Source organism: Vombatus ursinus, unplaced genomic scaffold, assembly GCF_900497805.2.
Source record: "Vombatus ursinus unplaced genomic scaffold, bare-nosed wombat genome assembly UNPS02000582.1, whole genome shotgun sequence".
In the NCBI taxonomy this organism is placed as follows: Eukaryota; Metazoa; Chordata; class Mammalia; order Diprotodontia; family Vombatidae; genus Vombatus; species Vombatus ursinus.
Genome location: NW_020940360.1, coordinates 14,249,399 through 14,321,487, shown reverse-complemented (window position 1 = coordinate 14,321,487; position 72,089 = coordinate 14,249,399).

Here is a 72,089-nt window from a genome sequence, read left to right as displayed (position 1 = left end):
CATTTTAGAGGTCTGGAAATTGAGGCAAAGAGAGGTTAAATGATCTGCCCAAAGTCACATTATAGGAATAGCCTGAAGTATATAGAAGTTGTGTCTTACTGTCTTGTCCAGGTATTCCAGAGCAAATTCAACTACGACTTCAATGATTCATTTCATAGAGTTTGGTATTTCCTTTCTATGAACCCTCTTATGATATGTAGATATAGATACAGATATATAGATATACACACACACAATTATCCGAATATATATGTAGATATATATGCAGATAATTTTGCTTCTTAGAATTTTGTAACTTCAAGTACCATGTTTGTATGTATGTGTGTATGCATACATGTGTGTATATGAATGACAGGATGGTATAATGGATAGAGAGTCAGTCTTGAAGTTAAAAAGACCTGGTTTCACTTCCTACCTCCGGCACATATTATCTCCATTACTATGGGACAAGATGTTTCATCTCTCCATGCCATGAGACAATTCTAATCCTCTATGTTCCTGTAGAGCTGCAGGCTTTCGCTGTTAGGAGTCCTGCAAGTACACCTGTTTTTGGTAAGATATGAATTTGTGAATTCACTGATGTAGGAAATTCCCAAGAAGGAACAATCCTTCTAACAATATAAATGAACAACTCTTATGCAATCTATCATCTTCAAAACTTACCTGGTGTATTGACTGGTTAAATGACTGACCCAAGATTATGCAGCTAGTATGTCAAAGGCACATATTAATGCTAGATTTTCCTGACTCCAAGACCATTGGATATGCTTCTACAGACACACACACACACACACACACACACACATATACACACACACACATATACACGTTTATATGTTATACATACACATATAAGCTACATATGAATAAATATATAATATGTATATATGTGTATACACACATATAGATATATATATATAAAAAAACCTGGATCAAGTCCCCTGCAATATGAACTCAGTGATGTGACTAGTCACTTTCATCTCCAATTTCCTGACAAAATGATTTGCATTGTTCAATTTAATCTAATTAACCAAACATGTATTAAGTGCCAACTCTTCATATTACATTGATAAAACCCAAATTATCAATATTTATATTGAGGTAGCACGGACAATTATTTTTTCATTTTTAGCATTCTCAAAAAATGACAATTCTTTCAGTTTGTGCTCAGCCAATACTTACTTCAAGCACCTCTGAAATCCTGGTCATTATTTCCTTTCTTAGTCCTACAACACTCATACTCCCTATTCTACCTCTCAGGGAAAAATACATTTCACTCTTCAGTGTATCTTTTGTCTTTCTCTATGTGCCCCAAAACTACAGTGATAAGATACTCAAATGCTTAGAGAGGGTTTTCCTTATTATGTGGCTAGATTGAGTCTGAAAATGCCGCAATCACAAATAGACTTCTGAAGATGCTTAGACACTTAAATAGACACATGCCCTTTCCTAGCAATGGAAGACAATTTATGGCTTTTTAAATTACTCCAGAAGCCCTTTAGAAAATGGTACTTACCAGAGTAATGTTATACCATGCAATCAAAGAAACCATATCTTTAAAGATTAACTGGCTGTCCAGCAACTTACAGCTATGAAGGATTATACTCATCAATAAAGTCAGAGAGGATGGTCTCATAGAGACCACACAACTATTACGCTATTTGCACAATTGAGTTGTATCTGGAGAGTGGTTATATCAGTGAACTGGTATTAGCCTGTAGGAGTAAAAACAAGTGGTATTCCACAAGGTCAGCCCTGAGCCCTGTTTTGCTTTACCTTTTCATGAGTTACCCTTGGGGAATATATGGTTTGGGGCAGTGTAATTTTGATACATCACCAGAAATATCTGTAGTCAGTTGCATACTATGCAAAGATTGGGGATTTATGAAAATGGTAAAACACAAGATTTTAAGTCTGTAGGGAATCTTTCCTACCCAAAGCCCACAGAGAGCACCTGAACATTTGGCCTATGATTGGCAATAGAATTTATTAAAGCTTGTGACTGAGACCTGGAAAACAAGCTAGTTTTATAACAATGAAAATAAGATCAATAAACTTCCTCTTGAGACAAAGCTCCTTTTCCATGGCCAGCCTCAAAATGATAAAACATTGAAACCAACTCCTTCTGATTATTCAGTGTCATGCAATATTTATTTGGTGATTACTGTATGGACTGTGCTTATTATATACATAGCAAGTGGTCCTTCCACTTCAGCAATATTATGCACAGTACATACTACTATAACATAATATGCTTGGGAAAGTAAATCAAGAGAACCAGTGTGAAATATATTCAGTTAGGGAAAAAAGACTTCTTAGAGAAATTTGAAACTCAAGAAGGATAAAGATGGATTGAACATGGGTTGGCAGAGAAGATTATAAGAGGACATTTCAGGAAAGAAGAACAGCATTAGACAGGAACAATCAGGATATGTAGGATATGTATGGAACATAGTAAGAATTTGGACTTGTTTGGCACGAAAAGATTGTAAAAGTTCCCTTTATCAAGAAATAAGATTGGGTAGTTACAGGACATTCAGTAGAAAGATTTCAATACAGTTTTTAGGAGTTTAGAAATGATCCAATAAACAAGAGAACTACTGTAAATTCTTTTTTTTGTTTTGTTTTTTGTTTTTGTTTTTGTTTTTTTGCTAGGCAATGGGGTTAAGTGATTTGCCCAGGGTCACACAGCTAGTAAGTGTTATGTGTCTGAGGTCGGATTTGAACTCAGGTCCTCCTGAATCCAGGGCCAGTGCTCTATCTAATGCACCACCTAGCTGCCCCTACTATAAATTCTTGAGCAGAAGAATAAAATAATGAAAATGAACTATGAGAAAGATTGACTTAATAGCATAAACTAAGAATGAGAAGGATGGAGGCAGAAAAAACCAGTAAAGGAGCTTATTACAATAATGCAGATATGCAGTGATATAGCCCTCATGAAGGTTGTGGCTCTAGAAAGGTAGTTTATGGCATGCCACACTTTTTTGAGAGTTGATCAAATTTTTTAGTTTTGTGTCAACCTTGTCTCCACTTGAGAGTATAAATTCCTTAAGGGCAGTGACCATATCTTCCATATCTTTTTTGAATCCCTAATAACAGTTAACAGCGTAGTGGGCCTGTGATAGGTACTCAGCAATTGTTTCAGAATTGAATTAAAGACATAGCCAGAATAAATGGAATAAAATACTGTTGAGGGAACGGGTATGTGTCGTGGTGTCATCTTGAAAGAATTTAGACTCAGACTGTCTCCAAACCAAGCAAAGGCATTTATATGGGATAACGCACCTAGTGGGCTCTTCTCCTTAAAGGAGGCAGCAGCCCAGTGGGGCAGAAGTGGTTCCTTTATAGAGTAAGAGTGCCTAGGATTGGCTGATGAAAAAAGGAGAGACAAAAAGACTCAGTACACATGCGATTTTCCAGGGTGCATCACATTCCCTTTAAGGGGAGCGAGGACCACAATGCTAGAAAAGAGTGTTTGAGGCAGATGGAGCAAGTAGGATGTGACCAGCCAGAAAAGTGATCAAAGAAGACTATGCATTAAAGCCCCCACTGTGGGCTTATCTGTGTGTTTTCACAAAGCATCCTCAATTCCAGAATAACTCTTCCCTTCCCCTTTCCAGTTTCTCTGCTTATCACCTCCAGACTACCTGATACCCCAGGCATTCTGGAGCCATGCTTGCTCCTCCCATTCTCTTGTCCCCTTCCCCCATTCCATAAAATTGTATTTAGATTGCCTTTGCCTCCTATGGGAAGCAGAGGCCACTCTGCTCCATTAGGGGAGCAGGGCCTGCACCTATGCTCTGCCTCTCACATGGAGTAGAGCCCATTAGGGCTCTGCCTCACAGGGAGCAGGCCTTCCTAGGTGCATCACCCCAATAAATGCTTCTCTTTAACTTGGAGACTGTCTGAGTAAGTTCTTTCAGAACACTAGGACCCGCACATTTATCCCTGATCATTTCAGGTAGCACCCCAATATTCTTGGGGTCCATCCTGAACTCATCACCAATGGCTACAGAGAAGGTCTAAGTGAATTCTTTCCCACACAAACCACTTCCCAAACCTGATCTCAACACTAGGGTCACTAAAAGGTGAGTCTATGCACAGGCACCATTTTGGGGAAAGTCCCCTCTGTGGTTTTATGTGCAACATCCTGTTTGAGCTGTATATCCATTGGCCAGCTCATTTCCCTGTGTTCCTGTGAGGCTCATGTGAGGACTGCATGTTTATTGCTCACAGTAGAAAAGATTTCCGCTGATCTCATCAGCACTTAATCCTCTGCTCAAAAATATTCAAAGGCTTTCTATATTGCTTCCAAGATAAAATGCAAATTTTTACATGCCTCATACTGCCATTTGAAGCCTTCTAAAATCTGACTCCAACCTACCTTTCCAAACATTTCATGTTACTACTCTCCTTCAAGAATGCTACATTCCAGTCAAACTGGACCACTAGTTGTTATCCAAATTCGACATTCCATCTCCCACCTTGCATTTACACAAGTTGTTCTTTTGCCTGGATTGTACTCCTTCCTCATCTCTTTATTCTCACAGCATTCAAGGCTCAGGTCAGGTGCCACCTCTGCAGGAACCCCTTTCCTGATCTCTTTCAATTTCAAGCACTTTTCTCTTCTTCCTCCATTTGTTGTCTGTTGCTGTTGTTCAGCCATTTTTTCAGTCATGTCTGTCTCTTTGTGACCCCATTTGGGGTTTTCTTGGCCAAGATACTGGAGTCATTTGACATTTCCTTTTCCAGCTCATTTTACAGATGAGGAAACTGAGGCAAATAGGGTTAAATGACTTGATCAGGGTCACACTGCTAGTAAGTGTAGGAGGTCAGATTTGAACTCAGGAAGATGAGTGTTCTTGAATCCTAGCACTCTAGCCACTGTGCCACCTAGCTACACTCTGCACTTCCTTCCTACATTTTATTTGTATTTACATTTCTGTGTGCAAATTTCATCCTCTTAGTCAGTGGTGTGCTGATAAATATTTAACTAGCTCTCTGGGAAAAAAATCTATGCACAGACACATGTTTAAGTTTAATCTGCAATATTAACATTTCATCTATCACTTTCTCAAGTCTAGATAATCAACAATAAACCAAGCCCTGATCTGTAGTGCTTTTTAATTTCCAAGGTATAAATGTTCACACTGAAAATTTAACTATAGTCTCTCTCAACACTACAGAAGATGGCCAACACAATCCTTCCCTAGTAAAATGTAAACTCCTTGAGGGCAGGGACCATTTCATTGTTATCATTGTATTCATGCATTGCACATAGTAGGTGATTAACAAATGTTTGTTACTTATATCTTTTAATCTGTGGCTTAAGATAGAATTGTATAGTAGAAAAGATCCCTAGAAGTCTTTTAGTTAGCTTTTCTCTCAATCCAAGAATACCTTCCACAACATTCTTGAGGGAAAATCAAGCAGATTGCTACTTTTCAAAGAAGGCTATTTCATTTTTAAACAGCTCAATGAACCAGACTGGACTGTGATTTAATTGATGCAGAGAAATCTCAGTGAAGCCACTCTCTATCAAAGCAACTTGGCATCTTCTCAGCAACTTAGAATCATGGGGAGTCTAGTACACTGAGAGGTTAAGGAATTTGCCCAAGGTTATAGCATATGTATGAGTCAGGGCTTGAAACCACTGTTTCTAGGTTTGCCTCCTTCTCTCCTTAGTCTTATATCTTGGTCAGCCCAATTTATTTAAAAAAAAAAAGTTTCCCTTACATTCTGCTAAAGTTTTTCTACTTTCAATTTCTACTCACCAAACAGTTCTGCCCCCAAGACACTAAATATTGAAGGTTCTGCCAGTATTGTCAGTCCTCTGATAGTATAGAAATAACAGAACTTAGCAACTAGTTAGGCAAGAAAAATCAGTTCTAAGTGGAAGCTGTTATGTACAGAGTGGGGTAAACTGCTCTTCCATCCTTCTCTGCTTTCCTAGCAGAGTAACCTTGCACAACTGCTTCATGGTCTCTGGGCATGCTTTGTGCAACTTGCCCCAATCCCATTTGTGGTACTTGTCTGAGGTACAAAAATTCCTAGTTGTAGCTCTTGTAAGGGTCCCCTAATCCTTCTGTCATTGTTCATCAAGGTTTTTCTCAGGAACCCTAATTTAAAGGTTCCCAGATTGATTCTTTTATGAAGGCAAACTAGGCCATCTTTTGCCTCAATTCTTTCCTAGCCTTTAATTACTGAAAGGGTGTTGCTTCAGACAAACTGAGACCTGGGAAAGACCTTAGCTTAAAAAGGCCACCATCTCTCACTGCATCTGGGGCCATTACCAGTTGTCTTGACATGTGTCTTGCCACTGGACTCTGATGATACTGGAGGAGAAAGTGACTTTGCACAGCTCTGCCTCACTTAAATCCAATTCACTTGCAAGTCAAGACATCACCCTCTTGATGTCATTGATCCTGTCTGAGAACAAAGGAGGAACAACAACGTACTGGTGCCTAGATTAACAAGGACCAACACAGTGCACGGTCAGCTAAAGCATTTTTCAAGTCAGTAGAGAAAAAATAGGAAAAAAAATCCAGCCTTCTAATTCATTTTTTAAATAGGCCATTATTCTCTTCAGCCCACAAATTTTACTATTGTATCCTCCTTCTAACCAGTCCCCACTCCTATTTCTTCCCCAGTCCCTTCAGAAGCACTGGATTTCTGGTAATCTAGAAGTGAAAGAACATATTCAATAAACCCCAGCACTGAAAAATTCAATACTTTTCTTCTCTTTAGAATTCCTTTAACCACAAAAATATGACTATAAATGACTGGGTTATCTGTATAAGCTCTGCATATCACTGGTTTGAATGTCTAAAGCTATAGTTCTTAATTCTGCCTTGGATCCTTCTCCAGAAGAACTGTTAGATCAATTAAATACACCGTACAAAGGCAAGGTGACCCTTGGGGAAAACATGTAATTATGACATTTTAAAGCCATAATTATCTAAAATGAATGGTTATTTTTGTAAGAGTTTTGATCATACCCAAACAATATTTACAATTGGAATTCACAGGACCATATGATTTAGAGCTGGAAGGGACCTTGGAGATCATGCATTCATTTCCAGGGCTTTTCATATTATAAGGCTAAGCTATCCATTCAGCAGGGTTTATTTAGGAAAACAAACATGACTTATGGTGCAGTTACACAGGTCTTTCAGGAACTCCAAAGGGAGTTATTTGGATGCAGAAGATATGTAATGGCGTGAAAGAAATCAACATTGGGGGGGTCCCATGAGCATATAAAAAAAGAAAATACACTGGCCCTACTTCCGTCCCCAGTCAACATTTCAAGCTAACTTCCATTATAAATCGAGTTGCTGCCTTTATTATAACCTCGCCAGAACAAACTAAGTGTTCATTTTTTACCCCCATCTTTAATCTGCTTCCCTTCCTACAAACAAAAAATAAGTAATTTAATACTCCTTCCCATTTTCAAAAGAAGCTAGAGTCAGACATCTTTCATGCCTCGGATAATCATTTCCCTGTGTTCACTCGTTTGCCCCATTAAAGCAGAAACTTTGAGACCTGCAATTGAGAATGGGTTCATTGTCAAAGACCCCTTGCTAATGACTGGCAACTAGTTCTCAACTGGCCTATCAGGGTTTTTATAAAAATACAAAAACTCCTGTTGGATGGTTTTGTGATGGTGTTTTTAAACATGTGCCTTTTTGTTTCTTCATTTTCCCAGTGACAGCTTTCATGTAAATTGTGTGATCATCAGTGTCATCAATTTTATTTGACTAAAAATTTATGGGGAACCCTATGTTAGACAATCAAAGCTATCCAGGGGTTAACCAAATAAGGGAGTCTGTCTGACGTTTCCAAAAGTTCCAATTTTAAGAGTTCCCCATTGTCTCTGACTTAAATAGAAAAAAAAAAAATGAATAAAGTTTCCTTAGTCTCACACACACAGAGATTTTTGTTTAGTTTTCATTACTCCAACTGAAAAAAAGTGTTATAAAGTTGTTTTGAAGAGATTGGATTAAATTTGATCAACATCTTTTGCCCTTTGGTAGAAGTATTCTGCATAAGAGAGGCACAAAGTTCAGATACTGCCCCTAGACTTTTAAACAAACAAAATATTTGCTACCTTTGTGATGTAAAACAGGCATCTTATTACCTGGATTGTTGTGGAACCCAGTGGAGATAGACTTAAAGTGCTATATAAATGTCAGCTATTAAGAAGTAGTCAGGACTAAAGCACCAGACTTGGACTCAGAAAGACCTGAGTTCAAATCCTGCTTGAAACACATACTAGCTATGCGACCCCCAAGCAAATCACAGCCACTGTCTGTCTCAGCTTCCACTTCTTTAGAATAGGGATAATAATAGCAACTATTACATAGGGTTCTTGTAAGAATCAAGTAGATAGCTCAGTGGTAAGGGCAGCTAGGCAGCACAGCGGACAGAGTGCTGGGCCTGGAGTCAGGAAGATTCATCTTCCTGAGTTCAAACCTGGCTTCAGACACTTACTGACTGTGTGACCCGGGAAAGTCACTTAACCCTTTTTTGCCTCAGTTTCTTCATCTGTAAAATGGGCTGGAGAAGAAACTGGCAAACCACTCCAATATCTTTGCCAAGAAAACCCCAAATAGGGTCACAAAGTGTTGGACAAGACTGAAAACGACTGAACAACAACTTTCTGACTTAGAGGCCAGCTTTTTATCTGCTATGCCATGCTATCTATCATGATAATTTTTGCACTGGCTGTCCTCTATGCCGAGAATGCTATCCCTCCTCACCTCCATCTCATAGAACCATCCACTTATTTTAAGAAATAAATAGCTCAACCTCAGACTTCTGCCTGGAAACTTGCTGATTTCACTTAACTACTCCCTAAACTACCTTGTATTTATTCTCTATAGAGGAATAGGAACTGGACTTGAGATTTCTCTGGTACAAGGAATTTCCTAGTGAGCAAAGGTGGCCACCTTCTCTTCAAATTATGAACTTAGAAAATCTCCCAGAGCAGTGAGAGGCTATGACTTGTCCAAAGTCACATAATTAGTGTGCTTCAGAGGTAAGACTTGAGCCCAAGTATTTCTGGCTTCAAAGCCAGCTCTCTCTGCATTACACCATGTTAACTCCCATGATTCTTTTATATGTGTACATGTATGTGTGAGTATATACATATATGTGTGGTCACATTTGTGGATATGAAGAGGTCTAGAGGTTTTGGGGTGCTAGGAAACCCCAAGATCGCGGAGCCGGGCCCTGCCTGAAAGAATTCAACTCAAATCTTCTTCCAGCCAGGTGATGCCCTAAGGACAAGTGGGCATGAGAAAGGCTCAGCCTCCAGGCATGAGAGATTCTCAGCATTTGAATGGGGGACGGGGTGGATCTTTTATACACTAAAGTAACTTTGGGTGGCCAGAGGAAGGTGGGGTGGTTGGGAAAAGGGTCTAGGTGAGAATTCTGTTTGGAAGGTCTGAGGGATTGAATAAACAATGGGAAAAGATAATGAAGGGAATTGGAAGGAGGAAGTTTGAAAGGCATCTGAATAAGATCAAAAGGTTGGGCCAGGGTTTTCAAAGAGAGATAAGGGGAGTAGATAAGGAACCTAAAAGTTTAAGGGTTTTCTGGGACCCATAGACAAACGGGAGCCATATTCTTTTTTTGGGCTAGGGCAAAGGGGAATCTAAAAGTTTAAGGATGTTCTGGGACCCAGAGACAAACGGGAGCCAGATTCTTTTTAGGGCTAGGGAGGAAGGTGCATCTGAATAAGATCAAAAGGTAAGGCTAAGGCTTTCAAAGGGAGATAAGGAGCTGGGGCCTGTAGAGCCAGATTCCCTTTGGGGCAAGGGGTGAGGATCTCGACTTGGGCTGAAACCCCATCAGATATATACGCATATGTATATATGTATATGTGTATATATATATATATATGTTTATACATATATGTATACTGAGTGGTCTCTATATGTTTATTTGTGGGTATATATCTATACATGGGTATATATATGTGGATATATATATATATTTAAACACAATATGTGCATTGTATTGTATTATGAATACATGTGCATACAAGAATGCATGTACACATACATGTTTATGAACATGTATATAATATATACATGTGTGTTGTGTGTATATGTATGTACATATACATGTACAAATACAAACAAAAGGATCATGGGAGCAGTATGGGATAGTGGATAGAAAGCTGGTCTTGAAACCAAGAAGACTTGGATTCAAGTCTTACCTCTGAGGAATATTAATTGTATGACCCGACAAGTCACGATCTCTCAGTGCTCTGGGAAACTCTCTAAGGTCTTTACTTGTATTGGTATTGGTAAAGAGAGTTTTTTTCCCACAAATATACATCTTATACATATATGCATACATACACATATGTATATGTGTGTGCACATATACATGAACACATATGTATAGAATGATATATTTAGAACTAGAAGGGCCTTCAGAGTACATTTAGTCCAACCTCTCTGTTTTTACAGATGAGGAAATTTCCTGGAGAGCTTTAGTTGACTTATCCAAGGTCACAAAGGTCATGTCAGAGATGGGATTTAAAGCTATATCCTCTGTCTCCAGAGCCAGTGCTTTTACCATTGTACTACACTCTCCTAAGAGCCAGCACAAGCTTTTTGAGATCAGAAATTGTGTTGTTTTTCATCTTTGTAACTCCAGTGCCTGCTGAAGTGCCTGGCACATAGTAAGTGCTTAATTAATTATTATGGATTGATTCCTTGACACTTATAATTGCATGTGGCTCCTTCTACAGAATGTAAGCTCCCTGAAGGCAGCAGCTGTTTCATTTTTGTCTTTGTGCTCAGCAGCACAGAGTACGTTCTTTTAAACACTTGTTGATCAGTTGAATGACCATCATCATCATCTCCCTTAGACAAAAGGTCCATATCCCACTGCTATCTTCTGTAAGCATGGTACTGTTCCTTTCCCTTCATACCATCATCACATTTGGCACCTTAGAAATTCCTAGCTCTCCTCCACAACCACCATCCCTACCTTTGTTTCATCACTCCTCCAGGATTTAAATATCAAGTTCTTGACACTCCTGGAGTTGGATGAAGTCTCGGGGTTTGCATGGTGTAGCAGAGGAACTACTGGGCACCTTCAGAACAAGGAAAAGAAAATGGAAATCTGGTTATATTTTTGTGCATCGCTACTTGTAACCATGAAATAAATATTGTTCAGTGACATGTGAATGAAATGGGTATGAGTCATGGGTAGGGAAAGGAAATGAATGTCCATGATTAAAGTTCCATGCATCAATGCTTCCGAGGGTGGGATAAAGAGCTGTCACTTAGGTGGGTGAAGGTTAAATGGGGTCACATCAGCAGCTAGGCTAAATAAATTGATAACTATGATTAGGGACTTCTCCATCACCAATTAACAAGCAGGGAGAAAGGATAGGATAATATAGGGAAATAACTATCAGTAATGTGATGTAATAAAATAGGTATTGACAGCCATCTAAAAATTACTTGTTGGTATGCCAAGGAGTTTGCACAAACTCCCTAGGCCTCAAAACCTGTGTGGAATTGCTTATTCATCAGTGTGCAGAGACCTGTCTAAGACTGTGGATCCAGAAATGAAACCTGACAAGTTATTGATGACAAGTATAATACACATCAGGATAGGTAATGATCGAGTGATTATATATCCACAGTCCTCTGAAAAACAGGCTTTCCAGCTGTTGGGCTGGGTCTTTGGAAATCTGTAACTAATTTGCAATTCAATACCATGTGATCCCAGTTAGAGAAGTCCACTCCAGCACCAAAATTTCTCGGAGAAAGGCCCAGATGGCTCATTGCTACCAGTACATCCTTAATGAGAATTCTAAGAAACAAGATATTATAAAAGTCCTTGAATGGTGAAAACCAGTGGTTTTTCTCTCAGATTCAATTTGTTCAAAAATTTGATCAGTTCATTAATTCATCCAACAAAAATTTATTAAATATTAAATTTATTAAAAATTTATTAAATATTAGCTGTGTCTTAGAGTCAGAGAGACATGGGTTCAAGTCGGGCCTCTGTCACATACTAACTATGAGCACATCACTTAAATTCTTAGTGCTCTAGTCAATTTTCAAAAAATATAAATAAGAGAAGAGCTACTGTTCTGCATTTTCAGAGAAAATTTCCACCCCAGCAATTCCCCACAATGATGAAATTGTATAGCCAAATAAGCAAACAAAAAGAAATACTAAAAATGACTACTATAGCACCCAATATCATGTAAGAAGTACACTGGAGAGTTACAAAGAAAATATTAGTTAACGTGGAATGAGCAACATTCACTACGGTCCTGGCCATGTGGACTGGGCTAGTTTATCACTAGAAGGCAGGGAAATCAGGCCCAAGACAATTAATCTAGAAGACAAAGGTTCATGCCAACAATGCAACTTCTTGGTCAATTAAAGCATAAAAATGCTAGCCAATTAGGAGAAGGGACCCTCAGACTTGACAAGTGTCTCACTGATATGAGAGTCAACACACCCTTCTAACAATATATGTTTCTATATGGAGATGAGTTTAAATCTACCTCAAGCAGGACTATATCCATGCTGCTCTATGATAAATCAAGCCCAAATGATAGTTGTTTGCCTTCTTTCTTCTTTAAAATCTATATAGAAACAGCCACCTGTTAGAAGTGATGATGAAACAATAATTGTATTACCCACAGGGGACAACACACCACTAAGAAAGGCCATCCAGCAGATGCTGAGCCACTGGGCAGAACAATTCCCAACACCAGATGGGAATGTTGATATGGTAGGGGAAATCTAGGAAATTTAGCTAATGTCTGGGTCAGACAGAGCCTGGGGATTCAGTCCTAGAATAGGATGGTTCCATTTCAGTTTGGAGATACCCTAAAAGCAGATGGTTCCATCTCATGAGGTTTATCTTGTCAACAGACATCTATGGAGAAAACCAACTGTGCAGAGCCCTGTGCCAGGCATTATGGAGGCCTAGTCCTAGATATACATTGCAAATGAGTTCATACCTAAACAGAAAAAGAATAAGGAAGTGACTAAAGTATGAATTCTATTACATCCTGTCCAATATCATGAGGCAGAGAGTTCATTCAAGCAGACTAGGTATAGAGCTTTTTTAGAATTTGAGTTTATAAATAATAATAATCATAGCTAACACTAAATAATGCTTTTGCTATAGTGCATTTGGGCAGCTATAGAGTTATAGGCCTGGAGTCGGGAAGACTCATCTTTCTGAATTCAAATCCAGCCTCAGACACTTAATAGTTGTGTGACCCTGGGCAAGTCACTGACCCCTGTTTGCTTCCATTTCCTCATCTATAAAATGAACTGGAGAAGGAAATGGCAAACTGCTCCAGTATCTTTGCCAAAAATAAATAAATAAATAAACTAAGGTCAGGAAGTCAGACACAACTGAACAACAGCAAAATGTGCAAAATGCTTTACAAATATTATCTCGTTTTATCCTCACAGTAATAGTAGGAGGAAGGAGCTATTATTCTCATTTTACCCATGAAGAAATCTTAGAGAAATGTTAAATGATTTGCCCAAGGTCAACAACTAGTTAGTGACTGAGACCCAATTTGAAGTCAGTCTTCCTGACTTCAGGTTTAGTACTCCATCCACTACTCCAGCTAGCTGCCATGATAAATAGCTTGTGACCACTGGCTCAGATGGAATTAATTGGCTTGCTTGTCCCCTACCCCACAACCTATTACAGCATTTCCCTCTTTGATCCCCCACCCCAATACCTGTACCTCTATTTCCTAGCCTTCTATGGTTCTACATTATCTCTCCCTGCAGCTTCCTATTGTCTTTGTAAATCTCTCTTTCCTCTGGGATTCTAATGCATGAATGGCCCCAGGAAACTTGCATGGCTCTTCTAGATACTCAGAAAATTTGAATTCCAAAGCTTCCAGAGTAGCCTGGATATGGTTGATAGCTATGGCTGGGAACATTGAGAAATGACTCAGTGTGGATCACTTACTGAAAGAATTAAGGTCTCACAATGATCTAGCCTTTACTCAATAAATATTTATAAAAGCACCTTCTATATACAATGAGCAGATGTAGGAAAGAGGAAATACAAATGTGATGCAGAACCCAAGACCCTTTGGTCACACCAGCACTTAAAAAAGACCAGAAATGTACATTATTTAGACTAGAAGAATTGAGAACAAACTTGCCCCCTGGGCTTTGCTTGCCCCTGTACCTTTTCTCCACCCATTCATTAACGTGAGCAAAAAGGAGAGATTTACAATTTCGAACAACTGGGAAACCACAGAGTCCAGAGTTGTCCCATAATTATTGAGTAAAAAGTTACTCCGTGATTTATATAATATGACTTGTAGACCAGGGAACCCTTCATAAAAGAGGCTCTGGCTTTGTGATCAAGCAGAGCTAAAATCACCCTGAAGAGGTCTAATTCTAAAGAAGATATTCAGGCTTTTCTTGCCCTCTTTGCCTTGTGGTCTTACCCAAAAGTAGAACTCCAGGGAAAATCTCTTAAACAAAGCTTAAGTATCACTAATGGCTAGGATCTCCCTCCCTTCTAGGTAGGGTATGCAACGTCCAAAATAGGTGTCAGATATAGGACAGCTATTTATTATAAAAGAAAAGCTTAAAACCCAAAAGACCAATAAGCATAGATTAGTAAGTACATAAAACATTTTTTAAGTCATTATCATTATAATCTCCCAAAGAGCATTTTGTGGGAGTGCTAAATAGAGTCATTCACCTCAGACCTGCACTGTCCAAGCAATTCACAAGTCTGCATCTACTGACTAGTCAAGTATGATATATTCATCCTTTTGGGTTTGGGATGATCCTGTCAAAGATTATCATCTCCTTTGAGAAGTGGTATAGTTGCAAGAATCACCTCCAACTGGGTAGCCTACACCAACTCAGGGACCTAGCAAATCTTGAGCTCATGAAGTGGCCACCGTAAGTCTATTTGTCAAAATTCCCAGTTGTGGGTCATAGACCTGTATTCAGGGAAGAAGCATAAAAGCAGAAGCACGCCATTAGGGACTCCGGGTCACCTAAACACACATATTATCTCACTGCCATATGCTAAAGCAATAAACCAACATTAAGGGGTTGGGGAGGGGGAGAGAGCAATAGAACTCCCCGCTCCCCACTCCCACCCTACACTTGAGCAGACTTCCACATATGCAGAAATACATTTATGCTTTTCCACGTTTCCTATGTGTATCCTTTCTCTTCTGATATCCTTATGCATATCTGTGAGATAGTGCAGCCCAGATTTAAAGGGAAAATGTTTTATTATTTTTTTACTATGATGTTTTATTTTTTTTCCTGTGCCATTTCACTGAATAGCTCTGCTTTTAGCTAATTTCATCTTCTGTCCTACTATTAAAGATAAACACATTTGGTGAGAGTTCAGGAGCAATAATGTTAGGAGATTCAGACTCAAGTAACAGAAGTAGGTAAATCAGTAGGAAGTAGGTCTGCAGAGTTAATTGGCAGCCAAATTGTGGAGGTCTTAATGCCAGACTGAGGAGTTTGGACTTTATTTGGTAGGCAATAAGGTCACTGAAAGTTTTTTGGTTTTTTTTTTTGTTTTGTTTTGTTTTTTGATTTTTTGTTGTTTTTTTTTTTTTTAGAAAGGGAATGGTATGAATGAGTAGTAGCCATAATGAAATGAAAATAATGCTGGGTTTGGATTCAAGGCATCTGGGTTAGAATGTCAACTCTACCAGTTACAATCTTCATGTCCATGGGCAAGTCAATGAATTAACCTCTCTCCTGGTCTCAGTTTACTCACTTGTAAGATGAAATGTTGGACTAGATGACCTCTAAGGTAGGTTCTAGCAATAAATCTATGCTTCTATGATTAGAAATGTGCATTAGAAAAATTAATATGGCAGCTATGTATAAGATGTATTGGAAGAAGGAGAGAGACTGGAAGCAGGAAGACGTGTTAGGAGACTATCACAATACTGCAGGTATAATAGGCCTCATTTCTATGTTCCAGCCTCAGCTGATGTGAAAAAGTCACAGAAAGACTGAAACAGAAATGACATAAAGTGTGTAGAGTGCACAAACTTTGAGAGAAGACAAAAGGTAAGAGAATACAAGTTAACATCAGCATGAAGAGAACCTGCTTCTTGTATTCCTTTGTATGTTAAGAATGTGATGAAACTAGAGATGCATCTCTAATCAGGAGCAGTCTCATGCAGTGAACAGTGAGGCAGGAGACCTTAGAGGCCTGGTCAGTGTAGAGAAGGAATTTTTGCCCTGGGTCCCAACTCTCATTAACTAGACCTTAACCCTTTAGGTGGTGATGAATAGAGAATTAGATGGAGATCACTTGTATCTACCAATAGGAATAGGGGAATCTGAATATGTGAACTGTATCCAGGAGGTCCTAGTTTTAGAGAGTGCTTATAGATTGGTTAGATGCAGCTAGGTGGTGCAGTGGATAGAGTCCCTAGCCTGGAGTCAGAAGGACTCATCTTCCTGACTTCAAATGTGGCCTCAGACATTTAGCTATATGACCCTGAGCAAGTCATCTAACTCTGTGTGTCTCAGTTTACTCATCTGTAAATGAGCTGGAGAAGGAAATGGAAGACATTCCAATATCTTTGCCGAGGAAACCCCAAATGGGGTCATGAAGAGTTGGACACAACTGAAAACAACTGAATACATAGATTGGTTAAGCAGTTAGATGGCTCAGTGGATAGAGTGTTGGGCCTAGAGTCAAGAAGACCTAAGTTTAAATCCAGCCACAGACACTTAGTAGTTATGTGACCTTGGGTAAGTCACTTAACTTCTGTTTGCCCACTGGAGAAGGAAATGGCAAACTACTACAGTATCATTGTCATGAAAACCTCATGGACAGTGTGGTCCATGAGGTCACAAAGAGTTGGACACTACTATATGATGAATAACAACAATAGATTGGCTAAAGGTGGCCTGAGGCTAGGAGAAGCCATGGGTATACATCCTTCAAAGCAAGTGTTTTAATAGATTTTATTCTATTAATTTTACTTCTGTGATAATATATCAAGCAAGCTACATACTCAAGCCATGCATGTATGGTCAAATCCATTAGACCATAACCAAATGATTGGACTCTATTGAAATGCAACACAATGAAGAGAAGGAAGAAGAATTTTCCTAAGGGGTAACTGGGTGGAGGTTGAGCCAAAAGACTAATTAAATAAAGCCACATTTACCCAATACACCTAAATGGTGTTCTAAAATGGATTCCTCCCCACCTCTACCCCTTAGGATCCCTGGCTTTCTTAAAAACTTAATTCAAGTATTATCTTCTGCATGAAGCCTTTCCTAGTTCCCTACTCTCCACTCCAGAAGCTCCTCAAAACTAACTTGTATTTACTTTGTATATAGTCTGCATATACTTGCAGGTGTTCACATGGCTTCCTCCTTTAGAACCTTCTTAAGAACAAAGATTGTTTCACTTAATTCTTACATCCTCAGCATTTAACACAGTGCTCAACACATGCTATTGTTGTTTTCGTTGTTCAATCATTTCAGTCGTGTCCAACTCTGTCACCCCGTTTGGGTTTTGGTTTTTGGTCTTTGGTTTGCTTGTTTTTTAAAGATACTGGAGTGTTTTGCCATTTCCTTCTCCAGTTCATTTTACAGATGAAGAAACTGAGGCAACAGTGAAGTGAGTTACCCAGGGTCACACAGCTAGTAAGTGTCTAAGACAAGATTTGAATTCAGGTCTTCCTGACTCCAGGTCGGGCACTCTATCCACTGCACCACCTAAATGCTTGTTGGCATCTAGGTGGTACATTGCAAAGAGTGCTAGATTTGAAGTCAGATTGACCCAAGTTCATATTCTTCCTCAGTCACTCATTAGCTATGTAACCTTGGGCAGGTCACTTAAATTCTGTCTCAGTTCCCACACGTGCAAAATAGGAATAATACTTACTTGTAAAAATTAAATAAGATAAGTGGCACAGTGGATAGAGTGATGGGTTTGGAATCAGGAAGATTTGAATTCAAACTTGGCCTCAGGTACTTACTAGCCATGTAACTCTGGGCAAGTCACTTAACTTCTCTTTGCCTCAGTTTCTTCAACTGTAAAATGGTAATAATAACAGCATCCACTTTGCAAAGTTGTAAGGATCAAATGAGATAATCCATGCAAAGTGCTTAACACTCCGGGCACATAATAGGTACAATATAAATGCTCATGTCCTTCCCATCATCCTGAAAACTTTAAAACACTACATAAATGCTAGTTATTGTTATTGTTGCTATTGTTGATTCACTGAGTGTCAGACTGAGCCACAGAATAACATTACTATACATGGAGCAGAGTCAAGAAAAAAAAGGTTTACTCACTTTCTGAGGATCATAGAGAGTTTGGTGGCTCTCTCAAATAGCCTCTGGTGTTGGGCACAGCAGATAAACACTAGGGACAGCCAGTGTCTGGGTCCTCATCCTGAAAAGGATCATTTAGATAACTGGGCATCAGTGCCCCCTGGTCAGTTAAACAGGCATGAGGTAATGAGGGTAGAGGAGATATAAAGGAGACAGGAATGTGAAAGATATTTAGTAGACTGAATCAGTAAGATTTGACAACTGACTAAATATAGAGAAAGAGAGAAAAGATGATTCTTGGGTAACAAACAGCAGTGCCTGGAGAAAAATAGTACTGATAACAGAAATTTGTATAACCAGAAAGAACTTACATTGGTCCCATAAAGAGTAATGTACCCACATTTTGCCTCTAAAAGGGTCTCAGGATCTGGATCTACATGTAGCTCATGCCTTCGATAGCCTTTACTCTAAAGATTGAGGTCAGGGGCAGCTAGGTGGTGCAGTAGATAGAGCACCGGCCCTAGATTCAGGAGGACCTGAGTTCAAATCCGGCCTCAGACACATAACACTTACTAGCTGTGTGACCCTGGGCAAATCACTTAACCCCATTGTGTAGCCAAAAAAAGAAAAAAAAAAGAGTGGGGTCAGACTCCTTTTCTCAAATTCTCCAGCTCTTACACTCCTAGAAGACATTACAAATGGCATAATCAATGTCCAATAGACTTTAGCAGGCTAAGGATATTGGGCCAACATTTTTTATAGAGATAAATGTAGTCTTACACTTGAGATCCAAAATTCAACATTAAAGGAAGAAGGGGAGGTATAGAGATATAATAATTTACCTGATAAAGTTGTGGGAGGTTTTTTTTTTTTATTATTTTTAGGCAATTGGGGTTAAGTGACTCGCCCAGGGTCACACAGCTAGTAAGTATCAAGTGTTTGGTCTGAGCACTGTGGGAATTTTAATGGACTATAAGCTCAATATGAGGAGGTAACTCCTGAGCTGAGTCTTGAAAGAAGCTAAGGATTCCAAGGGGCAGTGGTCAGAGGGAAATATATATATGTGTGTGTGTGTGTGTGTGTGTGTGTGTGTGTGTGTGTACATATATGTATGTATATGTATATATACATATATATTTATATATACATATATGTGTGTGTGTGTGTATTTATATATGTATGTATGTGTATATATATATATATATTTTTTCAGGCATGGGGCATGGCCTGTCAAAGAGCTTGGAGGAAGGAAATGGAGTACCAACTATGGGGAGGAACAAATATAGTAAGTATGATATAGCAGCCAAAAAAAGTTAATGTGTCTTTAGACTGCATTGAAAGACATTTTCAGTACCAAGAGAGTGTTAGAGTATTAATAGACAATTCTTCTTTGTTCAGATCATATGTGGAACATTACTTTCAGTTCTAGGCAGCACATTTGGGGAAGGGCATTGATAAGCTGAAGACCTTCACAGAGGAGGAAAATTATGATGGGGAATGACCTCAACTGAAATGATTCCATGGAAAGATTGGTTGAAGGAACAAGGGGTGTTTGGTCTGAAAGAGAGATTTGGCGTGATGGTGGAAGATGATTTGAAAGCTCTCTTTGTCTGGATGTATAATAAAGCTTCTAATAATAAGAGCTATCCAAGAGTGTAATGAGCCAACTCAATAGGTAGTGTTCCCTCTCATTGGAGGTCTTCAGGCAAAGGTAAGATGACCACTTGTCAGGTATGTTATAAAAGGGATTCTTATTCAGGTAAAAATTAGACTCTGAAATCCTTTCAGACTCTGAAATACAATGTTTCTACTCCTCCACAGATCCCAGCACAGAGCCCTGAGCATAATAGGTGCCCAGAAAATATTTGATAGATGGACAAATTCATGCATGATGGCTCCAAAACATGAGTGAACCAGTAGGGGCCTTGACAATCCATTTCCATGTGAAAGCCAAAAATCCATGTTGGTTCCAACCTTGGATGAATGGTACTCCCAGCAATGGGATGCAATGTCATCCCTACCTTAGGTACTATGTGACCACTTCTGGCCAAGAGAATTAGGTTTCTGAATTAGTCATTAGCTTACATGGAAATTAATTATAAACAAGTGTAGATTTATATTCATCAGCAACCTTTTCTAACAACTTTCCAACTTTTTCCCTTGAATTGGATTGCTCTTTGACTGCTAATCTTGCCAGCAGGGAATAATTAGCAGCTTTGCCATAGAGTTACAAAGTGTGCTGTCTTTGAGCTGATGTTGTGCTTAATGAGCCTATTTTAAAAGTTACAAATCACTATGCTTCCCATCGCTCTCCACTTAGCTTTTCTACATGTGGAGTGGTAAGAATCAAGACCTATGTCAATGAGACTAATCAGCTTTAGAGATTGCTACATGCAAAACGCCAATCTCTATATGGATAGCAGAACAGGAAAGAAATTAGCTTTTATTTTTTAGCTTTTTTTTTTAACTCTTTGGAACATATGAGAGGACATAGACATTTCAATTCAATTCAATTCAAGAACCATTAATTAAGCACTAGGCACAATGCCAGGTACTATTAATACAAACGGGGGGGGGGGGGGACTAAGAAAGAGAAAAGTTCTTCTCTTCAATGACTTTACCTTCTACTTGAGGATACAGTACACAAACACATAAACAAATACAAAATAATTTGAATATGTAGAGAGCACTCCCTATTCAAATCAAAATCATGAAAGGCTTCCATTAGGTGGTGGCTCCTTGAAAGAAGCTAAGGATTCCAAAATGCAGTACTCAGAGGTAAATGTATCTTCAGGCATGGGACATAAGAGTTTGGAGAAAGGACATGGAGTGCCAAGCTTGAGGAGGATCAAATAGACCAGTATGGAGTAACAACCAAGTAATAAAAGAGAAGCAATATGAAGTTTAGTCTGGAAAGGCAGTCTTGAAGCCAGGTTGGGAAGGGCTTTCATTGCCAAATTTTGGAGTTTGTATCTTACCCTACAGTCAATAGAGACCCACTGAAGAGTCCTAATTAGATGGAGAATAAATTGGAGAGGGGAAATGTTGGAAATGGAGACACCAGTTAGGAGGCTATTGCAATGGTCCACGAAATGATCTTATGGGTCTGAATTAGGGTCAAGGTCATGTGAGTGGAAAGAAGGGGACAGGCCCAAGAGGTTTTGTAGAATAATTGAAAACATTTGTCAACTGAGTGGATATGGGGGGACACGAGGAGGAGAGGGAAGACTCTAAAGTTGACTGGAAGTATGATTTCTTGACAGAAATAAGGAAGTATGGAGGACAGGATGGGTTGATAGTTGGGGAGGAACAATAAGTGATATTTTAGAAATGTAGAATTTTAGATGAAGCCTCCTCATTGGTCTCCTAGCTGTCAGCCTCTCCCATCTCTGATCCCAGACTACATACAGCAATTATTTTAATCTTCTGACATACCTTCAGCCTATCCAGGTTCTTTAACCATCCTTCACGTATATAATAATCATTATCAACTCCCTAACTTTTTTCATACTGTTTCTTCTGCTTGGAATAACACACACACACACACACACACACACACACTTTCTACATCAATCCAATTCCTCCTACATATCCTTCAATGCCTACCTAAAGTTCCAGATATTTCTCTTTCTCCAACTAACAAACATCTTTCCATTCTCTGAATTCCTATAGCCCTATAACACTAAGTATATATCCATGCAATCTAGAATTTAATTAGTCTTTTATTATTCACCAGGTGACTCAGGCATAGAAATTGTTTCTCTCCAACCAAATGGCAAATGATTGAGAAGTGTCCTCTATTCTTTTGCCCTACCTCCCACTGCCTCAACCTCTCATAGCGCATAGAAGAGTGTTACATACAGTAAATACTTTCTGACTTACTGACTGCTTTTATTGATGTCCATGTTGACTTCTGTTCCTGTCTTTGCTACATTAGATCAGAAATTCTTTGAAGGTACATACTGTTTTTGTATTATTTTATTTTAGCATTATTGAGGGAATTAGTCATAATAGTAGTTTGTAAAGAATAGCTTCACAGGCCACTGGATGCCAACAAAAATAAATTGAAAACATAATTTATAATAAGCATGCATGATTAAGCACCAGCATAGGAAGAAAATGTGGCAAAAGAGAAGGTGGCAAAAAAAAAAGTACTATACTAAAAAAGTAAATAAACAATATTTCTAAAAGACTCAGGATAGTTAATTTCTGGTTTCTGCTTTAAAAATAGGTAACCCATCTAGCAGAATACCCTGTACACATACCCACCTCCACCACCACACACATACACACACTCACACACATACACACACTTTTAAAAAATTATTTATTCATTTATCTATTTACTGATTCATTTAAAGAAAAGAAATTAGTTCTTGTTGAGTTTTCTAGTCCAAGTTTTTACCTGGTGTCCTAATACTTTCAATATCTGAGTCCCTTACAGTGTTTGTCAACCTTCCCAGATTGTGCAATGTAATGGGGAAAGTGCTGGATTTTGGTATAAGACATCTATGTTTGGACCCTGGCTATAGCATTTCCTACCTTTGTGACTATGGGCAACCTCCTCGAACCCACTTTTTCATCTACAAGTAGAGAGATGCTGTAATCTAGGAAAACCTCAGGGTTTTTTTTTTCCAGGCCTGATCTTTATCAATCCAATAGCCTTTGTCAGCCCTAGCTATGCCCCTTCCTCCTATCTGCAACTTTATTTCTTCCTGTTCTGCCCTTTCTCTGGAACCCTAGCTAATTGATGCTTCTGCAACCCATTTATTTACACTGGAAATTAATTAAACCTGCCTGAGAGCACCTCTCTCTAAAACACATGGAGCAGCCTGGATACATGAGCTAACCTAACCCCAGAGCTCCCTGAGCTGCCCTGAATCAAGAACTCAAACTATTCATGTGCCATGTCCTAGGAGCAGAGTGTCACAAACTCTTGCCCTCTTGCCATGGCCCAGAGACCATAGCGCCTAAGGCTCTCTACTGACATATCCCTGTTTGTATTCCTTTCCTATCCTTTCTCAGTCCTGCTTCAGAGATGTCAATACCAGCTACTCTGAGGGGGACATGGGTTTTTAGGTGTCAATCCCATCTCAAGTGTAAGCAGGCCAGTTGGTGGCCTTAGCACCCTTCTCTTAAAATCCTTAAAATCTCAGTGATCCCTTTAGTGACACCACTTAAGTCATGACTTTCCCATAATCATACCAAATAAAAGGGCCTTTTGCTTTCATCATTGACTGGTCCATTTGATTCTTCTTCAAAGAAATGTCAGTGCTAGCAGCAGACTCAGACAGAAGACCAGAAAAATTATGTCCTGACCAAAATGCAAAGCAGGAGTCAAGAGTTTTGTTCCTGGCAGATAGATATAATAAAAGAAGGAAAGTATACCCTGCTTGCTTTACCTGGTTTCATTTACATGCCAGACAAAAAATATCTTATAAGTGAGATTCATGTTGCTCCACAACCTTCCCCACTCCAGTCCTTACACTGCTCCCATAAGCCTTTGGAAGAAAGAGGCCCTGAAATAGGTTTGAGACATAGGATCACAATAAGGAATATAACAGAATTTAGAAGAAATTTTCTAACCTAAAGTTAGATACTTATCTGAGACCATGGACTGTGAATCAACACCAAACAAAAGCAGTCAAAAGAAGAGATTTAATCTCAACCTAAGGCATTCTGCTGGTTTTCGTTAGTTTCCTGGCTAAGTGCTATGGTTATTAGCCTTGGCTTTAGACTAAAAGAACAACAGCCTGTCCTTGTCAAAAGAGAGGCTTTCTATATTTTGTACATTGGCATATGGGAGCAGAGAACAGCAGATGGTCCTAAAAAGGTGAAGCCCAGCAAATGATAAAAGAGCTCTGTGAATATAAAACTAGTAGAGATCCCCAATACGGACAAATCAATGCAGATTTACAATGTTACAACCAGCAAAGATAGCATAACATTCAATGAAGTTGTGATTCTCAACAGAGAAGACTTGATTAGTTTATTAGGCAGTCAATTATTAAGCATCTATAATGTGGTAGGTACTGTGATAAGTACTGGAGATACAAAGAAGGGCAAAAAAAATAGTTTCTGGTCTCAAAGAACTCACAGCCTAATGAAGGAGGTGACATGAAAACAATTATGTATATACAGGATAAATTAAGGGACATCACCGGCTCTGCAGCATTGAATGTGATTTTCTCTGACCACTACTGAGCCCTGGATATACAGGTTCCTGATGAGTATACTATCCATGCATGTACCCAGGCCACATACATGTGCCCTGATGTGTGCCTCTTCACATGTTCCCTATTTACATATTTCCTGGTCATTCATTTTCTCTGTTTAAGTGTCCCTCTCACCAACCAAGGATACAGCAACTTGTATGAAAAAGTACCCCATGTGTGCCTAGGAGGAACTTTTTAATGTTACTTTATTTGCTCTGCTATATAATTAAATATCTTTTGTTTTGAATTAATATTTCATCTGAGTGTATGATTAAAGTAAACACATTGGCAGGGGCTCATGAGCTAAGGTTTTAAGTGGATGCTGATCCACAGAGTACTTCTAACCTGGGAGAGATTTTCTGGGAGACCAGACAGGTGGGAGTGTCCCAGGTGCTACATGTAAAATCGAGATAATAGCACAGACACTACCTACCTCACAGGATTATTGTTCAGAAAAATTTCCATAAGCCTTAAATGATCATTTAAATATAAGTTCTTTTTGTTTTCCTAGAAACCACAGGTAAAGCATAAATAGATTTTAAAGAATTAGCTGTTTCTAACCTCAAAATGGTGTTTTCCTTTAGGCAAGGAGAAATTTAAGGTCCAAAACTGATTTTATACTAACTTTTAAAAATATTTTTGTAATTAGTATATTTTATTACATTCACTAATAGTAAATTTCTAAAAGGCTATATTAAGTTGCTGGTGAACCTGACTTCCCCTAAGGAAAGTCTGATCAGACACACACACACACACACACACACACACACACACACATACTCACATACACACATATACACACATATACACATAAATGCATATACATGTGTAGATATATGTCCCATTTATATTAGAAATATCAGTGAAGGGGGAAGGCAGAGAATAGTTCCCTCTATATGTACCCATTGAGACACTGCATCTGGTTGTGGTACTGATGATTCCATTGCTCCTACAAAGTAGAGGTGGGGTCAGATTAAAGGAGGACCTGGTGGAATCCAAGAAACCTCTGGCCCAGAAAACATACTAGACAGTCGAGTGTTAGGCATAAGACTTCTCTTATGAAAGTAAAATGCATTCTCCAGAATCACCCTTCTTCCAGGCTCTTCTCAGACCCAAGGAAGCTTCTCCTGGATGGATTAGTTGGCTCAAAGCCCAGCTGAAGGTGAGACTGGAACAGAAAGAAAGAACACCCAGGAAACTCCTCTCTTGCTCAGACCTATCACACATATTTTTTCTTCAGTAATGAAAAGAATGATAAAATTTCCATACGGAATATATGTATATACACATACAATATACAAACATATATGTATAATATATGCATGTATATATTACATATGTGCATGTGTGTTGTGTGTGTGTACAAGTGTATATTTATATTGTAGTATATATATGCATATAGGTACATATACCTACATATAGTTGTGTATATGTGTGTATATATGTACATATGCTTATCTATCTATATATATACACACATTGTATGTTTTACACATCTATGTATGTGCACATTATTTATATATACATACACATATATATGTAGAAACACAATGTATGTGTGTATGTGTGTGTGTGTGTGTGTGTGTGTGTGTGTAGCCAATGATTCAAAATGTATTCCTTCTCTCTGTTTCTTATTTTGGTAACTACAGAAGAGAATGTGTGGTTATTCTGGGTCTAGAGGATTTGCATGGTGATGGTTAGAGATGCTAAAAGGGAGAATCTGAAAAACATCTTTCAGAGAAACAGAGTAAGAGACTTAAGGGATATTTTGCATTTCTTGTCTTTATATCTCCAGTACCTAACAGTGTCTCATATGCTTAATGAATATGTTTTGAATAGAAATGAAACTCACATAAGAAAGTGCATTGCAAAATTCAAAAAAACCTATAGAAATTTACTCCAGCTTATTCTGAGAACCTGGGAGATTGGGTAGCTGACTGTGCTATGAAGTCATGAAGCTGGCAAGGAGAGCGGAAAAGAAGGAGAAGGAAATATTGAGAAAATTGTGGGGAAGGGCTTCTACCAGAGGGGTCTTCTTCCTTAGATCTGTAAGTGGCTCTGAGGACTTCAAAATTCTATTAGGTCAAATAGCCTCATAATCTAGGATTTCTTTTGTTTTTCTCCTTTTAATAAAATTCTCATAGTTTGCAGGCTAGTCTTGGTGTGGTAGAGGCTACTATCAAAACACATTCCCAGGCTTCCAAGGTGGAGATTCAAAGCCAAGAGAGTGACATAATCCCCTGAGCAGACCTGGCTCCTTTGTTTGATGAGAGAGTTTCTAACATAAGAACTACATATTAGAGTACTGAACATCCCTATTCATAATAAAAGCTATTTTAACCAAGTTACTGTACAATGAGCAGCAAGCATTTCCCAATGTACATTGTAGGGTCATGATAAAATACAGTCATTTAAATTTACAAGGTATTTTCCTTACATCTTTAATGAGCTGTAAAATACTGCATTTGCACTAGATTTATAATATTTTATTTTCATCAACTTTTCCAAAATTGTGCAATATGTTACATATGACTTGTGGTCTAAAAATTTAATGGCCATAGGCTTTCAAGAATATTCAGTGCTTTACAATATATAAGGAATAAGAGTGAACATTTAAATAATTTGATAACCTTTTAGGAGAAATGCAATAGCTCCATAATCACTGCTCAGAATTGCAGGATTCTGTTTCTATGAACAAATTTAACAGGAAAAACCATAAAATGAATTGACAAGGTTTTCCCCGCTGGAATTTGTGTTTTTAAATTACTTAGTAACAAAATGTTTAATCTAATTCTTTTTCCATTCACTTGCAGGGAATATGTGGTAATCAAAGATTAAAAAGCAATTTTTTTTTCCATTTAGTAAAACTATAGAACAGAGAAGGTAAATCAATTTAGAAAGAAGCATTGTTGGGGGGGAGGGGCAACTGATAAATTACTTTCACCTGGACAAAAAATAGTCAGTAATCAATATGATCATTCAGTCAATAAGCATGTATTATGCACCTATAATGTGCCAAGCACTGTGCTAAGTGCTAAGGATACAAAACCAATGGTTAGACCAATGAATAGAACAGAATGGCAGATAGTGCCCTGGACCTGGAGTCATTAAGATCTGGGATCAATTCCCAAATCAGACACTTAGTAGCTATGTGTCCATAATATAGTTGAGCCTCAGTTTCCTCAATACTACAATGAAGATTGTAATATTTTCGTTCTAGGGTTGTTAAAAGGCTTAAATGAAATAAAATAACATGTTGCATCATTCTTAAATGTCAACTATTATTTAAGCACAATGTAGATATGCAGTGCCCTAATAGCATATGCATCTTTATTTAGGTAATTAATTAAGGAATATATGATAAATATATATCTCTTCAGGTGACCTGCCCTATGTTTTTTGAAAAATGAAGCAATCACATAAATGCTTAGACTAGTACCACTTCAGAAAGCAAAAAAATAAAATAAATAAATGAAGGGGGGAATTAAAATTCTAGTAACTATATTAATTGCTACCCTGAATGCTGGATTTACATATGTTTAAATAAATCTAAGTGGCAGAACTGACCACTAAGCGTTTTTATACAAGGTTGGAAAATTAATTACATCCTTTGTCTTAAAAAAATTTAGCATTCAGAGCATTTGCCTCGTTGAGAAAGATAACAAATTTGATTAAGCTTACATAAATTACACTGTACAAAACAGCATAATTCAACATTTCGTGAAATAAAGCTGATCCTCTTCATTTCATCACTTCTGCATCTGAGTACAATGTCAAGCACATGTACTCTTTTTTTTCCTAGGTCTATTTTTAAAACTGTTTTCCATGATCAAGTTTAATAGTAGACTTTTAAAAATAAATCAGTAAATGCTACATTCTGCCTGACTATCTGACCAGATTAAGGAGACAAGACGAAGGGCAAAAGCTGATATTTGTTGGTACCACTTCAAAGGTTTCAGCATTCAAAGAGAAGACCAGAGACTACACCAGGATTCCCCACCTAAAATAATCTATTTGACTTCCATCAATCAATCAATAAACATTTATTGCATGCCTACTATGTGACAGGCACAATGCTAAATACTGGGGATAAAAAAAGAGGCAGAATACAGTCATTGCCTCAAGAAATTTACAGTCTAATGGAGGACACAACACGCAAACAAAAATATACAAAGCAAGCTATATGGAGGATAAGTAGGAAATAATTAATAGAGGGAAGGCACTAGAATTAAGAGGGCTCAGGGAAGGCTTCCAGTAAAAGATGTGGGACTTGGGACTTAAAGGGAGTCAAGGAAGTTAGTACATAGAGAGGAGAAGGGAGAGCATTCCAGGCATGGGTGACAGCCAGAGAAAATGCCCTGGGCCAGGAGATGGAGAGTCTTACTTGTGGAACAGCCAGGAGGCCAGTGTCACTGGATCAAAGATTATGTGTTGCTCACATTTATAATCTATGGGCATTCCTTGGTCTACAGGGACTCTTGACCTTGAGTTCACTGTTTCTAGAACACTGGAAAATCAACATAAAGAGAAGGGTCACCAGCTAGGTCTTGCTAGTCCTTTTACTAGGTATCATTATCGATATTACTTCCTTTTGTGTTTTCAGGAAGATATCTGGTTAGTCAAAATTGCTTACAAATCCACAGGATTCAAATAAAAGCATCATCTATTCCTATTCTCTCTCCTCCAGGAACTATCACATTCTACACAAGCAGTATGAGTAGGAATAATCTCTTACACACATACACACATACACACACACACACACACACACACACACATACACACGCTTGCATGCTTGCAGGCACGCACGCATCAGGGAAAGCTTAATATTAATCTCCAGAGACTTAGATGCTAACTGCAGGTACCCCATCATAGAAGAAAAAGTGACTCATTCCTCAAAACTACTGATGACAGTTACTGCTTCCAACTTATGGGTAACATAATCTTCCCAGTTCTCAAAATTTATCAGGACACACACTTGCCTCTGTAGGCCTCCAGCCTATGATCAAAAGAAATGTTTCTGTGCCCTTTAGACTGCCTTCTCTATACAGGGGCAAGACTCCTCCAACCCACCCCTCCCTCCATCTTGGTTGCCATAATTATCCCAGGACTGGGACCGCAGCCACTGTACTAGAAGGTCCATCTTGTAGCCACACTTGAGATAGAGAAGTCTCAGACTAACCTTTAGTGTCAGGACTCTCCTGCCTCCCTGATGGCTCATCTTTATTAATCTAGCTCTGGGATTCCCTGGCACCACCAGGGTAAATGATCTGGAACACATTACCAGAAGTACAAGTTATTCTAAGTGATATTTTTAATCTTTAGTAGACTGCAATCTCCAGCTGACCTTTAGCTGCATGGATTTTGCCAATCCATTGCCTCCTCTTAACTCTTCAGGACTCTGAGACCATCCCACCTTCCTATATTCTAGGTACTACTCATGCCCCACTTTGTCCTGCAATATTTCATTTGTCTCTTTTCAATTTCCATTTATACCTCTTCTTTCTATTCCCAAATGGAAGAAAGTCACCAGAATTCATTAATATTTTCAAGTGCAATGTGACCCTGATTGTATATGTTGGTTACTAGATTGTATATGTTGTATAAGCATAAGAGAAAGACTTGCGCACTCTCCAAGATTATTCACTATAATTACAATCTTCTCCTCTATATATAGCAAGATCACAATAGAAAGAGCACAGGCTCTGAATACTGGATTTGAATCCCCACTCTGGTGATTACTACCTGTGTGACCTTTGGCAAATGTCTTATGCCGCCTGGGCCTTGGTTTCTTTATCTATAAAACAAGAGCGTACTAAATGGCTTCTGAGAGCCCTTTCAGCTCAAGGTGCATGACCTATAATCCAGTATTCCCATCATGGCCACAGCAGCATCACATTTAGAGTAAGGACATCTGAAGACAACTAAGAATTCCATCTTGAGTTATTGGTAATTCAAACATTGTTGAAGGAAAGCTCCCTACCCCAAATCTGGCAGCGAAAAAAAAAATCTATTCTAGCTAGAATGGCTATAAAGGTAAAGAAGTGAGTTGTAAATGACAGACCACACTTTTGTATGGTTTGTTCCCATTCCTCCAAAACTATGAACATACAGTGGTAAGCTAAATTGCTAGCAAAGCCACATAATGTCAGGCATGAGGTCTTCATGTTGCCCCATAATTAGAGCAGTCATCCCTGTATTCAAGTCAAGTCAATAAGCATTTATTAAGGCTTACTCTGTGCCAGGCACTGTGCTAAGCAATAAAAATACAAATACAAGCAGAATGAAAAACAGTACTGGTCCTCAAGGTGGTTACTTTCTAATAAAGGTAAACAATACATAAAAGAGAGCTGAAAATGGCGGCAGGAAAGGAACAAAACAAAGGGAGGGGAGATATAGACAAGAAAGACCAGTGAGTCAAGAATTTATCTGGGAGAGGAATCAAGACATGGCTACCTTGGAACTTTCCTCAAAATGTAGATTCTGGGAGGAACTAACAAATCAGAGAAAGGCCACAAGGGCAGAGTTTACTTCCAGTGTGAAAATGACAGGGGTTATGTACTACCAATTTGAGAAGGCCAGGGGTTGTGTGAAGTTCCAGAGTGAGAAGACTACTGTGGCGTCATTTTGAAAGTCCAGACTCAAGAGTGGATCCTAGAGAGGAATGAAGATATGGCTGGCCTGTGTACTTTTCTTAAAAGGGAGGTTCTAGAAAGAACCAACCCATCAAAGGAAGGAGCTACAGGGACAGAAGGTATTTCCAGGGTTGAGAGAACTTCCAGGATGAGAATGCTGCTTGGCATAATGAAGAAAATTTAGAGAACTGGAAGTGGAGTCTGGAGAGGAATGAATGTAGTTCCTGTAGCTATTTATCCAAACCTTGTATAACCTCAATTAGGACCTGCCACTAACTGACCGTGGAACCTTAAATACATCACTTAATGTGTCAAGAGCTCAGTTTACTTATCTATAAAGTGAAGAGGCTGAACTAGATGACCTCTATGGTCCCTTCCAACTCTAATATCCAGTCATTCTGTGACATTTGGAATATGGGCAGGGGTAATGTTGAAATGATCATGATGATAGAATTTTCATGAGGGTTCTTTGACCTTTGTCCCTAATACATGATATTAAAATATATGGAATGGCTTATGACCCAGGTTCATCACAGCCTTGTCCCTTGGGTGGGTTGCGCTGTTTGACCAAGAAGCTGAGCATGATCCCATATAGAAAACTTCTCATGTAAACAGTTTTTTGTGGCATCATGGGGAAAAGATGCCCAAAGACATCACAGAAAAGAAACCCAGGGTTATTAGATCCCTGCTCCACTGCAGTGAGGTCCCATTAAGCAACATTCTTCATGGGTATTATGGCTGGGTTGACGACACCAATAGACAGAAAACTAGTTCTTCCTGCTTTCATGTGTGAGCTAAAGGCAGCCCTAACTTGGAAAAAGACATAGTTGCACTCCAAGGGACTATTGGCCACAGCAGCTACCTCCCTGCCCTCACAATTCAGCTAAACTGAATTCTTTGTTGCACTGAAGGCAGTCATTCTTTTGCAAGGCCTTTCACAGTCCCCCATGCAGTTAACATCTTCACCTGTAGCATTACTTTCCATCTACTTGGTATGTATCATGCATGTACCTATTTTTATACACACGTTGTCTTCCTCTCCCCTGGCCCCAGATTTTTTGAAGAACTGGAATATCCTTGCAGCCCTTACAACAGAGTTTTGGAAGTCAGATATTTCCTTTTCATTAGTGTCCAGCAATCCATCTGAGTATGCTCAGTAGTTTGTCAGGTTTTCATTTCTAAGAAAAAACAGTTCCACACTGAATTTAACCAGTAATCCTTTCTCCTATATTCTAATTGAGAGAATTATCACAATAACTCAGAGATCTTGCTCCCAAGAAAGTAGTAATCTGAAATATATTCCTTAGGACAGTATAGACAGCTAGGTAGTATAGTGTGTAGATCACTAGTCCCTGGCATCAAGAAAACATCAGTTCAAATCTTGCCTCAGATACTATCTGTGTGACCTTGAGCAAGTCATTTAACTGCTGCTTGCTTCAGTTTCCTTATCTGTAAAATGGAGATGATCTACCTCACAAAGTTGTTGTAGTAATAAAATGAGTTAATATCTATAAAGTGTTTTGTAAACCTTTAAGCCAGTTGTTTCTACTATTATTATTCTACTTATTCATATTCATTACCATCATGTTACTCCCTTTCCTTACCTAGAATAAGAAGACTATTCTAGAAGATAGGGAGTAATTTTCATTTCAAACAGAGTCCCTCTCTCTGGGTGTAGCTGTATTCTCATAAGCACTACTAGGAGGAGATGATCCAAAAACAAAAATAAGGAATCTTTCCTTCTTTAGATAGAATTCTTAAGACCTGGCTAAAACATTTTTTTTCTTAAATGGAATGTCTAATTACTCTGGCCCTGAGACAGTGCTCAATGGAGAATATGAATAATTCAAATAACAAACTTTGATTTAAAATCAATGTTAAAAAGGGAATTATCCCTATTCTAAATGACCTTGAAGTTGAATAGAAACCAGTTATAAAAAAGAAGCACCCATTTGAAGACAGGCATATGCTGTAAATCAACACACTTTAATACTTGGTAACTTCAGCGCAAAAGTGGAACCAAAGAAGGATGGCCAAAAATATGTTGAAAAACATGGTTCAGAAATAAGGAAAAAAGAGAATAAAAAGGCTTGTAATCTGTACAGAAGCCTCACACCTATGTATCACAGACTCTTTCTTCAAGAAAAGAGTCCAGATTACAGGGGTGGGGAACTTGAGGCCTGGAGGCCACATGTGGCCCTCTAGGTCCTCAAGTGTGGCCCTTTGACTGAATATGAACTTCACAAATAATAAACAAACATTGATTTAATGGAAAAAAAAACCTTAATAAATAGGTTTGCTCTGTAAAATTTTGACTCAGTCAAAAGGCTGTACCCAAGGACCTAGAAGGTCACATGTGGCCTCAAGGCCACAGATTCTCCACCCCTGGAAGCTCTAGATGTTGTCAGCACCAAATAAAATCATAAAAAAAAAAGAAAGAAAAAAATTGTTTTATTCTAAGAGAAAGAAAAAAAAACCTCTGCTTAATGATGTAAATTATTTCTAAATTAGTTGTTTATGTACAGTCAGACCATAAACTTGTTAAAGTAAAGGTTAAAATCAATACTGAAATGGACAAAAGAATATATGAAAAATCTATGATTTTGTAAGTGCTGGCAAATCCATATATATGACCTCCTATTATCTACCTTCTCAAATTACTCCACCTCAGCCACATCTAGGACTGGACATATTTAATTTCACCATCACCCATAACCATACTATTTCCATGACCTAATACTGTGAAATTTCCCTGTTTAATCACAACCTACTTCCATCTCTCCCTCTGCCTCACTCCTCTTAAACCTACTCTTTATCCTCATCGTGATTTCTATTCCCTCCACCCCTCCTTTGTTTTTGTGTTACTCCATTTACATAGTCTATAACCTCACCAGCCAACTAACTGTTTCCTGAACAAGTCATCTCCCTTCTCTCTGGTTAATAATGGTTTCTCCCTCCCAAAATTACTTTGAATTTACTTATCTGTGTTCATAGGATGACAGATAATAGAAGCATATATTGAAAAAAAAAAAACTTTAAGGTCATTCAGTTTGCCTGTCAATTTACAGATGAGTTAACTGAATTCCAGGTAGGTTAAGTGATTTGTCTTAAGTCAGGTAGATTCTAAGCTAGTTCCTCTGACTCAACACTCCTTTCACTGTATCTCAACTTTGCCATTTTGTGTCCTTCTGTAGAATATAAGGTCCTTGAGGGTAGAAAAAGTTTCACCTTTGTTTTTGAATCCCCAAATGTTTATGACAGTGTCTTACATATAGTGAGTACTTAATGTTTGTTGAATGTAATTTTTTTGAATTAACTCAGATATGTAAGATTAAGAGCCATTCCCTAATAGACAAGTGGTCAAAGTATATAGGCAATTTTCAAAAGAAGAAAAATAAATTCATAGCTTTCACCTAAAAATAAGTCCACGATTGCTAATCATCATGGAAATTAAGTTAAAGCTACCCTGAGGTATCAACTTAAATCCATCAAGCTGCCAAAGATAGGAAAACCTCAAACTAAGCAAAGTAAACAAACTCCGGCCCAAGTGGAAAATAGATTCTCTGCCTATCAAAACCATCAAATCAAATATCTCATATATACAACTCATGGCTCAAAACCAAAGGCTGAATTAATGTTGGGGATTTCTCCCAGATTGTTGTTGTTGTTGTTCATCCTGTCTCAACTCTCTCAAATCACTCTTTAGTTCATTTCCCTACCCAGGGTTTGCCCTTGTGAACACTATGTGGTGGCTTCCTCACCCACAATGTCCTCTGGGAAGAACACATTACTACTCCATAAAAAGCTTTGTTATGCTTCTATGCAACTACGCAGGCAAATAAAAACACCAAATGTAGGATAATCTTGATGTCACCCAACAGAAATTCAAAGTACAACAGTGTCACTCTTGATTTCAGTATCTACATCATGAGGGAATTGGAATAAACGGTCTCTAATGTCCTTTACAGCCCTCTATCTCTGATCCTATTATCTGTGAGCCTTATTTAAGAAAGATTAACATGATGGTAATATACAGGGTGATGTGAACACAAAGGTACAAAACACCAGAAGCAGAAAGATCAATCAAGAGACTATTGTTAATATATTTAATTATAGTGTGAGGTAATAAGGGCCTGACCTAGAGTGGTAGAAATTAGAATGGAAAGAAAGGAATACATAGGAAACATATTATGAAAGAAGAAACAGAGAACTCCAAAATTTCAAGCTAAGATCTAGCTCTGCAATTCCCTCTAGTGGAAGTAGGCAAATGGAAGTAGCAAAGGAGACTTCCAGTTTTGAGGTGAATATGAGGAATACAGTTTTTAATCATGTTGAGTTTCAGATGACATCAGGTCATCTAAGTGGAAATGTTCACAAAGAAGTGGTAGATACCATATTTTACCATAGCTTGGGGAATATCAGGTCTGGGTATATTCAGCTGTGATACTCAGGGAGATGACAGTCATTAAATTCATTAGCAGGGTTATATGAAATTTCTGAAGGAGAGAGTATAGAAAGAAAAGAGACAAGGGGTAAGGGAACTGAATTCTGAGGACAATTTTCTCAGCTTAGACAATATAACCCAAGTTTTGTTCCCTTCCAAAATCTTGCAAATCTCAGACAGTAGCAATTTAGAAAGCAGAAATGATCTAGAAGAAGCGTCATTGATTCCCTTAAAAATATGTAACTTGTGTGACCTTTGGCATGGCTTCCTTTGCTACAAAATGAAGGGACTGACTTTCCTGCCCACTCTGGCATGCTATGACAAAATTATTTCCATGACCCAATCTCAAATTCTGTGATTCTCTGACCCTACTCGTGACAGAAATGATTAATCTTAAAAGAGCGACATTTTGTCGCTCATTTGTCAAACAGCTGAGTTTATCTCGGCAGCTTTCCCTGTTTCAGGGGAGTGCAACAGTTTCAATGGATGCCACCAACAGGTGTGTAATTAAATCTGATCCTTTTTTCTAGCATAGTCCCTTAACATTGACGGGTCTACAATTAAAACAACTCCCTCCCTTGAGGAAGATACATCAGTGTTATACTTTTCATCTTTAATTACACTGGTTGAAGATGAGTAAATGCACCAGAGATCCCAGTTGGAAGGGAGCAAACTCATTAGGTAGTCGATAATCTGCTATCCAGCCTGCATTCAGATTACTGTTTCCACACAATGAAGATGGCCTTCGACATTTCTGCTGCAATAGCCCAGTGATTAACTCAACCAGCCACTGGCTGACTTTGTGTTGGGAACATGATTGAGTATTATTAAAGAACTGGACCCTTAAAGGAAGCAGATTCAGTATCAAAGCCCTGGCTAATTTACTACCTCAGTGATTGTGAGCAAAAGAGCAAACTTTGCTTGTTAGCACTGTTTTTAGAAGAAAAGAAGGAGTTTTTGAGCTTCCATAGCAGCATAGACTAGCTCATTCTAAGTAACAGAAGACAAAAGGCCAATCATTATTTTAACGTCTAAATTACAAGTTTTTGAATATGGGGAATTTGTGCAATTGGTACAACTATACTTAATTTACTTTTTAATTAAATCTGAAAGGTAGTTTCCAAACTGATGCCTTGCATATTTGTAATTATTTTTGTCTGGATCTGTAACTTCAGCAGTGTCAGGAACTCAATCTATTGATGCAGGTTGGTCATTCAAACGGAATCTATAATTTTAGAGAGTTGCCAGGGTCACTGAGAGAGTTAAGTGATTTGCCCAGAATCGCACAACCAGTATCTGTTGGAGAAAGGACATGAATTCATGTCTTGCTGATTCTAAGGATGGCATTCTATCCACTATACCATTCTGTCTCTCAGTAATTAGTGTAAATGCTGGAAAATAATTAAGGAACAGCCCAAGCAGGAATAATTTGAACTTGCCATTGACAATTGATAAATAGACACCAACTAGTAACTACCTCCAAAAGACAGAAAAAGAAAACTTGTGTACCTAGATTTCTAGGATTCTCTACCATCTAAATAAGACAACTTTCTTACAGTGGCAAAGATAAAAATTGTCATGAGCTATAAAAATAAGAAATTTATTATAACTATAAAATTTGTTATTATTTATAGTAATAAAAATAGAAAATAATTAGGGATGGAGACTAGAGCTATGATTTCATTGATATAGGGAATTCTCTGTTATAGAAATTCCGTTCCCAATATAGTTCAGCACCTTCTCTACAACTTACAGAGTTAGAGAGTTACAACTTAGAGAGTTGCCTTGTGGGGTCCAAAATTGTCCAATCTGCAAGAAAAACCACTGAGGCAGAGCTCCAAGACAACAGCACTTTACTAAAATGTCCCTGGCCCTTTCTAATAAAATAGACCTCAGATCTTCCTCATCATCTAAGATGCCTCCTGGTCCTCAGGACCTCATTTTATAGGCTTGATACCCAGACACTCAGGAAAGGCAAAGTAAAATACAAAATCTCTTTGGTGATAGACCTCATTCTTGACCCTCCAGGAGGACCAGGGATGATACATCAGTATGGGTAGTCACAAAATGGGCAAGGCAAGGGTCATCAATGCTGACTAAGTAGTCATAAAATGGGCAAGGCAATAGTTATCTCCAGTGACTAAGTGGTCATAAAATGGTCACCTACTCATGTTGGGCAAGAGAGGGTGGTCCATAGGTACAAAAATAAGTTGGAGAACTTTATTTATCACACCAAAGTTTCCTACCTACTCTAGGTTTGGATGTGAAATTTGAGATGTCTTTGGTCAAAGGGCTTCACTTGAGGACCTAGAGGGCCACATGTGGCCTTGAGGCCATAGGTCCCCCACCCCGGTTCCAGACACTGAGTTTTCTTAATGTGGCCTAAAATCGTGACAGCTGTTTCGTCCTCTATATGATATTGGTGTCTCATATTGAGCTTGTACTTCATTATGTAGTCCTTATGGTTTTTTTTCCTAATCACTCAAATACCTAGTCCTTCCTCATCCATGCTAAACTTATGCCACAGGACTTCACATTTATCTTCAGTGAATTTCTTCTTGTCGATTCAGCCCATCTTTCTAACCTGTTACGATACTTTTTGATTTTGATAGTCATCCAAGTTATCTTTTCCACTTTTATATTATCTGCAAATTTGATAAGTGTGCTATATATGCCTTCATTCAATTCACTGATAAAATTGTTAAGCTACACAACTCCAAGGATAGATTTCTGGGTCCAAGTTGAAATTAACCTATTAATGGCTATTCTAGTCAACCAAATCCACCTAGCACATATCTCTCCTTCTTGTTCACAAGGATTCCATGATACTTTGTTAAGTGCTCTAATGAACTCTAACTTAGAGATTAATATACTTTTCTATATTTCATAAGAAAAGCTCATTAAAATAACTGAATACAACCCAATGTTACTAAAAAGAAGATTATTTAAAAGATGATACTTATAAGAAGATTACTAAAGTACCTAGGTACAATTTGATAACTCCATCCTTCCATCTAAAATTATTCTAAACCCAGTCATAAAATTCTAAATTTATTAACACCCCTCTGTCTAACTTCTGAAGCTCTCCCTAGAGCATATAATAGCTTCAGAGTAGCATGGTGTCAACAGTTCTTCTGGCATTTTCTCTTCAGTGTCCTATATTCTGAATTTCCATGTAAGAAATACAACAATATTAGTGAGGTATTTTTAAGGCAATTGTCATTTTGTCTATAGAAACATAAGCCTCCATCAACAGAGGCCCAGGAATACATGGGGGTGAGATCTCCTACAGACTTACTTTAGCTGCCTTCCCTGTCAAAAAGCCTTAGGGCTGCCATCAATGAGGCAGGCAAACTCCTGAGACAAGAGGATTCTCAATTCACTAAAGAATGTTGGGATGAGGTTAACTTTACAGGTTTCTTTATTGTCTAAATTCTGCCAAGTAAGCAATCTCCCTCCTCTGTTGCCAGTATGCCATTCCAATGACAGCAGAAGGAACAAGGTTACTACTCCGTAGATTTCATGGTAGTTAATGAATGCAATAGTATCCACCTCACAGACCCTTCATATGCTTTAATGTTAATAAGAACCCAGCTCATAACTGATTTAAAACCCTCAACTGCTGGTGTATTCTCCTTGAATGACAAATTAAACATCTACTCCTTGCCTACCTCAATTCTTCACCCATTACCTAGCTGGTGTTATAAATCTTTCATCCTAAACACAGACCTTGGCTCTTGCCAGCTCTCCTCTCAGATATTATTATGATTTCTAGTTTTTACTCTGTTTCCATCTGATGTTGCCTCCCATCACAGCTCCAATTCAGGGAATTGACTTGTTACTGTACTCTTTACTTTCATCTGTGCTGGACCTCTACTGCTACCCTTCTTCCTCTATGTCTCAAGGAGTGGAAGTCTTATGCAACATCATTGGCTCTGCCCTGACATGATGATGGGAAGACCCAAGACCAGACTTCAATTGAGGTCTAACATGTGAGGTGCATTTCTAGCCATCTGGTTTCAGTGCCATATATGCAGGTTACATGTTCTTAATACCTTCTCCAGAACATTTACCCTAATTCTGATCAACCCTACTCCTCTCTGGGCTCAATCCAACCCACTTTGCTCCTCTCCTTGTCCATTTCACTCTGCTCTTTGGAAAAGCCAGTCTATTCTTGACAATTTCTCTTAGATCCTAAAACTTTTCAACCATTACCTCCTCACTTCAATTGGCTTTCCCCTTGATAATCTCACTCTCTTCTGTGAACAAGTCATCCCTTTTAAGACTTAAGGCCCAATGGCCTCAACTTATAGAACTAGGAACAGGGATTGACCTATTCCTTTCTTCTCACTTAGCACAGTGCTTAGCATGTAATAGGCATTTAATAAATATTTATTGGATTGGATTGAGCAGGTTTAGAGGGAAAAATAATGACTTCTCTTTTGAATATAATGAGTGTGATGTGCCTATATGTACATATGTAGTTTGAAATGTCCAATAAATATTAGTAATGCAGGACTGGTGCTCAGAAGAAAAACTAGGGCTGGACATACATATTTGGTCATCTGTATAGAAATAATAATTGAGCCTGTCAGAAATGATAAGGTCAACAAGTGAGAAAACAGAGAGAGAAAAGAGAAGATGGTCCAGGCTAGAATTTGAGGTATAACTGATAAAGAGTGATTAGGAGATGAACCAAGAAAGAGCAGTGTAACAAAAACCCAGAGAGGAGAGAATATCCAAAAGCAGAGGGTAGTCAACAGTGTCCAGTGTTTCAGAGAGGCCAAGAAGATACGGGTTGAGAAAAGACCATGACATTTGGCAATCAAGAGATCATTGGTAACTTTTGTAATCAGGTTGTGAAAGGATTTAAAAGACAGAAAAAGAGATTGATATCTTATCCTAGAGGCAATAGGGAGCTACTGGATTTTATTGAGTAGGTCAGTAACATGGTCAGACCTGCCCTTAAGGAAAATCACTTTGGCAGCTATGTGGAAGATGAATTTTAAGAAAACACTTGAGACAAGACAATCCATTTGGAGACCATTGCAACAATCCAAGTGAAAGGTAATGAGGACTTGGACTAAGATGGAGACTGTGTGAGGAACAAGAGGTGCATGGATGAGAGAAATAATACAGAGATAGAAATAGCAAGATTCAGCAACTGGTCACATGTGTCCTAGATATATGTAGCAATAAATATGTGCAAGTATCTATATCAAAGGACTAGCCTTCCAACCACATATAATCATCTGACTAATAGGTATTTTCTATCCAGCCTATTTTTCCTATATGGATTTTTAGGTCAACCTCCTTTGGATAATCATGCATCTCATTGAGGAGACTCTGTGAAAGCAAATTTTACATTTATCTACATTAATTTTCATCACATTAGATTCAAATCATCTATCTAGCAGCCAGGAGTGGGGAACCTGTGACCTTGAGGCTATATGTGGCCTTCTAGGTCCTTGGGCGTGGCCTTTTGACTGAGTCCAAGTTTTACACAACAAATCCTTTTACTAAGGGGATTTTTCTGTGAAATTTGGATTTAGTCAAAGGGTCAGCACTTGAAGACCTAGAGGGGAACTACGCCCTTGAGGCCACAGGTTCCCCACCCCTTAGCCTAATAAGATGTTTTTAGATCTTGACTCTAAAATGTATTAGCTACATTCCTAGCTTTGTGTCATCTGCAACTCTGATAAGTATGTCATCAAAGCCTTTGTGGATACCATGGATTAACAAAACTTTGGATTACACAGAACCAATGGAAGATTCTTGAGGGAGTTTACTAAACATCCCCTTCCAGATTGATATTGGCCCGTTAATCATTACTCTTTGGGGGCTAGAAATTTAGACAGTCCTAAATCCACCTATGTATTTTATTATCAATTCTACCCTCACCACCTAAATTATAAAGATATCATCTACTGATGGTACCACTACACTTTTAGTTACCCAGACTCACAACACTGAAATCTTAGAGTCATCCTTGACTGTTCATTCTCATGATGTAAACTTCATACCTCCTCCAGTGCCTAGCACAGTGTTCTACACACAATATGTACTTAATAATTACTTACCAATTGGAATTGAAGGCAAATAACTGCTCATTTCAGTCAAAAACTATAGACTGATAGGACTTTTTCATTTTTGAGCAACTTGTTCTGGCTTTGGGTAGATAGCATCAGCCCTACATTAGTAAATATCCACAAGTAAAGATCTCCGAACTATGAGATTTTACCTTCTTTTTTATCTTCTATGAGATTAATCAATTTTAAAGGAACAATGGGTAAGAAATAGGTGGATATCTCTTATTCATAAAGTTGCAATAAAAGTTAAAGAGTTATATTTGGGATTTCAAAAATGTCTTGCAAGGCTGCCTTGCAACAAGCCTCTCTACTCACTCCTCTTCTCACACAGGCTATAGAAAAAGATGCTGGTTTTGTTCACACAATCTCCAGCATAACTTCCAAGGAAGTTATGGAAAAAAGCTGTATTAAAAAAAAAAGAACAAATATGTGAGAGCTAACAAATTTTTGTACCTATTTATCAGATTGTTGTAATGTATTCTTTCCTAGATATAGATATCAGGTCCTATAGCTTCTGTTTTTTATATCCCCTCCCTCAATGAGATTTGTTTGTTTTTTTTTCCTCCTTTGAATTCCTGAAATACTTTGTACCTATCATATAGCTGTTATTATATTCTACCTTACATTATTGTTGCTTGTATACATGCCTTATTTCCCCCTCCTAGACTGGAAGATTGGAAGCAACTTAAGAGTCATCAATCATTTTCCCCCCATGAAACTTAGCATGGGGCTTAGCACATATTAGGCGTACAGCTTCTTTCTTAATTTTGCAAGATTGGTAACATAACGGAAGTAAGATTTTTTTTTTCTCTGCAACTAAAAACCTCCAGAGATCATAGCCTTAAATATATCATTCCAAGTGCTTCCCTTCACCCCACTGGAGATCATTACATTCTAATCAGCAGAAAAGAAAAATCTCAGCTGTGTAGTCTTTCTGCAATCATTTGTTTTCAGCTATGAGCTGAATTCACAAAATACCCTTCTTTTCAAAAATCTCTCAGGAGCTATTCCTTCTCAGAAGTACTTTTCTGAGGTTTCTGATGCTTCTTTGTAGCATAGAGATGACCTATGTTCTTAAAGGCTATGCTGGTGGGAAACAAGGTCTGACAGGTCTTACTAAGGTGGAAAGACTTTAAGAATGGTCAGAGTGATAGATTGAGAATGCAGTCGAAGGACTAGCCTAGTTAAGTACTGACAGGCTCATCAGTAGTAGATTGGTACCTAGATGATTAATTATTTTGATCGATGGACTGATGACATTGAATAAAATAAAAATATATAGATATGTTTGTGTGTATATATGTATATATGTGTATACACACACACACACACACATATATATATATATATATATATATATACACACACATAATCAGTCCTCCTGTGTTATGAAATCCTCTTCAATCCTGTATGGTGCTTCCTCTACTTACATAGTGACAGTAATGGAATGATAAAAAAAAAAAAACTCACAGCTTTTAGATATCAATTAATATTATTTTAACTATTGACCTCCTAAATGTGAGATCTTTACCAGTTATTAACAAATTGATATTTTCCTGAAGGAATTCAACCACATCAATATAAAAACTCTTGCCGTAAACAAAATTATTAAAAAAAAAAAAAAAGGAAATTGCTGCTAAATGGAAAAATGGCTCTCAGGTTGTCCAAGGAAAGGCAAATTGGTTAAGTTGGTTGTATTTTGGACATAAAGACGATGAGAAATATTATTTGATGGAATATTTGTCTATTTGTCTATCTTGACTAGCAGAATAAGCAGCAAGATATCCATGAAGATAATTACAGCTTATATGCTATTACAGAGAATGAGGAAGTAGAGAACTTCTGCAAAGAGCTCGGCAATAGCCTCCAACCAAGTCAACATCAACATATAGTTTGAGGATGAGTAATATCAATGTTGAGGCAGCTAGGTGACACAGTGGATAGAGTGCCAGGCCTGTAGTCAGGGAGACCTGAAACCAAATCTTGCCTCAGACACTTATTAGATGTATGATCCTGAACAAGTCACTTAACCCTATTTGCCTCAGTTTCCTCATCTGTCAAATGAACTAGAGAAGGAAATGGCAAATCACTCCAGTATCTTTGCCAAGAAAACCCCCAAAGAGTTGGACTTAACTGAAAACAACTAAACAACAACATCAATGTGGAGAAGACAGGGGACAACAATGAAAAATATGTTAGAAAATATGTTTCAGGATGAAGAAATGAATGAAGCCAGAGAGCTATGAATTATTTATGTTTCATGCCTGTAAATCGTCAATACTTTCTTGAAGAAGAGAATTAGGAGCCACTAGACAAGATGATCACTGAAGAATACCACCCCCATTCCTTTCCCCCCAATAAACTATATCTAAACTGATAGTGAACCGCTGGCTTTTGACATGGAGGTTACCTCCAAATTAGTTCTCTGTGTTCAGTCAGGCTATCAACTAGTTAGAGAAAAGGACAACATTAAAACTAAATTAAAAGATGAAGCAAACATGAGAAGAAGGCAGAGGAGGCATTTATCTTAGCTCCAACCTGGCCAATTCAAATAAGCCGCTGATGTTGAAGAATGACACAAATGAACAAAGGTAAAGAAATGGGTTCTGATTATCAAAGACAATTACTCTAAGTATCTAGTTCTTAAGGAAGTTCAACTAATGTAAAATAGCCACCAAAATTATGAAGTCCAAAAGGCAACCACTCCCGAGAGAACAGGAAGGAAAGAAGGAAAAAAAGAAGGAAGGAAAGAAGGAAAGATTATCAATAAATCACACTCCAGTGGAAATTAATTTGTCAGAAAAAAAATCCTATACAGACAAGCTAACTAACAACAAGATAATAAGGAAGAGAGCAGTCCTGAGAGATTTACTGCATCACACTGGATATGAGGTAGGAAGGGTACCAAAAAAGAATAAGGCATCAAAGAAAAGGAAGGTGGGAGAACAAAGATTCACTTTGGACTACTTCAAAATCTTGCCTAAGGTGATACCCAAATATAAAGCAACATGCAAATGTTACCATACTAATACTTTTCTTAAATAAGTGGTTATTAAAAAATCTGCTGAAAAAAACATTAAAAATAGGCCCCCTTTAAAACGAATGCAACTTTCCAAAATGAACCATCTTTCATTATAATTTTGAGTCAGGCAGGTAGATGGCACAGTGGATAGAGTACTGGGCCTGGAGTCAGGAAGACTCATCTTCAGATATAGCCTCAAGCATTCACTAGCTGTGTGAACATGGGCAAGTCACTTAATTGTTTGCCTCAGTTTCCTCATCTCTAAAATTAGCTGGAGAAAGAAATAGCAAACCACTCCTGTATCTTTACCAAGAAAATCCCAAAAGGATTCACAGAGTCAGACATGACAAAAAAAAAATGACGGAACAACAAATAACATAATGTTGAGTACAAATTGATATTTCTAATTGCTTTCTTAGTTCAGATTTCATGTTCTCTACTACTAAAGCAGCATAAAGTAGAGAAAAGGCCCAGAACAAAGGAAGTGACACAATTTCTGATGAGATTGGTGAGCCTCTTAGGGAAGACATTGGTATGATGAAAGGTCATTAAATTCTATCTGTTGTTGCACAGACTGCAAATCACGATATATATGGAACAGAATCGCAAACTCCATACATTATACCTTTGGCTTATGGCTGGGGGGCCACAGGAGAAACTTGAGAATATGTAGATTGTAATTCATGTGGCGTGATTCACAGAGGTCCCATGTTTGGTTTAAAAAAAAAAAAGATGAATCAAAAATTACATGCATTCTGAACCTGGAAAGCTTGTCCAAGACGTTGACCATGAGAAGTTAATCTTGCCTCCCAAAACACTGTCAAATGAGATCTGAGGTCAATTATACAAATTAAGAAAATGCTTCAACTTGGGCAATATATTTTTCTGAAAACTTCATATATTTTGCTCCTTCTGGAAATCAGAGTCATTTGGATGTTTTTTCTCTCTCTTTTTTTTTTCCTTTTTGAATGTCATTTCTTCTTGTATTCTTATTCACCTCATTTTAGCTTGTCTATCACCTGTCACCCTCAACCTACTCATTGTTCTTAGCACATAAAGGCTATTTAACCTCTTAGTCATCTACATCTTTCAAGTCATATAGTGTTCTGCTCTACAATTTCTCTGTGAAATTTATATAGAAACTGACCTTACTGGAGGCTTGAGCCTGACTCCTCACACAGAACCTAATTTTGACAGTTTTGCCTGAATTGACAGATCAGTCAAAATCACCCAACTGCGCTGTGGCTATCGTTGCCACCTGGCATTCATTATGAGAACAGTATATCTGCTTGAATCTCTATTTGTCTGCTTAGAACTTTGACATGAATCTTGATTGAGAGAAGAGGGGTGGTTTCATTGAATAGCTGTGGAAGGCTGTTTCAGGTATAATAATAATACCTTACATTTGATTAGTTCTTAACTTTTCAAAACACTTTCACATCTATTATCTCATTTTTTTCTATTATCTCAGTTGGTGTATGTGTCAGTACAGGAGAATGAAGGGAGGCAGAAATGAAAGGAATGAAGGAAAGGGGAAACTAAAGAGACCCTGGAGAGGCATGCTTGACTAGAGTAAAGGGAGCTGGAGATTTGGAGATGAGGGAATGTGGGCAGGGATGCAGTGATGGGAAACCCACACAGTGAAGGAAAGTACTTTAAATTGGATATGGAAGACAATGAGGAGCAACCGTATTAGACGTTGTATCATATAATGAGTGTTCATGTTTTATGTAGCATGTTCCAACTGAAGAGCACACCCTAGTTTCCTCTACAAACAGCCATCTCTAATGAGGATGAGGGAAGGCATGAATAAATGAGATCTGTAGGTAGTACAGAAGTCTCATTGTATTCTAAAGCTGGTGACAGAAAGCATCATTTTTTTTGGAGCATCTAAGGAGTAGCAAAATGGGCTGATTTGAATTTCACCACTCCTGCCTGCCTCTGCCCACTCCATCATGGAAGTGCTAACATACAGTAAAGTGCCCACAAAATAAAAAGTGAAAAAGTGGAGGCGGAGTGAGAGGATACATATAATCATGAGTTGATGATGTATTCAAATATAAAAAGCAGATCCCACCTAGAAGCAAATCCCTAGACACATATTATGTCTGACTCTTCATGACCCTATTTAGGATATTCTTTGCAAAGATATTTGAGTAATTTGCAATTTCCTTCTCCAGCTCATTTTATAGATGAGGAAACTGAGGAAAAGAGGGTTAAACGACTTGCCGAGGGTCACACAATAAGTGTCTGAGGCTAGATTTGAACTCAGGAAGATGAATCTTCCTGACTTCAGGCCCAGCACTCTAACCACTGCGTTATATAGTAAGATACAGAGAAACAAAGACATTGCCTTTCTCCCAGTGTAACATCAAAACTAAGTGCTAAGTCAAGAAAGACATTTTTAAACTAACAATTTAAGAGCCTGTCCTAGGGAGCATCTCTACATTAATAAGCAACTGCCTCTTCCTTCTTTCCCCTTTAATCAGCAAACTTGGTTTTTCCAGATTTACCTACTTCTGTTATTTGAGTTTCTTGAGTAACTTCTAGACAACATCAATCTGTTACAGTAGCCACTGTGCTTGATAGCCCACTGTTCAGCCACAGAAGTTCTTTTTAGGGTATGAGATACTGGCCTGTGGAACATTTAATGGGTTTTTATTACATATATTAATCATGGATGATTACAAAAAGTTAAGCCCTTCCTCCGGCAAACTTCTTGGGTTCTGGTGCTGTCTTCACTCTTAGAAAATACACTTTGGGACATAGAGGATATTAAATATAGTATAGGGTCAGCCTTACCCTCTGTTGTCTGGGACTGGCCTATAGGATTCATTGGCCTGCTTTTTCACTTTAACAAATAATTTGTAAGTAGATCAGGTGTATACTGGATACCTCTCAGCTACAAGAATACAGCATCAAGACAAAAAAAAAAATTTAGTGGAGGAAGAAAACTCCCTGTGAGCACTCTGTCTGCCATATGCACAATAGCACACATTGGTCTCCCTACCACAATCTCCCCTTATTCCAATCCATCCTCCACTCAGCTACCAAAGTGACTTTCCTAAAGTTCAGGTCTGATCATATAACTCCCTATTCAGTAAGTTCCAGTGGTTCCCTAGCACCTCTAGATAATGTATTAAACTTTCCTTAAGCACTCAAAGCCCTTTATAACCTGCTCCTCCCCTTCCAGTTTTCTTAACACCTTACCCCTCCCATCACCCCCCACAGATTTGTCAATCTACTTCATCTATAGGCTCTGGGCATTTTCACTAGCCCTCACTTATTCCTGAAATATTCTCCCTCCTTGTCTTTCTGCCTCTTGACTTTCCTCATGTCCCTACCTTCTACAAGAAATGTTTCCCAATCCCCCTTAATTCTAGTGTCTCTATTGATTATTTCAAATTTATCCTGCATATAATTTGTGCATAGTTGTTTACATGTTTCCGTTAGACTGTGAATTCCTAGGGAACAGAAACTATCCTTTGCTTTTCTCTGCACTTAAGTAGCAGAGTCAGACTTAGGACCAAGGTCTTCTGACTCCAAATCCAGTGTCCTTTCCACTAGACCAGACTCCTCATATGAAAACTCTGAGCCTCAGATTTAAAATCAGGAGCACAATGCCTGGCACATAGCCAATGCTTACTAAATGTTGATTGATTGACTGCATAGCACTTAAAGTTTTCAAAATACTTTTCTCCAACTTAATACCTATGTAGTAAGTTTAGGCCTCAATTTTCTGGTCTGTAATATAAAGAGGTTGAAATAGATGGTTTCGGAGCTTTCTTCCATCTCAGCACCTATGATCCTATAAGGAAAATCCTGCAAGTTAAACAAGGTAAGCTGAAACCAATGCCCCAAAAAGTCAAGTGATTCATCTACGCTCACACAGCTAGTAAGTGGGGCAGTATTGACATCTAGAGTATTAACCTTTGGTTTGCCAAACTCCCTCTAACTTGACAAACCTCCTGAGTTCACATATTCCTGGTTTAAATGTATCTAAACCTTGACACTTTTGCTCCTAGTACTTTCATTTCACACAAACACACCCAGAACACTATGCCCTCTTCGGCCCCTTAACACATTCCAAGAGCTGTGGAATCCATCACTGCTGGAAGGGGCAAGAAAAAAACAACTTTTGAAATAGGACCGAATTCTGGACAATGCATAACATGATGTGGACCTGGCCATAATACTTCATAGGATCATAGAAGAAAGGACTTTAAAGTTAGAGACCATCAAGCCCATGCCTTTCCTTTTACTGAGGTCTAAGAGGGGAAATGACTTATTCAAAGTCACACAGGTAGTAAATAAGCAGCTGAGCCAGAGGTCAGATCTTCTGGCTGATTGCAAATCCTGGGCTCTTTTCAGTTCACCAAGACTAAACATGAGGAAATCTTCAAGTATGTTGATGTTGTCATGTTCATTTCTACCTTCACAACATTGTTTGTTCTTCTGTCTTCTCACACAGATACCATCTTAGTTCAGGTTCTCATCACTCCTCACCTAGATTATTGAAACAGCCTCCTAGCAGGCCTTCCTGCCTCAGGTCTCTCATCACTCCATTCCCTCCTATACACTACTGCCAAAGTAGTATATAGTGCCTAGCACAGTGACTGTCACATAGTAGGCATTTAATAAATGTTTGTTGATTAAGTTATTAGCTAGCACTACATAGACAATCAGATATATGCATACAATTTGACTTACTGTGTTAAACTTAAAGACTTCCCTACTCAATCAACCCCATGGGCTTCCTTTTTACATCTTGGATAAAATACAAACTCCTTTTTTCAGTTTCTAAAGTCTTACACAACCTGGCCTCAACCAACATTTTCCTATTTATTACACACTTTTCCCCTTCCTTCATTCTGTGATCCAGCCAGATTGACCTTTTTTTAGTTCCTCAAATATTGAACTCTATCTCTCATTCCTATGTCCTTAAATGCAACCATCCCTCATGCCTGAAATGTACTCCCTCCTTCTTCCTCACAGAGTTCCTTTCATCTTTTAAATATGCAACTCAGGCACCATCTTCGACATGAAGCCTTTCCTAATCCCCCATGTGCTAGAGCCCTCCCTCTTAAACTATCTTGTATTGAACTACTTTGCATATATTTGTATTTATTAACATTATACTTCATTTATTTTTATATGCAGAGTTAATCCTCAATATTTGAGCATTTAACTTTCCTGACTTCATGCGTTCATGTGATTTTATTAGTAACCTCATTATCACTTTTGCACTGGTAACCAGGCACATTCACAGTTAGGAGCAACAGAGAAAAAAAGAGAGAGAGAGGCACAATCTGCAAATCTGTGGAGCTGCTGCTAGCTGACTAGGTGCTTCACTGGTCTTGTTCACCCTACCATTGTAAGGTAAAGAGCTCCCTGTGCATTCACTGCATATTTTCATTGTTTGCCTTTAAAACTCAAGTTGCGTGTTGCAATGATGCTCCTAAAACGTAGTGAAAGTTCTTTGGGCTCTAAGGTGATGTTGAGACCTGGCCAGTATAGGCATCTTCAGATAAAGCAACTAAAGTTCCATCAATCTCTCCCTTGGTTTTCAGAGGGAAACCAAGGTTTACAATAGTACAATGCCCTCACAACACCATCTGACATAGTATAAGGTAAGATTCAGGTTAAAAGATGTTTTTGTTTTAAAATTTTTATTTGCTTTACTGTATTTATGGTATTGTAGATTTCATGTGTTATGAAAAAGAAATGTTGCCTTAAATCAATGTGCTTGTTTTTAATTGAGATGTTAGCACCAAAGGCCATAGAATTCTAGGGAATTACTAGCAAGAAAAAATGTTTTGCACGTTACCAATTTTATTTTGTCTACTTCATTTTGTTATTTTATGGTTACTGTGTTAGGAAAAGTACATACTATCAGAATTAATGGTTTGTTATGAAGAATTGTATGCAGAAAAGTTTATTTTCTGCAACCTCTAGAGAAAGATTGCAGTGTTTGGTGGTCTCAGGAACCTAACCCCTTATTTCTCATAGGTCTAATGCAACACCATTTGTGTTTTTTACTTTTGTGCTCTTTTCTAGGACCATTTCTCTCACAAAAGTTGAGGATTGACTGTACTTGTTGCCCCATTAAAATGTAAGCACATTACAAGTAAGTATTGTTTCATTCTTTGTACTTAGAATCCCAGTAGCTAGTACGGGTGCTTGGGACATTGTAGGAGCTTAATAAAGACTCATTGATTAGTTGGTTAGATTCCCCTTCATTTGTAGTATGAACCCCAAAGCCAATGAATTCATCTGAGCTTTCATTTCCTCAATTACAGAATAGACTTTTTTTTCCCATTCAATCATATTATAGTTTTATTTATAAAGCCCAGTAAAACCAGTTTAGTTGAGATGCTATTTTTTAAAAAGTGTGAGGGGAAGCAACATCTCTTTTTTCATCACATTCCTCATCCACAAAGAGCCCAAAGACTTTTTTTCATGTCTTGGAGTTTTGTATCTTTAACATTTTTTTCTCTGATGATATATATGTGGAATGATGCAGACCATAATAGCCATTGCTTAAGGTATAAGTTTAGCTAGCTTGTAATCTCATAAATCTATCTGAGCCAAGTAGCTCTCAACTTCCCCTAGCTTTAACATTTTATTTACACAATAAATCAGCTCTGTTCTCTAGCTTTGCACAGGACGGGATCAGAAGATCTGCACCTTCCCAGATACGCAAGGGGGAGACAAGATGCCTGTGTTCTCCCCAACCCCAGGAATCTCCTTGAAAGCAAGGGCTTTCCACTGGTGCTGGGGAAGGTATCACATAAATCATCTAATTTGATTATGCCTAACCTGGTCCTGGAGCAAGAGAAAAATCTCAAGTAAAAATAAATAAATAAATAAAAATCCACGACTACCTGTACTACTGCAGCAATTCCTGCTGGATCAAGGCACTCATACATAGCTGACCCTACGTGTCCAGAACAACAATGAAAAAGTCTATGAAACCAACTTGATAATAGACTGTATAAGCTCCTTGAGGGCAAGAACTGCCTTACTTTTGTATTCATATTCTAATCAGACAGCACAGTGCCTAGGATACAGACATAATAATAGCTAGCATTTAGGTGGTGCTTTACACTTACAAAGTGCTTCAGAAATATCTCATTTAATCCTCACAACAATCCTAGGAGGTAATTACTATTATTATCCTTATTCAACAGAGGAGGAAATTGAGGCAGATAGAGGTTAAATGACTTGGCCAGGGTCACACGCCCTAGTAAGTGTCTGAGGTGGAATTTGAACTCAGATCTTCCTGACTCCAAGTCCAGTGTTCAATTCACTTCACCAGCTATGTACACTTAATAAATATTTACTTATTGATTTATTGTTTAATATCACAGACAGTTCCTACACACATACACACACACACATATACACAAAATTGATTGACTGTGTTGAACTTTGTTTCAAATAGGTTTCAGTCAAAATGGTGTGTGTGTGTGTGTGTGTGTGTTTGTGTGTGTGTGTGATCCATGCCCAAGTGTACAGATGCTTTCATCTTCAGTGGATAAAGCCTAGCTGGCAGATAGGTCTATCTCAGATATAAGGAAGTATCTTAGCTTCCTTCATCCCTATAGCAGTGCATATCATATAGCACCTCTGTCCAGCTGTGTCACACATGTTTGTAGTGAGGTTGGACCTGCTATGAAGTTGTGAGGGCAGGTTGGAGGTCAGATGAGGTGTAGAGGCAAGCCCTGCCTCCTTGCTCAGGAGTGTAAGATAAGTAAGGCTATGATATAATCTACCAAGTAGAATTCTAAAACTGCTAATGAATGTCTTGCAGAAAGGGTTGAACAATCTATTTGTTTAATGTATCAATCAAGGATCAAGCGATAATTTTGATTTCAGTATGAGAATGGGAGGCAAGATTTGCAGAAATCACTTTAAAAGAATATCATTTGGATATTGCCCAATAAAAAAAGACAGAAAGACAGAACCCTTTCATTTCTTACAAGTCATTTAGTATGCATTTTCACAAAGAGCTTCAAAGAGATTTTAATTACACAGAAGAGAAAGGCTTGTAATAAAATGATTTACAGGTCTCCTCCTGCCCCTGAAACTATGGGGAGTTAGAAAAAGAAAAAGGAAGAATGAAATAGACTAGAAGGAAAAGGTAGGATGACAGGGGACAGGGTTGGGGATAAGTAGTTTAAAAATTGCTATTGGACAGCATGAACTCAGTATTGATTCAGATTTGGAAATAGATCGAAAATTAGAAAAAGATAATGGAATTAAAGTGCAAGTGAGAGAGAGGTGAAAGGATTAAGATATTTATAGCAACATGGGATTTAGAGGTGGAAAGGACTTTAGACATCATTTCATCCCACCCCCTCTTTTTTTAGATGAGGAAAGAGAGGTCCAGAAAAAAGAAGTAGACTACCCAAAGTCATACATAATGGTGTCAAACTCAGGGCCTCCAACGTTAAATTCAGTACTTTTCCCACACAGTGCACTACCCCTTATATTTTCTAAGGATACAAAAGTTTTAACAAAGGCTTACAAACTATGGGGTAGACAGGTTGTCCAAACAAAGAAGGCAAATAAAAATACACATATACTAAGTGTCAAGTGAATGGTTAAGATAGTAAGCCTTATACAAAAGAAGAGAGTGATCTAGCCCTGAAACAATAAGAGGACTCAATCGATTCTGCCTGCTTAAACCTTTCTACTTTCTCCTTGCTTAAGTCCTACCATTCCGCATTCACAGTCAAAAGAACTAGGATTTGAAAATAACTGTGGAAATTGGTGTTTGTATGGATCATAGAATCAAAGTTCTTAAGTGGGAAGAGATCTCAGAAGCCAACAGGCTCAACATTTTTTTTTTCCAGAAGTCAAAATGGAGGTCCAAGGAGGTTATGTGATTTATCCAAGGTCACACAAATAGTGCGCATCACAGATGAGATTTTTATTCAGGAAATGAGTGTACCATGCCTTTAAAGGAGTATGGCCTTTATCTTACAGGTAATTGGGAGCCAATGGAGGTTTTTTCATTTGTGTTGATGGAGGCAAAACAATGTTTTAAAATTAATCTGTTTAACATCTATTGGAGGAGGAGAGAATGGAAGAGAAGAGAGTATTGGAGTAATGTAAGATCTAAAAAAGAAAAAGTGGGAATGAAAACAACTTGACTTGACCAACTGGGTATTGGGAATGGGATGGGGAGAGTCAGGGAAGTTTGTGTAGTAAAGGAGATAGGGGCAGAAAAAAACAGAAGGAGAAATTTAGAACTCTGTCATGGACATATTGGAAGAGTGGCATGAAGATGTCCAACAGGCAGCTAAAAATAAAAAGCCTGAGGCTCATGAAAGAAGCCAAGGCTACGGTGTAAATTCAGAGTCCTGCCTCTATCTCTTATTTCCTAACTTTAGACATGTCCTTCATTTCTCTGTCTCTCAAGTTCCTTATAGGTATAGCTCAGGCTATGGATTAATTCTTTTAATCTCCACTCTCAGTGGCAGACTAAGTCTCCAGAGGGTGGACACTACATCTCCCCTCAGAATTTTAGGGGTAGCCATGAGTTTTTGGAGGTTCATTTTCCTATTGCTACATAGCTTATAAGCCTCTACCAGTGCTCTTTCTTCTGCCTCATAATTATTGATTGATCAATTTGTCATCCAGACTTAACTGAGGTCCTATAGAAAAAACAGAATATATCTCCTCAAAAAGTCTGTAACATACTATCCCAACAGTATACAGTCAAGAAGAAAATGGTTAGAGAACATGTGGTAAAGGAGTAACCTTCCAGTTGCTAAAGGTCCTTTTCTCATCTTTGTAAGTGGCTTGTGAATATCATCATCATCATTGTCATCATTATAACCTTTTTATAGTGCTTTGTAAATATCACCTTATTTGATCCTCATAACACCCCAGGAGAGTGGGTACTATTTTATCCCCATTTTAAAGGTGGGGAACAATAGAGGTTAAGTAATTTGCTGAGGTAGTAAACGTATGAGGCCACATTTGAACTCAGTTCTTTCTGACTCTATTCATTACACAACTTAGATGCCAACTTTTTCACAGGCATGGCATATGTTCTCTGCTGGGTTCCTTGTAGAGTGTTGAAGCTACCTTTCCTAATCTTACCTAGTTTGTCTTTGATTCTCATTATAGACCCAGGGTCAGATATTATGAAGGAATTGCTAGAACTAGGACATAGAGAGGAAATCCAGAATCCTCTGACCCTCTAAAGTTTATAGTGTTCTCTTCTGGTCAAGGGGAAAGAGAGAAGACTGAGACCAAGGACAATACTGAAACTCCTCTCCTCCCAACTCCTAGACTTTTCAGGATTTTTTTTCTCTTTTTTTCCTTTTTTGATGAGCAATCAGGGTTAAGTGACTTGCTCAGAGTCATACAGCTAGTAAGTGTCAAGTGTCTGAGGCCAGATTTGAATTCAGGTCCTCCTGACTCCAAGGCCAGAGCTCTATTCACTGAGCCACCCAGCTGCCCTGACTTTTCAGGATCTTGGCTGGAATGATTCACACCACTAAGCCACTAGATACTTGAATGCTCAATTCTAAGGTAGTTTACTGGTTTATACAAGCCCCACAGAGTATTACTAAGTCTCTTCAACTGTTCCCAGAACACTTCTTGTCACAATTAGTTGAAATGCTCTTGATTAATTGATTCAGTTGGGATTTTTGTTGTTGTTCAGTCATTTTTCAGTTGTGTGCAATTCTTCATGACTCCATTTGGGGTTTTCTTGGCAAAGATACTGGAGTAGTCTGCCATTTCCTTCTCCAGCTCATTTTATGGATGAGGAAACTGAGGCAAACAGGATTAAGTGACTTGCCCAGGGTCACACAGCTAGTAAGTGTCTGAGCCAGATTTGAACTCAGTAAGAGGAGTCTTCCTGACTCCAGGGCTGGCATCCTATCCACTGTGCCACCTAGCTGCCCTTCAGTTAGGATGTCTCAGCCTTATTTATACTTAGTTAATAATTCTCTTTGATTTAATGGAGATATGTTCTCACCTGGTAAAGGTACCAGGGCATAGCATCTTGTTAGTTACTTTAAATTAGATGAGATGTGTTTAATGTTGCATATGTAAAATTTATATAATGATGCTTTGCAACCTATATTCATAAAGTTGTTGTAAGTTCCAAATGACATAATGTAGGTAAAGCGCTACAAGCCACATCATCTAATGTTGTTACTGTTGTTATGGTGATGATTTGTAGGGATAGGGACTAGACTTCAGATTACATTGATATAGGGAATTCTCAGAACTCCCTATACCAATGCAGGTCAGAACTTTCTCTGCAAAATAGTCTTAGGGAGTTTCCTGGAGCACTGAATGAGAAGTTAAGTGCCTTGCCCAGGATCACAGATGTCAGTATGACATAAACCTATCTTCCCTGACTAGAAGGGCAACTCTTTATCTCCTACATCACATTGCTTCTCATCATCATCATTATCTATATCATAGTTTTTATAGTTTGATGATTGAAGTCTTCAGAGACAATGACATCACAAAAAGAAAGAATGCAGAACAGCGGTTCTCAATTTTGTTTTTACTCATGACACAGTATTTTTCTTTGCCATGAAGAATTATAACTTACCACAGGTGATAGAGCAAACTTGCATATGTCCATGCAATTGCAAATATAAGTTTCTGGAACAGCTAGCTACAATTTGGGACTTGCTCATGTTCCATGACATATTCTATGACATATGTCAACCACTTATGAAAAGCAAGAAAAAAGAAAACACATAGCTGAGCCTATTTAATAGATAAGTGGAACTAGTACATGACATAGAAAAATGATGGTGCAAGCAGTAGAAGTAAAACAAGGGTAATATCATGGCACAAAAAATGACAGAGCATTTTTAGAAGAAAGAATTTATTAGGAAAGGAGAATCAGATTCCCTAACTTCAACTCTCCCACTCTCCACCCTAACGACAACAATAAGAAAAAAGGAAAACAAAAACTTTAAAAATTACAAGACATATCTCACAGGGAAGGAGAGGCATCTTACACATATAGTAAATATGACATATAAGCTTTTAAAAACTAATTAGACTTTAGGGTGAAATGATACATATTATGATTTATGAAAAATAGTTCAAAATTGATTAGAAAAATAACAAAAAAGAGTGGAGGAACAAAAGAAGTTGGCCATCCCAAAAGCAAAGCTCTTGTTAAATAAAAATGAAGTCAAGACACCTGGACTCCTATTGTGTCAGTGGCTTCAAGGGCAGGAATTTAGTTTGTTTCTTTAATTAGTTTAAGCCATGAACATAAAATGTACCAGAAACTGATAAAATACTCAAGGGAAATGCTGACTACCTAATTGGATAAATGGGCAAGAGATATAAACAAACATTTCACAAAAGGAGTTATATAAAATGTAATCTTTAAGAATGTCTGATCTCCCTAAAAATCTAAGAAATGTAAAAATTCTCTCCTGAAATTTGAGTATTTTTTGTTCATAATGTAGCATGCCTTCTCTGGAATACTTCCCCCCCCCAACTTGAAATCACACTTACAGATGGAGTCCCCAGAGGACAGCTGCTACCTCAGGTTCTAGGAGTAACTCTGTGAGGCTATACTTCTAACACTATAATTTACGAGCCCCCACTGTTGTGTTTACTATTAGTAGACAGGAGATACAGTTAGCCTTTAGCAAAGGCATTTACTAAAATACCATAATAAGAGAACAACAGATACAAAATAAACTCTGCATAAAACTGGAGCAAATACTCCCACAAATAAACAGAGCATCCAAAGGAAGGGTGCATTCAAACTGAAAGTACAAGATAGTATTGAGGCACACACATACAATACTTATGTGGCAAATGGCAAATAATAATTCCTGGTCCTACAGGACCTAGAAGTCCTTTCTCTTTTTGTAGAATCATCATGAAGTACCTAAGGAGATCTACTGGCTAGTTCATAGTTTTACTTTTCTTTGCTGCTAGGATTCAGTCTCATCAGGTAACAGTATGTATCTATCTATTGTGTCTCTCTGTGCTCTGCCCTAGAGCCTACTGGTCTAGTAACTCCAATGATATGGCCACTCCAATGGTGAAGGGTAGGAGTGGACAGAAAATCTTCTCCCTCTTACTGCCCTCTGGGGTACATGTGTGGGGCTTCCTCCACATTTATTTCCAACTCTCAAACACTTAGTACCTTTCCAACCGGAACACCTAGAGTTTGATGGGGCTTAGCTATTTAAAGTTCACAAAGGTGTAACTCATTTTCTCAGTCAATTTCATTGTTCCTCTCTTGAGTCAATCATAGAGTTATTCATACCTCAAAAAGGGATCAGGGCACATTTAAGTTCATCTAACACCTTATTTATATGCCATTATTACATTCTGGGCCATCTGTGACTGTACCAACTGAGATGGCATGTAATTAGGTAGGGGAGACTCTTTTACATTGGTAATTGGAGATTCATATGATAGAAAGAAAGAAAGAGACAGACATACATATAATATATATAGGTTTATATTTATATATACATGTATATATAGTTGAGCTACTCAGATATTTATTGAGGAAACAAAACCTTTGATTTCTTGACTTGATTGAAACATTCCACTATTGCTTGAACAGTCTCTAAATTGAACATTCTGGGATGAGAATGAATAAATGACCATCTATTATACAAAAGTACCAATGCCAGTTAATTCTTGATTTATTCATCCCATACCTTGGAGAAAAAACTCTTTCATAGCTTCCAGATTCTCTACATTTATAAATTCTGTAACAGGTAATATGTTATATTCTTTGTGGTAGCCAAGAACTGGAAACAGTACCTACCCATTGACTGTTAGCAAAGAACTAGAAACAAAGTACTTGCCAATTGACTGGCAACTGGCTGAGAAAATTATGGTGCACAATATATATGAATATAATGAAATTATATTTTGCAGTAAGAAATTAATATTAGGAATTCAGAGAAATGCAGGAATATTTGTATGAACTTATGCAGAGTGAAATAAATGGAACAAAGAGAAAAAACTATACAATAACTACAACAATGTAAATGAAAAGATTACTAAAAGGAAGTCAGGCTTTGAGTAACTGAAAAACCAGTGAACATCCTAAAGAACAGATAATGAAAGATACCTACTCCCTCACTTCAAAGACATAGTGCTAGGACAGAGTACTGTCTATATAGTCAGATGCAAACAAGATGTTCTAGTTTCATTTTTTTTCTTTGTCACAAGGAGGGTGTTGAAATGCTTGTGACATAAAGACAAAAGGCATGAATAAAATGTATTTTTAATATGTTAGTGTGCATTTTGAGTGGATTTTAAAATCCTACTTGAATTAATCCACTCCTCTACACAGGGAGCTAAGAGATCCATATTTTTCCAGTATGTCACTGAAATGCTGGCAGCTTTGATAGACTCTTCTTTTCAGAGGTCACCTCTTTGTATTCATCTTGTCACCCACCTTCTTTTGTGTGCCTGTGACTTTAAAGTGGCTTTCAGGTTTCCTCAGTCTATTTACAGGTGGAGTAGAAGTTACGCTGCCTTTTTGCTGTATCTTCTGTATTTCAGTTGTGGGAACACAGGTTGTTTCCACACTGGCAAAGAGGAACATTCGGAATTTTTTTTTTAAATAATAAAAATTAAAGTCAGATAGAGTGCTTTCTAAACTGGCACAAGGATAAAAAGTTATTTGAAAAAACACTAGGTGCTTGCCGTCCTACCAGAGTATTTTCTGGCAATTTTTCAAATTATCATTATGCTGATATAGAAGGCATCAAGATTTGCAAAAGTATGCTTCTCCCCTCTGCCAGTAGAGAAAATAATCTCACTCTTAAGAGACCACACAGTTTCAACATCACTTTTTTTTTTTTTTACAAAAGTCCTTATTCTGTCCTGTATTATTCAGGATCGACTTCAAAAATGGATAGGGCACAGACAACATTTAATTTATTTTCACTTTTAAAAATGTTTTTGAAAGTATCCCATGTAATCCAGAATTCTTCAATAAAATGTAGGTCAATTTAAAGAGAAAAGCTTTAAGATGGCAACAAGACAATTAATACAATAGGACTCCTCCCCAAAGAAGCATGATTAGATAAAAAGCTACTTCTGAAACACTAAATACGGGGGTAGTGGATAGAGCATTGGCCCTGAAGTCAGGAGGACTTGAGTTCAAATCCAGCCTCAGACAAAACACTTGACACTTACTAGCTGTGTAACCCTGGACAAGTCACTTAACCCCAATTGCCTAAAAAAAAAGAAAGAAAGAAAGAAGGAAAGAAAGAAAGAAAGAAAGAAAGAAAGAAAGAAAGAAAGAAAGAAAGAAAGAAAGAAAGAAAGAAAGAAAGAAAGAAAGAAAGAAAAGAAAGAAAGGAAAGAAAGAAAGAAAGAAAAGAAAGAAAGAAATACAAGACAGGGGAATCATAGCTAGTTAGCAGGTCATCTGAAAAATAGGAGGTTTTTAAAGACACTACAAATAAAATATGAGTTGACTGATATTACAGCAAGAAAGTAAATACAATCTAAGGCTGCATTAAGAGAGGCACTGTCTCCAGGACTAAAGAGATGATAACCTTGCCCTACTCTGCTCTGGTCAAAGCACATCTAGACTACTGTATTCAAAACTGTGTCATATTTTAGGAAGTTCAGGAAGATACTCAGGATGATAATAGGAACAGAAGGCTTGCCAGAAGAGGATTAGTTGAAAGAAATGGGAATGTTTAGTTGGAAAAAGAAAAGATTTAAGGGGTAAATGATAGTTACCTTTAAGTTTTTGAAAGGCTATCTTATGGATGAAAGATTATATTTATCCTTGGTCTCTGAGGAAGGAACTAAGAACAATGGATAGGAGTTACAGTGAGACATATTTGGACTTAATATAAAGAAAAATGTCCTCATCTTGTTGAGTCATTTCAATCTTGTATGACTCTTCATGATCCCATTTGGAGTTTTCTTGGCAAAGATAATGGAGTGACTTTACATTTCCTTCTCCAGTTCATTTTACAGATAAGGTAACTGGGGCAAACAGTGTTAAGTGACTTGTCCAGGATCAAACAGCTAGTGAGTGTCTGAAGCTAGATTTGAACTCCAGAAGATCAGTGTTCCTGACTTCAGGCCTCGTACTCCACCACCTAGCTGCCGTGTCCTAACTTAGAGCTGTCCAAAAGTGGAATGAATCATCTTGAAAGATAAAGGATTCTCCCTCACTATAGGTCTTCAATCTAAGGTTGAATGATCACCTATTATAGGTTGTGTAGAAGACATTTTTGTTCAGGTACTCATTGGATCAGACACTCTTCCAACTCTGAAATCCTGCAATTCTATGATTTGTAATGAAAAATACAATTTAGACATTTACAGTACATTTCTTAACAAATGATCATAAAAAATTAAAAATAAATTAAAAATAAAAAAATTTAAAAATTTAAAAAAACAAATGATCATCAACTTCTACATGTATTTCAGAGGAAAAAGTCACTTGAGATTTTCATGCACATCCATACACTTCTATATTTGCTTTTTTTTCCTATTCTCTTCTCAGGTAAATAAACTATCATTTGCCTCAAATTTACCATGCACCCTTGAAGTAATTACATTTTTAACCCTCATCTCCAAAGTCTGCACATCAATTCCTAATTTCCATCAACCCTTTAAAATCTACTTCATTGCTTGAACACCAAATGCAATTCTTACCATTTTGAATTTCTATATTCTAAATGTGCCAACATTGCAATTGTTACACCTATTATACCCTGATAACATCAACCAGTACCACACAACAAGGATAGCATTTCAAGCTGCAAATGTTAATGTTTTAGCAACATTCTAACTCTGAATAGCCCCTTCTTGGCCAGGATGGGGTTGCAAGGGAGGTGATGGTAGGAAATGTAGTTTCCTCCAGTTAAAAAAAAAAAGGAACTGAAGGCTCATGGGAGGCAAGACGAGAGAACTAGTGGGAGGTAAAGTTGGGGAAAAAATCTGGCATATTTTAACATTGTAGGTATTATCTTTCCAATAGAATGCATCTGTATATATTTTACTAATTAAATAACTAAAGAAAAGATATAAACACCAAAGCACAATTGGTCAGGACTATAGATGATTTCTAAACATAGCAAAATTCCATTAATACAAAATAAAAGAATGGAAAAATATTCTGAATTATCCAGATATGAATGATTTTTTTTAAAGTATGAGTCTCTCATATTTGAAGAATGATAAAAGACATTTAGTTTGAGTGCTAAATAGCATTTGGTTTACCTTGACAGTTCTTTCGAATAAATCTTTTAATATTTTCTGTATGTCTCCACACACCACCTAGCACAGGGTTCTTACTAAATGTTTTTGACAACTGACTTGTGAGCAAATATCACTATGTGAAAGCTGCATCATCCAAATTAATACACTTGGTAAAGAGGACGTTGTTTCTCGTTAACCCAGCTCATTAACAATCACTCAATATTCAATGAAACGAGAGGAGGGCACACTCCAAATGGTACAGCTTTGCCGTGTAATTAGATACTACACAAAGACCATAACCGTATTACTCTTTCCTTAGTTTTTCATCCCTGAAGTGGCTGTTTAGCCTAATTAAGAGTCTGAAATATACATGAATGTCATTCTTGTAAAAATGAGATGCAATCATAAGTCTCTTTTGTTATTTTAAACGGAGTCTCTGCCTACAGAATAACACAAAGACTCCAGATACAATTGTGCTTAAAAATGAGAATGTCTAAAGCCATCTGAAAATGTAGACATTTAAGTATCTCTTTGACGGCTCATCTAGTTGAAAAGATCAAAGTAAGGCCTTAAATTATCATTGCATTTGTTTCAGTCATCCCAGTTTCACAGTGTCCAGTCATTCTGTGTTTTCTATATTCAGAGCAGCTGTTGTTGTGACTCCCAAGATGTTGGACTCCCTAACAAGTTATTTTCCAGTTTTTTTGGCAAGAACTAGCTTTAGAAGCATGATGGTTTGCCTTAATGCATTCCAGCTGGCAGGAACTGTGTTCTTCCACCAAAAAACAGGTCATTGCCCAGAGGATCCCAACTTTTACCCAACTAAGCATAGAATTAGTAGTTGCTAAGGAGTCCAAGAGTTATATCTGATTAAGGAGACCCAGTGACCTAGTGGTCCAGACACCACATAAGAGGTTAAGAACTTTTAACTTCCATTCCAGACTTCCTGCCAATGCACTTTATAACCTTGGAGACGCCACTTAACCTTCAGCTCTCTTTCCACAGCTATGATCCTAATTATTTTATATTTATTGAGCCACCAAGAACAAGCACCCAAAGAGGGCATAAAGCAAAAGTATTGCTTCCTTCTACTAAAGAGTTTACATTAGAACTGTTTCTTTAGCAACGTTTCAACCTACCTCATGGAAATACATTATGAGCTGAGCCATTATTATGAAATATTTAGAGAATATCCATCAGAACTGTTGGCTCATTTTAAAAGAAGGAGACTGCAGGGTTCTCCCTTCCCTTGTTATTTTTCAACTTAGAATTCTAATCTAATGTCACCACAGGTCCAAGTATACAATGCCAAGTGGTCTTTTGTTTAGTTGACGCGGTGTAGTACAGGAGAAATAATGCTGGTTTTGGAGTCAGGGGACCTGAACTAAAATCCTAGTCCCATTAGTTACTACCCATGTAACCTTGGGAAAATAATTTCACCTTTCTGGACCTCAGTTTCCTCATCTATAAAATGAAGGAGTGCAACTCCATGGCCTGTGAGGTCTTTTCCAGTTATAGATCTATGACTGCTCTGATCCTATAACTAGATCACCTCTGTGACCAAAGTCCCTTTTAGTTCTAAATCTATGATACTAGAAGGTGGTAGCTTCTGTCCTGGTCACAATAGTGTACTCACTTTAGGGCCCCAGCAGTGGCCCTCAAAAATGAGGCTCTCAGAGCTGCTGAGTCTCTCAAGAACTTCCAACCACAACACAAATACAATTCAGTTTTTGTTTCCTTGAGTTTGATTTTCTGGACTTAGGTTTGCTGCTTGTTGTTTCACAAAAGGATAGGTGTTGTTGCTGTTGTTCAGTCATGCTTAATTCTTCGTGACCCCATTTGTGGTGTTTTTGGAAAAGATACTGGATTGGTTTGCCATTTCCTTCTCCAGCTCATTTTACAGATGAGAAAACTGAAGCAAACAGGGTTAAGAGACTTGCCCAGGGTCACACAGCTTGTACGTGTCTGAGGACAGATTTGAACTCAGAAAGATGAGTCTTCCTGACTCCAGGCATGGCACTTTATCCACTATGCCACCTAGCTACCCAAAGGATGGTTAAACTGGAGGTAAAACAACAGTGACTTTATTGTACATAGAGCTTGTCTTTTTAGTCCCCAACCTTCCACAAAGGCACTTTGTTTTAGAATGTGATACTGAGTATAATGTTTTGAGGTTTTTTTTTCCCTTCTCAAACCCCAACCTGGCTAAAAGTTCTTTGGAATCCATATCAGGGAAGGCTCACTTGCTTACAGAGTGCTCAATATGCTGCTCCAGCATTATACATGGATGTGTGTGACTGATTGATTTTCTCTGCAATGAGTGACCATTTTCAACAATGAAATCGTATGTCCAAAGACTTTCAAAATAGTTTTGTCTGATGCAGGAGTTTTTCCCCAATGTTTTGCCCTTGGTCCATTAAAAATTACAACAAAAAGTACCATCTCTTCCACCCCTAAAAAATAGGAGTTCCATGGCTTTTTATTCTTTTTCTCAGTAACCCATATAGAAATACAGCACATTTGATGGTGGTAATTGTTTGAAATAATTTAACCACCAGGAGAAAATCATTCCTACCCTATTCTAACATTCTACATGTAAATCTCTCCACTACAATCTTGCACTAAAATATTTTTCTCCCACTTTAGGCATCCTTTAGAATTTCATGTGGGGAATTTTTTACATAACATATTAGAAGGGGAAAACAATAGAAAACAGTTAAAATAGAAAGGAATTGAACTGCTTTTGCCTTTCAACTTCTGTAGACAACAAAAACTCATTTATCCAGATTCTATTCCTCCAGAATTTATTATAATTGGGGCAAAAGCTGTGTTTGAATTTATCTCTGAGCAACTAACAAAGAAAAAATGTACTAAGCAAATTAAATGGAATAACACAGCGTGGTGTAACAGATGGAGAGCTTGTCTCTGAGAGAGGAAGACCCAGGTTTAAATTCTGCCTCTTGAACATACTGGTTGTATGTCAGTGGGCAAGTCAATTAACCTAATAGTGTGGTAGGCAATTTGACTATATGTTGCTGAGAAGCTGCCAACCTGCATCAGTAAAGGGAGTTTTCTCACTTGGGAATTCCTATGCCAAAAAAATCACAGCTCCACTAATCCCCCTTTTTACAATGACTTTGAGGAATGCGGTGTTCTGACACTTATTTGTATGTGTCATATACCCCTACCAGACCGGATGCCACATGGAGAAGCTCAAGCCTGTCAAATCTAGATTTTGTATCTGCCCCAACACCTGGCACAACACCGTGCACATAGTTTTGTTGTTGTTCTTCAGTCATGTCCGCCTCCTCATAACCTCATGTAATGTTTTCTTGGCAAAAATACTGAACTGGTTTTCCATTTCATTCTCCAGCTCATTTTGCAAATAAGGAAACTGAGGCAGAGTGAAGTGACTTGCCCAGGGTCACACAACTTTCATTTGAATTTGAGATTTGAGTTCAGGAAGATGAGTCTTCCTGACTCCAGGCCCAGCACTCTATCCACTGTCCATACACACAATAGGTACTTAATAAATGTTTGTATAATCAAACTGAATTCCACATAAATTTGCCCCTTTACTTCACTGGAAATTTGGTTTTAAACATTTTTAATAAAAACCTTTCTAAAATGCCATACCTTAAAAAGCTAAGTCATCCATGAAAGTACTCCCTAGAGCTTTATTGTGGTATGGAAGTGACCCTGGGTTCTTGAAGGAAGCTGGAAAGTAACCAAAGACAAGTCTGGCAACAGACTGATTATCTTTCATCCAAGGACCAGTCTAACTGCATTTAGAAAGGCTCATTGCCAGGCTAGCTGAAAGGTGATAAATTTTTCAACTACAGCAACCCTCAAAGACCATATACCAAGTAGCAGAGGGCTTTGTGATCTGTGTTGGGAGAGAACATATCCACACCAATGAAATCATGTAGCCTTGAAATAAATTACTAAACAGAATATGTTGAATATAACTTCAATTTTTCTTGATAATTATGGTCAATCATTATGAAAATATTATTAATGTGTTTTTACTTTCAGAGGCTAATGGTATATGTATTTTGCCCCTCTTCTAAATGCTTCCAAACAGCTTTATATTTTTGGCCATTCTATTGCCTCAGTGGTTTGTTTCCTTTCTTACTGTTAGGGAGGAAGTGTTGTATAATGGTTAGAGCAGTAGACTATGACCTCAACAAGACCTTTATTAGAATCCCTCCTCCAACATTTACTAAGTATGTGACTCTGGACAAATCATTTAATTTATCTTGGTCTCATCTATAAAATGGGAGTGATAATAGTGCCTGCCTCATAAGGTTATTGTGAGGATCAAACGAGATAATGTATTCAAAATACTTTGCAAACCTGAAAGTGCCCCATAGATGTTGGCTATTGTTATTAGCAATGTTGCTTTATCTAGTTTCCCCTCTTCTGAGTATGCCTCATTGCTTCTAATCTGCTAACCATGTAACCTAAAAGAAAAGGAGTAAATCAAGCTTGATAAATTAATAGACCTAATTTTACACATATCTAAGGATTGTTTTCTGACTCGCTTATATTTTTGAAAAACATATATAAGTTTTGTATCAATTATTAATATCTTTTTTCCTCTTTATTTCTGGTTTAAAATCCATTGTTTTGAAACTTTTTTCACATGTTTGAGGGTGCTAAGAATCTAACTATTGGATAAATGAGGTATTGATACACTCTGAGAATAAACTGTTTTCAAGGACTCTCAGTATTTTAGGATTGTATGCATTTATAAGACATTGATGTGTCAATTACAAATCACCCTTACTTAGATTTTTAGGCAACTTTGCTGATCTGGTTCCTATTGTTATAATTATTAATAACAAGAAATATAATAATGACTCATATTTACATAGTACTTCTAATTTTCAAGACCTTTGCCTTACAACAAGCTTGTGATATAGGTAGTGTGACCCCCATTTTACAGATGAGGAAACTAAGGCTTGGAAATATTAAGTGACAACCTTGGTCACAAAGCTAATGAGTAGAAGAGTCAGAATTCAAACTCACTTCTTCACATGCTAAGTAAAGTTTCCACAAGCTCTAACTTTCAAAATTCTATAATTCAGGCTTTTAACTAATTAACTAAGTTAACTAATTAACACTGGCCTTATTCCAAAATATTTAACTTGAACTTTTATCATATTGCAGTTAGTTGGGAGTATATACTGGTTGTGCCTGTAGGCCATGTATATGTGTGTATAAACATATAACCCACAGATACTTTTAGCCTTTCAATGACCTTTGTGGCTCTTTCCAAGGCTCTTAAGATTTTCCATCTCTTCTTTTACTTATGAACAAATAGCATTTACTAAGTATGTGCCAGACACTGTGCTAAACATTAAGGATACAATATAATACTATCCTCAAGAATATTATAGTCTGCCAGAGGAGACTTCATACAGGGGGATGGTAGCCAGTGCAATTGATTGACACATTATTTCCAAAAGCAATGGTAGCATTGATTCGATTACTATTCTGAGAGCAAGAGATCAAAAGGTTGGGTTTAGTGGGAAAGGTTGAGGAGGAAAATAAGGTTTACATAACTGTCTTTAAGTAATTTGAGTAAGGTTCCAAGGTACAATACAAGGCATGGCAATCTCCTTTATATGGCACTTATGTTGTTAGAGGAAAGAGCTGAAGGGTTATGGTTCAGGGATGGGCTCCTAGCACTGGTTTTCAGAAGAAATGGGAAAGTCTTATCACTAGGGCACAGGGCACAGTCCAGTCAATGCTTGGGAAGTAGGGGTAGCTGCCAAGACCATTATTCCCAGTGCTGCACAATGGCTGATGGTTCTAAAGGAGAAAACTGGCATGGTCAGGACAGGGAGCATAACAAGACAGAATATAGTACAATATGGGAACTAGCAGAGAGCAAATAAAGGCTAGTAATCTTTATTAAGGGTAAATACTTACAATAATAGGGGACAGTAATAGAGGATAGAAACACAGGTCCACTGGGATCCCTGATAGAATAGGGCACAAAAACCAATAAAATCTAGTGGGTTTTTATGGAATCATTATCTGAATCAAGTAGAATCAGACATTGGGGGAGGTAAGGGGTAGCCTGGAACTGAAGTATGGATCAAGGTTTTGAGACTGATAATTGATTCATGTTGGGGGAAAACACCCAGGAAATTGGCAGCTGGTTGATACTCAAATTTCCCAAGGAGAAAAGATGCATTTAGCAATTATTTCAGACCTTATCTTGTTAGGCGACTTGGAAGATTCAGGCTTTCCCAGGCCATCTTCCATTAGCAGGACAAGAAAGCTACCGAGGACCTTACAACTACAACACTAGGTCAAACGGCAAGAAGACGGCAAGGTGCATAATTGGTTGAATTCACTGACTCATTAATCAGAACAGTTCAGAATGGGGTGAGCAGTGGGGTCTAAAGCTGAGTAGATTTACTCCCCCAGATCAGGGTCTCTGGAGATCTGTGGTTTGGGGTCCAGGACTACGGCGACAGTTATGGCAACTAGTATTGCACTCTATTAAGTGTTTGACCAACACTCCATATAAAAGAATTGTCTGATAAGCCCTATTCTTTTTCCTTTAATTAGCGACTACTATGAAGAAGGAGCCAGCCATCCCTACCAGCTACCAACCAACCGTCACACACAGGTCAGGCAAGCTAGCCTAGCTTGAAGCAGAAAGTCACTCTGAGGGAGTGGCGGGAGACAGCATATGCAAGGCAAGAATGTGCACCACCTTGACCACAATCTTCCCTCAGACCATGATGGCTACAGCTCAAGACCCTGAATCCAAGAGTCTTGGGAAGAGGAATGCTTCCAGCCCAGATGTCCTCAGAAATCATACAGGGAAGCAACCCCCATAAAGATTCTGCCCAGAAACTGCTACTGCATGTCCTACAGTCATAGTCACTGAAGACCCTGAAAACAAAGTTCTTGCCACCAAAGTTCTTAGCACTATCAAATAGTTCAACATCAGAAATTGATATGATTTTAGCAACGGAAAGAACATCGTAAAAGAGGCATTAACGTCTGCTTCACCACTGTGCTGTAAGGAACATGGGACTTTTCCATCTGACTTGTATCTGAAATCTTCCATATGTGTTGTTTCCTCCATTAGAATGGGAGCTTCTTGAGAGCAGGAATTGTCTTTTCTATTTGAATTCCCAGTACTTAGTATAGTTTCACACATACTAAGTGTTTAATAAATGGTTCATTCATTCATTTATTCATGAATCCTTAGGACTTTTCCCATCCTCTGGTGTGCATTAAAAAAAAAAACTAAGAAGAGCAAGAAAAACAAAGACTACTTTTCTAAAGTAGTCAGCTTTCTAGGTCTTGGCTTAATGCATATCAAAGGGGCTAGTCATACACCACCTGGTATTTATATACACACCTTGGTTTTCCACCATAAATATGGTACCATTCTCTTATCTGTTTCGAACTTTCTTCTATTTTGAATCTCTTTTCCAACTTGTTGATATCACTTTGAAGTGATCTCTTTGCAAGGCTTTGTCTACCTGCTAGTATCATCTGGAAGCCACATTTGCATGATATTGATTCCAACATCGAGGTCATTGATGAAAATGTTAGAATAACACTGGGCTCCAGCCCAGTACATGTTGTAAGCAATCGTGATGCTCTCTAAATTATTCTTTGCTAATTATTCTCCAGATGCAACCGTCTGTCTGAACAGAACATTCTGCTCTGACCCCTTAAATCTCAGTCTCTTATTTAGTTCATTGAGCTAACACATGCCTCCCTCACAAACATTACCACCACCTCAAGGTACAGTATAGCAGAACCAAGGAAATTCCAAGCTGCTATTCATCACCTATGTGAGAGAAATACTTTATGACCTTTAAAGGAGGCTCTAGTCCATTAATACAAATCTCCTGCAATGTTACACATATTTACTCTTGGTAGATTTGACTCCTGGCTCGGGAAATCTAAAGGAAGTCAACTAAAAAAAAACATAAGGGCAATTTTTATCACTTGTTTCGGTGGGAGTCTGGCGAATGTGCTTAGGGATCCAAGTCCCACAGCCCAGAGTGCTCAAACTGTCACTAATACACACCAAAAGTTCATAGATCAGCCAAGACACAGCAGCCTCACAGACTTCCCAGGCTTTCCCCAAAAAGGAATCAAAGCTGTTTGTCCTGCAGCTGTACAGTGGTATAGTAGCATTATTCTTTAAAATTTGCTTCTGTTTTGAGACTAATTTTATAAGATCATATGCAATTATGAAATCAGTATTCTCTTTTCTATACAAAAGGCTCACCAGCACCGTATTATTTTCCCAAAGTGTACATTCCCCCATCCACCCACAAAAAAGCTAGGAAGTCAGCACAGTTATAATCACCCCAAAACCCATGGCTCATAACATAGACTAACACTGCAGAAAGACAGAACTGGGGGAAATGAGCCAAAGGTCATCTAGCCTCATAAAAAGCAAGGAAATAGAATCGAGAGGTCACATCTTCAGAAGCCGAGCCCTCTTCAGATAGGTGAGATCAGAGACCATCCTACGGTAGACTACAGAGTCATCTCTGTCTTCACCTGGAGTCAGAATGTGCCAAGGGTCAAACATGAAACTGAAAAGTGTAATAATTATCCCTTCACTTTTCTCTGACTCCACATTGAGAAATGTCCCACTGTATTATGTGTGTGATCAGAAACAATATCCCAGTTGCCCTTGGTCTTCCTTCCCCTGAATGCGCTCACTGTTAGCCTACTTCTGTCCTAAGCCTCCGGCAGACTCTGAGATGGACTGTTTGGCTCCATTTCTCTCAGTTTTTCTGTCGGTTGTTCTGTCTCTAAATAATGGAAAAAATCTTTCTTTCAACTCTAACACCCACTCCCCCATCTCTGTTCACTCATTCTCCTCAGCAATGTAATTTGAGCTGAAATACAAACAGACCAGTTAGTTCTTTGTTTGCCCCTATTGCATAATAACTGAAAAGGGGGAACAAAGGCTCCCATGAACTTTGGAGATTAATACCTCTTCTGTTCTCAGCTGTCAGATTTATTTCTCTTTTGTAGCTAAATCAGGTCATTATGCTACAAATCTTTATTCTGGAAGAGAGATTTAAATCTCCGGTGGCATTTTTTTTCCCTGGGCATAATAAACCATAGTAATAGTAATTGGCTATAGTTTTATTTGGGTAGCCGAATGGGGGCTCCTATCAAATTCCCAATAAACCTTCCCTGACCCCTTTCACTTTGCAGAGCTCCTAGGAGTCCCAGCAACCCTTCCTATTGTCCTGGCACGTGGAATTTTATCCTTAATTATAGCTCTTTCCACATCTAAGTTGTCATGTTTCCACAGAGCCACTTTAAACAATCAAAGAAATTAAAAGGTCTTTTGGGTTGCTTTGTAATAATTACAGTAATTTTTTTTAAGTTTCCATAACTCAAGCATTTGTCCTTGACGTGCTCTGAATTATTTCTTTAGGAAAAAAGAAAGGATTGAGGGGTGAGGGGGAAGCTCAGCATAATGGAAGGCTTACAGACTCCATTTAGCTACTTTAAAACTGGGACCAAAAAAAAGCAGTTGAAGTTTCACTCTGAAATGAAAAGGCATTAAAGTCACCAAAAACACCATTCACTGAGACTCCTTTAGAACAGATGTCACTTTGACCATCTATACTAAAGGGCCAGGGAGAAGATGGTGAAGTATTAATAAGGGTAATGAGGCTATCAGCCTTGAAATTAAAGCTGTTTTCACAAAATATTCTTTAGACAGAGCTTCCAGTGATCCTAAAACATTCAATGGAGTCCTTGCCTCACTCATAAATCTCTTTTTCTCAGGATTGGTGGGGGGTGAGGAAGATGAGAGGGAGAGTATAAGGGGAGGATGGTGGGGGGAGAAACAAGTCTTATATCTATGCACTGACAGACCCTACAGAAAATAAGAAAACTAGAGACTAGGAAAGTTAAAATAGTAGCCTGAATACACCATGCTTTTAGCCCAGAGCACAAAGAACAAGTGCAGATCTCTTGAAAAGGTACATTTGCCATATTATAACCCACTTTTCCCTACTGAGCTATATTTTTAGTTGTTTCAAGAATAGTACACTCCTCTGAAGAAACGAGGAGGTAAAGTGAAGCTTGTCAAGAAACAGGAGGAAATGCTTTCTGAGAATTCTTGTGTCAAAGA